At 46.0% G+C, this 58,195-nt stretch overlaps 1 pseudogene; it reads right to left on the minus strand.

The window, feature by feature from the left end:
• Nucleotides 1–27,339: 27,339 nt before the first annotated feature.
• On the minus strand, nt 27,340–44,562 carry LOC123489278 (annotated as a pseudogene).
• Between the last annotated feature and the right edge of the window lie 13,633 nt (nt 44,563–58,195).

Below are 58,195 nucleotides of genomic sequence, written 5' to 3' on the forward strand. Positions count from 1 at the left end.
TGCAGCAGAGGTAACTCTAAGTCTTCCATTCCGTGGCGGTCCTCATAGAGCCAGTTTCATCATAGCGCTTGATGGTTTTTTTGCGACTGTACTTGAAGAAACTTTCAAAGTTCTTTGTGTGCAAAGCTGTCATCAAGGCAAAGGGTGGCTATTTGAAGAATCTCAAATGTATTTTGATTTGTTTAACCTTTTTTTGGTTACAACATGATTCCATGTTGTTATTTCATAGTTTTGATGTCTTCACTATTATTCTACAATTGTTATGATGAGTTTCTCGGTATCAAGTAATTAAGGATAAAGAGATACTTAACACTTAGCTGGAGGGAGTTCATTCAAATATTTAATAGGTACCATAGTTCGTTCTAACAAAAGTCACGTGCTTCATCCTCTAGCTTATTCCAACTACTGAACAAAGAAAATATCTTTGCCTATATACACTTTCTGTTACACGTTTCGTCCAACAACATCTGGCAACCTCAATGGGCACTCCCCTTCTTTGATGTTATTACCTTGTACCCCAAGTCAGTATATCATGTCCATCCATCATTCTAAGATCAACCTCAGTAATCTCCCCTCGACAATAATGGAATCCTTGGTATTCAGACTGTAAAACGGCGCCAGAATCCTTATCTAGCTGACCTTAACCTGGTTCACAAACACTATGAAATGACATAACAACAACGCAGAAAATAGTAAGAAAATAATGAAAAACCTTGAATGAGCAGGTGTTCTAAAACTTTTGACTGGGACTGTATATGACTATATAACAGTGCATTCTGAAAGTATTCAGACCCCCTTGACTTGACATTTACATTTGAGTAATTTAGCAGATGCTCTGTCGAGATTTACAGTAGTGAGTCATTTTAGCAGATGCTCTTATCCTGAGAGACTACAGTAGTAGACAACCACAGATCATAGGCAGGAAGACATTCTTCTTCTTCTTCCTTAGAGTAGCTTCAGTAGAGTCAGAGCTAGAAAGGGTGGGGGGTCAGGAGGAGGAAGATTATTTAAGATACTGTTTGAAGGGTTTCAGATGTTTTGGAAAGATGGGCAGGGACTCTGTTGTCCAGCTTCAGGGGGAAGCTGGTTCCACCATTGGGGTGCCAGGACAGAGAAGAGCTTTGACTGGGCGTGAGGGGGAGCTGCACTCCGTAGGGGTGGGAGGGCAAAGAGACCTGAGGTGGCAGAACGGAGTGCTTGTGTTGGGGTGTGTAGGGTTTGAGCGTAGCCTGACCGGTAGGGAGGGGCAGTTCCTCTTGCTGCTCCGTAGGGTAGCACCAGGGTCTTGTAGTGATGCGAGCTTCAACTGGAAGCCAGTGGAGTGTGAGGATGGAGCGGGGGTGACATGGGAGAACTTGGGAAGGTTGAAAAAACAGGCGGGCTGCTGCATTCTGGATAAGTTGCAGGGGTTTGATGGCACAAGCGAGGAACCTAGCCAACAGCAAGTTGCAGTAGTCCAGACGGAGATGACAAGTGCCTGGATTAGGACCTGCGCGCTTCCTGTGTGACGTAGGGTCATACTCTATGGATGTTGTAGAAAACATGAACCTGCAGGAGCGAGTCACCGCGTTGATGTTTGCAGAGAACGACAGGGTGTTGTCCAGGGTCAGCGCCAAGGTTCTTTGCACTCTTTGGGAAGGTGACACCGTGGCGTTGTCAACCGTGATGGAAAGGCTAGACTTTGAGCGGGCAGGCCCTTCCCCGGGAGGAAGAGCAGCTCCGTCTTGTTGAGGTTGAGCTTGAGGACATCCAAGCTGAGATATCTGCCAGGCACGCAGAGATGTGTGTCGCCACTCTGGGTGTCAGAAGGGGGGAAGGAGAAAAGTAGTTGAGTGTCATCCGCATATCAATGATAGGAGAGACCATGTGAGGATAGGGGAGCCGAGTGACTTGGGGTATAGAGAGAAGAGGAGAGGGCCTAGAACCGAGCCCTGGGGACACCAGTAGTGGACACCAGTGATGCAGACACAGATCCTCTCCACGTCACCTGGTAGGAGCGGCCTGCCAGGTAGGATGCAATCCAAGAGTGTGAGATAGTGAGACTGGGAGGGCGGTGAGCTGATGGTTCACGGTGTGAAGGCAGGATAGATCTAGGAGGATGAGAACAGAGGAGAAGAGTCAGCTTTGGCAGTGCGGAGAGCCTCAGGGACACAGAAAAGAGCAGTCTCGGTTGAGTGACCCGTCTTGAAGCCTGACTGGTTGGGTCAATAAGATAGTTCTGAGAGAGATAGAGTTGATCAGAGACAGCAAGATCAAGTGTTTTGGAAAGAAAAGAAAGAAGGGATACAGGTCTGTAGTTTTTGATGTCAGATGAGTCAAGGTTGGTTTCTTGAGGAGGGGAGCGACTCGGGACATTTTGAAGTCAGAGGGGACACAGCCAGTGGTCAGGGATGAGTTGTTGAGGGAAGAGAGGAATGGGGAGAAGGTCTCCAGAGATGTGGTCAAGCGGGCAGGTTGTCGGGCGGCCAGACTCACTAGTTGCAGGATGTCATCTGGAGAGCGAGAGGGGAGAAAGAGGTCAAGGCGTAGGGTAGTTCTGTGTGAGTGGGACCAGTGGACTCAATAGTGTGAGTGAATGAGGAGCAGATGTCGTCAACATTCTTTTCAAAATGGTTGACAAAGTCGTCCGCAGAAAGGGAAGGGGTGGAGGATTAAGGAGGGAGGAGAAGGTGGGAAAGAGTTTCCTAGGGTTAGAGGCAGAAACTTGAAATTTAGAATGGGAGAAAGTGGCTTTTGCAGCGGATACAGAGGAAGAGAAGGAGAGAGGAGGGAGTGAAAGGATGATAGGTACTACGGAAGTTCAGTTTTTCTCCCTTTTCACTCAGCTGCCGCAGCCCTGTTCTGTAAGCTCGCAATGAGTCACTCAGACACGGAGCAGGAGGGGAGGGCCGAGACCCGCCGGGAGGAAAGGGGACAGTGTGAGTCATTAGATGAAAGGGAGGAAAGTAGGGTCGAAGAGGCAGAATCAGGAGACAGGAGGGAGAAGGATTTAGCAGAAGGGAGAGATGATAGGATAGAAGAGGAGAGAGTAGTGGGAGAGAGAGAGAGAAGATTGTGATGGCACATGACCATCTGGGTAGGGGGCTGAGTGGTCAGGGTTGGAGGAAAGGGAGACAGAAAAGTGATCAGAGACCTGGAGAGGGGTTGCAGTGAGATTAGTAGAGAACAGCCTCTATTAAAAGATGAGGTCAAGGATATTGCCTGCCTTGTGAGTTGGAGGGGACTGGGAAAAGGGGAGAGTTGGAAAAAAAAGAATTGAGTTGAAGTCGCCAAGTACGAGGAGCGGTGAGCCATCATCAGGAAATGAGCTTATCAAGGTGTCAAGCTCATTGAGGAACTCGAAGGGCACCTTATATAATATGCCATTTAGCAGACGCTTTTTATCCAAAGCGACTTATCACATAAAATTATTATGACTGTATGGGTGGTCCCAGGGATCGAACCCACTACCTTAGCGTTACAAGGGCGCCGTGCTCTACCAGCTGAGCTACAGAGGATCACCTTGTGGGTGATAGATGACATCAACGTTAAGCTTGAGTGGACAAGTGACAGCATGGAATTCAAATGAGGTGATGGACAGGTGAGACAGGGAGAAAATAGAAAATCTCCAGTAGGAGAAATGAGTAGACCTGTGCCACCACCACCACGACCAGATGCTCTCAGACGAGAAAACGTAGTCAGATGAAGAAAGAGCAGCTGGAGTAACAGTGTTCTCTGGGGGATCCATGTCTCTGTCAAGGCCAAAAAGTCAAGGGACTGAAGGGCAGCATAGGCTGAGATGAACACGGCGATCTTGAGATGAACTTGCCGTTCTCCCAGAGAATGGAATGTTCATTTCTCTACCATAAGCCGCCTCCAACGTCGTTTTAGAGAATTTGGCAGTCCACTCAACCTGGCCTCACAACCACATGTAACCACGCCAGCTCAGGACCTCCACATCCGGCTTCTTCACCTGCGGGATCGTCTGAGACCAACCACCCGGACAGCTGATGGAACTGATGAGTAAGCCCTTTTGTGGGGAAACTGATTCTGTTTGGCAGTTCCTGGCTCCCAAGTGCCCTCCCAGGTCCACCCATGGCTGCGCCCTGCCCAGTCATGTGAAATCCATAGATTAGGGCCTAATGAATTTATTTGAATTTATTGATTTCCTTATATGAACTGTAACTCAGTAAATTCGTTGAAATTGTTGCATTTTGCATTTATACTTTTGTTCAGTATATGCCAACAGTGGGCAACAATGCCTCATTTATCATAACCATTACAGATAACAAATCCTAACTGTTAAATTGCCTCATATTCAGTCAAATGCCATTTAAGGATTAATTTATTGAAACTGTAATATCAACTGGTTATACTGCACCCATACATGAGCCCACCCAACTACCTCATCCCCATATTGTTATTTATTTTGCTAATTTGCACCCCAGTATCTCTATTTGCACATCATCATCTATCATTCCAGTGTTAATACTAATTGTAATTATTTTGCACTATAGCATATTTATTGCCTTACCTCCATAATTTACTACATTTGCACACACTGTATATATATTTTCTGTTGTATTTTTGACTTTATGTTTTGTTTTACCCCATATGTAACTCTGTGTTGTTGTTTTTAAATCACACTGCTTTACTTTATCTTGGCCAGGTCGCAGTTGTAAATGAGAACTTGTTCTCAACTGGCTTACCTGGTTAAATAAAGGTGAAATAAAAAAAATATCGTGGAACACAATCTTCAGAAAGGTAGTAGCCTCAGCAGTGTGGTGCTTGGCCTGTAGAAGCCTATGGCTGTGCAACGGCATAGTCTTGTTTTGTTCATTTAGCAGACAAGAGGCCCTTATCACAGAGGCCCTTATCACAGTCAAGACACCTATTTTATAGTAAAAAACTACATGTAACATAACACAATAAAATAGAACAGTTATTCTTAAAGATAATTTGAAATGGGGCTCAATTTGGCGAGTTGAAAGACACATTTTGAAGGGTTACAAACCAAAATCTGTCTTCTTTTTTGATATACAGACGTTCGATTGACTTTTTATATGCCTGTTCCTTGGAATTTTCTAAATGGAGTAACAATTCTACATTGAACACTGCATGGGGATGAATTAAGACCACGACCTCTGTTTGGTGAGTAGGCCTAGGCTTCATGATTCTGATGAAAATACGCTCTCTGTCTTTAAATAAACTAATGGTTTTGCATATTTTCAGTGTGGAACCTGTCTATATGGGTTATAGCCATGGCCTGACCAATTCTAAATCCACTAGCAGTTTGCAAAGTAGGGTCGTCACTAACGTTAGTTACCACAGCCACAAAGTCATGAACCCTGCCTGTTCCTACAATTTCGCTTTTAATATCTAATTTGAAACCTAACCCCTTAACCACACTGTTAACCTTATGACTAACCTTAAATTAAACAACAAAAAACAATGTTTTTAATTATTCCTAAACTGCAGCTCATTGTTGGAACACATATAGTCCCACTTCAGTCAACTCGGTCCATCTTTCCCCTCCCATCAGTTAGATATGTTATTATAGCCATTTATTTCTACAGGCGTACAGAGCATGCCTGTGTAGAGGGGAGGAGGGAGACATGGAGGGGAAAGGGAATTCTGGGAGCAGAACTGTGTGATGGAGGGAGGGAGGAATTCTCGGAGCAGAACTGTGTGATGGAGGGAGGGAGGGAATTCTGGGAGCAGAACTGTGTGATGGAGGGAGGGGAGGGAATTCAGGGAGCAGAACATGGCGATGGAGGGAGGGAGGGAGGGAGGGAATTCTGGGAGCAGAACTGTGTGATGGAGGGAGGGAGGGAATTCTGGGAGCAGAACTGTGTGATGGAGGGAAAGGAGGAATTCTGGGAGCAGAACTGTGTGATGGAGGAAGGAAGGAATTCTGGGAGCAGAACTGTGTGATGGAGGAGAGGGAGGGAATTCTGGGAGCAGAACTGTGTGATGGAGTGAGGGAGGGAAGGAATTCTGGGAGCAGAACTGTGTGATGGAGGGAAGGGGAGGGGGAATTCCTGGGAGCAGAACTGTGATGGAGGAAGGAGGGAATTCTGGGAGCAGAACTGTGTGATGGAGGGAGGGAAGGAATTTCTGGGAGCAGAACTGTGTGATGGAGGGAGGGAGGGAATTCTGGGAGCAGAACTGTGTGATGGAGGAAGGAGGGAATTCTGGGAGCAGAACTGTGTGATGGAGGAAGGAGGGAATTCTGGGAGCAGAACTGTGTGATGGAGGGAGGGGAGGGAATTCTGGGAGCAGAACTGTGTAATGAGGGAGGGAGGGAGGGAATTCTGGGAGCAGAACTGTGTGATGGAGGGAGGGAGGGAATTCAGGGAGCAGAACTGTGTGATGGAGGGAGGGAGGGAGGGGAATTCTGGGAGCAGAACTGTGTGATGGAGGGAGGGAGGGAATTTCTGGGAGCAGAACTTGTGTGATGGAGGGAGGGAGGGAATTCGGGAGCAGAACTGTGTGATGGAGGGAGGGAGGGAATTCTGGGAGTAGAACTGTGTGATGGAGGAAGGAGGGAATTCTGGGAGCAGAACTGTGAGATGGAGGAAGGAGGGAATTCTGGGAGCAGAACTGTGTGATGGAGGAAGGAGGGAATTCTGGGAGCAGAACTGTGTGATGGAGGAAGGCCAATCAGGGAATTCTGGGAGCAGAACTGTGTGAGGGGAGGGAGGGTGTGGGAGCAGAACTGTGTGGTGGGAGGGTGGGGGAATTCTGGGAGGAGTGTGATGGAGGGAGGGAGGGACATGTTGGCTGGGCGGGGTTGGGTGAATGGGATGGGAGGTTGGGGGAGGAGACATGTTGGCTGGGCGGGGTTGGGGGAATGAGATGGGAGGTTGGGGGAGGAGACATGTTGGCTGGGCGGGGTTGGGGGAATGGGATGGGAGGTTGGGGGAGGAGACATGTTGGTTGGGCGGGGTTGGGGGAATGTGATGGGAGGTTGGGGGAGGAGACATGTTGGCTGGGCGGGGTTGGGGGGAATGGGATGGGAGGTTGGGGGAGGAGACATGTTGGCTGGGCGGGGTTGGGGGAATGGGATGGGAGGTTGGGGGAGGAGACATGTTGGCTGGGCGGGGTTGGGGGAATGGGATGGGAGGTTGGGGGAGGAGACATGTTAGTTGGGCGGGGTTGGGGGAATGGGGTGGGAGGTTGGGGGAGGAGACATGTTGGCTGGGCGGGGTTGGGGGAATGGGATGGGAGGTTGGGGGAGGAGTGCCACCAGTATATATTGAATGTATTCATGTATTATAAATTGAATGTATTATCACTTAAACATGAAATGATGATCAAGATGATCTTTGTAGTTATGAACCTTTTGGAATGTTTCTTAATTTATGTTCATTATTATTTTCCTTCTGATTGGCTCAAATCTACAATGTGTAAAATTATTTATATGAATTTAAATATTGTACCTGTGACCTAATGGTTTCTTTATCAGATAATACATCTACACCAGTCAAATGTTGGTTTTTTATCTGATAATCATAGAAGGATGAAATAAAATGAATTTATTCATTAAAAATAACGTGTTTAATATGTAACCATTTTATGAAAGAAATAAAGCAGTCAAATCCATGTTATTGTGAATAACACACTCTTTTAGGGCTGTTTCCCGGAGCTCTGCTTGGCGTCATGCGTAAAAACAACCCATATGTGTTAATTGACAATAGTCCACTGGTTCTCATCAGTGCTTGACTTGGGCAGGAGCCAGAACTGAGGACCAGCACCTGAAATGTTCTACTGCTTGAGTTCCTGCACCTCTTAGAAAATATTAGTTCAAAAGTATCGAAAAATATATAAAAACAGGACAGGCACCCAAAAATGAGTACTGGCACCTATTTCAGTCCAAATCAAGCACTGGTTCTCATGCCTTATTGCTTACATTCAATGACCTGTGGAGAGTTTTATTTTTCAAAATAATTCTGTCCTCTTCATAATTTGAAATCAGACATGAGTTGGTTGTAATATGATCTGGTGGCATTATTTGGTGGACCCCTCTCTGTAGCTTTAACAATTCCTACAGAACAACATATAATCAAGTGTAAAATACCCTTTTAAACCACACATATAGTTCAACAATTGCCGAGTTTGGGCCCCTGTTTTTAAGAAGGTACTTACTGGTGTTAATCAGATCTCCCGTCTCTCCTTCTTCTTCCTCCAATGTGACAGTCATCTCCTCCTCCTCCTCCTTCACTCCAAAAACGGCATTCTCCTCTTCCTCTTCCTTCACTGTAACATCCTCCTCCTCTTTCACTCTGAACGCGTCTTCCTCTTCTTTCACTGTAACATCCTCCTCCTCTTTCACTCTGAAAGCTTCTTCCTCTTCTTTTACTGTGAAAGTCATCTCCCCCTCCTCCTCCTTCATTCCAAAAACGGCATTCTCCTTCTCTTCAGTAACGTCTTCCTCCTCTTTCACTCTGAACGCGTCTTCCTCTTCTTTCACTGTAACATCCTCCTCCTCTTTCACTCTGAACGCGTCTTCCTCTTCTTTCACTGTAAACGTCTTTCTCTTCTTCTTTCACGGTAACAGCTTCACCCTCTACTTGTTTTTGTATTGTAACATCCTCCTCTTCCTCCTCCTCTTTCACTAGAGCTTCTTTCTCCGTCCAGCAGACCTCCTCTTCTTTAGCAGGAGGAGAGTAGCTTAGTGAGCTCATGGTCGGGGATGTTAGCTAGCTAGCTAGTTAGCATTAGCAACTAGCCTAATGCTACTACTAACTTAACCAGCTAGCTAGATGACTAACAACGGAAAAATGAAATGAAAAAGGAGGTAACTAGCTAGACGACAAATGTGTTTAAAACACAGTGGCTAATAATCACCGAAAGCGTTTAAAGAGCTCCAATGTTTCGGCTATGTTGGCTAGCAAGCTACCGAGTGGCTGATTTCTTCTTTGTCTTCTTCTTCTTCTTTAGGATTTGGTTGGCGGTTCTCATCCAACTTTTAGGTGCGCACAGCGCCACCTACTGTAGTGGTGTGTGACGGTCATTCACGGCCTACCTACATTCAAATTATTGATAAGGTGATACAAACTGTCATTACACTATTAGACCCTCTCTAATCCTACTCCAGGCCAACGGTCTGGGAGGACAGACCCCTACCACTCAACACCCCGTCTAACCGTCCTGCAGTAAATCCTCTCTAATCCTACTCCAGGCCAACGGTCTGGGAGGACAGACCCCTACCACTCAACACCCCGTCTAACTGTTCTGCAGTAAATCCTCTCTAATCCTACTCCAGGCCAACGGTCTGGGAGGACAGACCCCTACCACTCAACACCCCGTCTAACTGTTCTGCAGTAAATCCTCTCTAATCCTACTCCAGGCCAACGGTCTGGGAGGACAGACCCCTACCACTCAACACCCCGTCTAACCGTTCTGCAGTAAATCCTCTCTAATCCTACTCCAGGCCAACGGTCTGGGGAGGACAGACCCCTACCACTCAACACCCCGTCTAACCGTTCTGCAGTAAATCCTCTCTAATCCTACTCCAGGCCAACGGTCTGGGAGGACAGACCCCTACCACTCAACACCCCGTCTAACCGTCCTGCAGTAAATCCTCTCTAATCCTACTCCAGGCCAACGGTCTGGGAGGACAGACCCCTACCACTCAACACCCCGTCTAACCGTCCTGCAGTAAATCCTCTCTAATCCTACTCCAGGCCAACGGTCTGGGAGGACAGACCACTACCACTCAACACCCCGTCTAACCGTTCTGCAGTAAATCCTCTCAATCCAAAGCGCTTCTCTGCCGCAGCCACTACAACCTTTATTTTATGTGACTTCCGATCCATTTCTGTAGTACAGTTGACAACCATGGCTATGGATGCTAAAAAAATAATTAAAAAAACATTCTTCCCATCACTCTCTGCCTTCTCACAGGAATCATCTCAGTATCCTTCACCCTGCTGTACCCATCTTCCTCTACCACTCTCTTCTTCAGCATACGACACTTCCTGTACTAAGAGCCAATTTATGCTTGACTTGAAAATTGTGGTCAGATGCGCTGTATGGATGGCGTGACGCAATGCGGAGCCTCCAGAGCTCACTTCTGCCGAGCGCCTCTCAGATTATGTAATAATTGGTTGATGGTAGGCGAGGGCGGGAGGTCCTGTATGAACACAAACTCACTTCCCTCACAACTTCCTTGACAACAGCTCTGCGCTGCTCTGCCAAGCCCAGGAAGTATGAATGCCCTGACTTCTGCAGAGGCCACGTCACCGTAAATGCTGCGCGGCCCAATGCAGACGTCAGAATGGCCACGTAGCGCCTATAACCGTGGCAACCTCAACCTACCTTTCTGTCACAGGACACCTCCGGTAGGTTGCTGACTTCTTCTTCTTTGGATTTAATGGCAAACTACAATCAAAAAGTGTATTTGTCGCCACCAGCTGGACGGGAGTGAAAACATTCACTAAAGAAAAGTAAATTCCATTACCAGGGGGAAGAGAAAATTAACATTAATCCACACAAACCACAAAATAATATTCCCGCTCCTTCAGTCATTCGAAAGCTCAAATCCCCTGTTCAGGCTGTGTTGCCTGAGAGGAAGGGACAGCATGAGAGGAATCCATGTAGCTCCTCAGATGTTAAGTATTTTAATCCCAGGAAAAAATTTGTTCAGCTGCAGGAACAATGAGTACAGTACATTTACATGCACCGTAATAATTGGATATTAAACTGACTATGGCAGTAGGCAGATTATTCCATAGTCATGTAAACATGATTTATCTTTAATCGGCATAAGGTCAAAATCGAGTGGCGCAACGGTCTAAGACACTGCATCGCAGTGCAAGAGGCGTTACTCCAGACCCGGGTTCATTCCCCGGGCTGTGCCACAACCGGTCGTGGCCGGGAGTCCCGTAGGACGGCGCACAATTTGCAGAGCGTCGTACGGGTTAGGGGAGGGTTTGGCCGGAGGGGGGCTTTACTTGGCTCATCGCGACTCCTTGTGGCGGGCCGGGTGCCTGCAGGCTGACCAGGTCGCCAGTTGAACGGTGTTTCCTACGACACATTGGTGCGGCTGGCTTCCGGGTTAAACTGGCGGGTGTTAAGGAGCACGGTTAGGGTCATGTTTTGAAGGATGCACGACTCCACCTTCGCCTCTCTCTCGAGCCGGTTGGGACAGCGATGAGACAAGATCGAAAAAGGGGGAAACCAGGTGTTTTTTCTATTTTTATATACAGGACAAGTTTGGACACACCTCCTCATTCAAGGGTTTTTCTTTATTTGTACTATTTTCTACATTGTCTGTCTTTATGGTAGTCTTTATTGCGTCTGTCTTTATGGTAGTCTTTATTATTATGACTGTCTCTATGGTAGTCTTTATTGTGTCTGTCTTTATGGCAGTCTTTATTGTGACTGTCTTTATGGTCGTCTTTATTGCTGTGACTGTCTTTATGGTCTTTATGGTAGTCTTTATTATTATGACTGTCTTTATGGTAGTCTTTATTATTACTGTCTTCATGGTAGTCTTTATTATTGTGACTGTCTTTATGGTAGTCTTTATTGTGACTGTCTTTATGGTAGTCTTTATTTTGACTGTCTTTATGGCAGTCTTTATTTCTGTGACTGTCTTTTGGCAGTCTTTATTGTGTTACTGTCTTTATGGTCGTCTTTATTGCTGTTACTGTCTTTATGGTCGTCTATATTGCTGTGACTGTCTTTATGGTAGTCTTTATTATTATGACTGTCTTTATGGTCTTTATGGTCATCTTTATTATGACTGTCTTTATGGTAGTCTTTATTATTATGACTGTCTTTATGGTAGTCTTTATTATGACTGTCTTTATGGCCGTCTTTATTTCTGTGACTGTCTTTATGGTAGTCTTTATTATTATGACTGTCTTTATGGTCTTTATGGTAGTCTTTATTGCTGTGACTGTCTTTATGGTAGTCTTTATTGTTATGACTGTCTTTATGGTAGTCTTTATTATGACTGTCTTTATGGCTGTCTTTATTTCTGTGACTGTCTTTATGGTAGTCTTTATTATTATGACTGTCTTTATAGTCTTTATGGTAGTCTTTATTATTATGACTGTCTTTATGGTAGTCTTTATTATTGTGACTGTCTTTATGGTAGTCTTTATTGTGACTGTCTTTATGGTAGTCTTTGTGTCTGTCTTTATGGTAGTCTTTATTGTGACTGTCTTTATGGTAGTCTTTGTGTCTGTCTTTATGGTAGTCTTTATTGTGACTGTCTTTATGGCAGTCTTTATTGTGACTGTCTTTATGGTAGTCTTTATTGCTGTGACTGTCTTTATGGTAGTCTTTGTTGCTGTGACTGTCTTTATGGTAGTCTTTATTGTGACTGTCTTTGTGGTAGTCTTTATTATTATGACTGTCTTTATGGTAGTCTTTATTATGACTGTCTTTATGGTAGTCTTTATTATTACTGTCTTTATGGCAGTCTTTATTACTGTTACTGTCTTTATGGTAGTCTTTATTGCTGTGACTGTCTTTATGGTAGTCTTTATTTTTGTGACTGTCTTTATGGTCGTCTTTATTGTGTCTGTCTTTATGGTAGTATTTATTATTACTGTCTTTATGGCAGTCTTTATTACTGTTACTGTCTTTATGGTAGTCTTTATTGCTGTGACTGTCTTTATGGTAGTCTTTATTGCTGTTACTGTCTTTATGGTAGTCTGTATTATTATGACTGTCTTTATGGTAGTCTTTATTGTGGGCTGTCATTAGTGTTGAACAGGAACATGAAGGCTGTCATGAGTGTTGAACAGGAACATGAAAGCTATCATGAGTGTTGAACAGGAACATGAAGGCTGTCATTAGTGTTGAACAGGAACGTGAAGGCTGTCATTAGTGTTGAACAGGAACATGAAGGCTGTCATTAGTGTTGAACAGGAACATGAAGGCTGTCTTTAGTGTTGAACAGGAACATGAAGGCTGTCATTAGTGTTGAACAGGAACATGAAGGCTGTCAAATGTGTACTGGACATAGACCCCCATCCTCCTACTGGACATAGACCCCCATCCTCCTACTGGCCCCCATCCTCCTACTGGACATAGACCCCCATCCTCCTACTGGACATAGACCCCCATCCTCCTACTGGACATGGACCTCCATCCTCCTACTGGACACAGACCCCCATCCTCCTACTGGCCCCCATCCTCCTACTGGACAGAGGCCTCCATCCTCCTACTGGACATAGACCCCCATCCTCCTACTGGACATAGACCCCCATCCTCCTACTGGACATAGACCCCCATCCTACTACTGGACATAGACCCCCATCCTCCTACTGGACATAGACCCCCATCCTCCTACTGGACATAGACCCCCATCCTCCTATTGGACATAGGCCTCCATCCTCCTACTGGACATAGACCCCCATCCTCCTACTGGACATAGACCCCCATCCTCCTACTGGACATAGACCCCCCATCCTCCTACTGGACATAGACCCCCATCCTCCTACTGGACATAGACCCCCCATCCTCCTATTGGACATAGGCCTCCATCCTCCTACTGGACATAGACCCCCATCCTCCTATTGGACATAGGCCTCCATCCTCCTACTGGACATAGACCCCCATCCTCCTATTGGACATAGACCCCCATCCTCCTACTGGACATAGACCTCCATCCTCCTACTGGACATATACCCCCATCCTCCTACTGGACATAGACCCCCATCCTCCTACTGGACATAGACCCCCATCCTCCTACTGGACATAGACCCCCATCCTCCTACTGGACATAGACCCCCATCCTCCTACTGGACATAGACCCCCATCCTCCTACTGGACATAGACCCCCATCCTCCTACTGGCCCCCATCCTCCTACTGGACATAGACCCCCCATCCTCCTATTGGACATAGACCTCCATCCTACTACTGGACATAGACCCCCATCCTCCTACTGGACATAGACACCCGTCCTCCTACTGGACATAGACCTCCATCCTCCTACTGGCCCCCATCCTCCTACTGGACATAGACCCCCATCCTCCTACTGGACATAGACCCCCATCCTCCTACTGGACATAGACCCCCATCCTCCTACTGGACATAGACCCCCATCCTCCTACTGGACATAGACCCCCATCCTCCTACTGGACATAGACCCCCATCCTCCTACTGGACATAGACCCCCATCCTCCTACTGGACATAGACCTCCATCCTCCTACTGGACATAGACCCCCATCCTCCTACTGGACATAGACCCCCATCCTGCTACTGGACATAGACCCCCATCCTCCTACTGGACATAGACCCCCATCCTACTACTGGACATAGACCAACAATCTTCTTACTGGACATAGACCCCCATCCTCCTACTGGACATAGACCCCCATCCTACTACTGGACATAGACCCCCATCCTCCTACTGGACATAGACCCCCATCCTCCTACTGGACATAGACCCCATCCTACTACTGGACATAGACCTCCATCCTCCTACTGGCCTCCATCCTCCTACTGGACATAGACCCCCATCCTCCTACTGGACATAGACCCCCATCCTCCTACTGGCCTCCATCCTCCTACTGGACATAGACCCCAATCCTACTACTGGCCTCCATCCTCCTACTGGACATAGACCCCCATCCTCCTACTGGACATAGACCTCCATCCTCCTAATGACCTCCATCCTCCTACTGGACATATACCTCCATCCTCCTACTGGACATAGACCTCCATCCTTCTACTGGACATAGACCTCCATCCTCCTACTGGACATAGACCTCCATCCTCCTACTGGACATAGACCCCCATCCTCCTCCTACTGGACATAGACCCCCATCCTCCTACTGGCCATAGACCCCCATCCTCCTACTGGACATAGACCCCCCATCCTCCTCCTACTGGACATAGACCCCATCCTCCTCCTACTGGACATAGACCCCCATCCTCCTCCTACTGGACATAGACCCCCATCCTCCTACTGGACATAGACCCCCATCCTCCTACTGGCCCCCATCCTCCTACTGGACATAGACCTCCATCCTCCTACTGGACATAGACCCCCATCCTCCTACTGGACATAGACCCCCATCCTCCTACTGGACATAGACCCCCATCCTCCTACTGGACATAGACCCCCATCCTCCTACTGGACATAGACCCCCATCCTACTACTGGACATAGACCTCCATCCTCCTACTGGACATAGACCCCCATCCTCCTTCTACTGGACATAGACCCCCATCCTCCTACTGGACATAGACCCCCATCCTCCTACTGGACATAGACCCCCATCCTCCTACTGGACATAGACCCCCATCCTCCTACTGGGCCCCCATCCTCCTACTGGACATAGACCCCCATCCTCCTACTGGACATAGACCCCCATCCTCCTCCCTACTGGACATAGGCCTCCTACTGGACATAGACCCCCATCATCCTACTGGACATAGACCCCCATCCTCCTACATGACATAGACCCCCATCCTCCTACTGGACATAGACCCCCATCATCCTACTGGACATAGACCCCCATCCTCCTACTGGCCTCCATCCTCCTACTGGACATAGACCCCCATCATCCTACTGGACATAGACCCCCATCCTCCTACTGGACATAGACCCCCATCCTCCTACTGGCCTCCATCCTCCTACTGGACATAGACCCCCATCCTCCTACTGGACATAGACCCCCATCCTCCTACTGGCCCCCATCCTCCTACTGGACATAGACCCCCATCCTCCTACTGGATATAGAGCCCCATCCTCCTACTGGACATAGACCTCCATCCTCCTACTGGACATAGACCCCCATCCTCCTACTGGCCCCCATCCTCCTACTGGACATAGACCTCCATCCTCCTACTGGACATAGACCCCCATCCTCCTACTGGACATAGGCCTCCATCCTCCTACTGGACATAGACCCCCATCCTCCTACTGGACATAGACCCCCATCCTACTACTGGCAATAGACCCCATCCTACTACTGGACATAGACCCCCACCCTCCTACTGGACATAGACCCCCATCCTCCTACTGGACATAGACCCCCATCCTACTACTGGACATAGACCCCCATCCTCCTACTGGCCATAGGCCCCCATCCTCCTACTGGACATAGACCCCCATCCTCCTACTGGCCCCCATCCTCCTACTGGACATAGACCCCCATCCTCCTACTGGACATAGACCCCCATCCTCCTACTGGACATAGACCCCCATCCTCCTACTGGCCCCCATCCTCCTACTGGACATAGACCCCCATCCTCCTACTGGACATAGACCCCCATCCTCCTACTGGACATAGACCCCCATCCTCCTACTGGCCCCCATCCTCCTACTGGACATAGACCCCCATCCTCCTACTGGCCCCCATCCTCCTACTGGACATAGACCCCCATCTTCCTACTGGACATAGACCCCCATCCTCCTACTGGACATTGACCCCCATCCTCCTACTAGCCTCCATCCTCCTACTGGACATAGACCCCCATCCTCCTACTGGACATAGACCCCCATCCTCCTACTGGACATAGACCCCCACCCTGCTACTGGACATAGACCCCCATCCTCCTACTGGACATAGACCCCCATCCTACTACTGGACATAGACCCCCATCCTCCTACTGGACATAGACCCCCATCCTCCTACTGGCCCCCATCCTCCTACTGGACATAGACCCCCATCCTCCTACTGGACATAGACCCCCATCCTCCTACTGGACATAGACCCCCATCCTCCTACTGGACATAGACCCCCATCCTCCTACTGGACATAGACCCCCATCCTCCTATTGGCCCCCCATCCTCCTACTGGACATAGACCCCCATCCTCCTACTGGACATAGACCCCCATCCTCCAACTGGACATTGACCCCCCATCCTCCTACTAGCCTCCATCCTCCTACTGGACATAGACCCCCATCCTCCTACTGGACATAGACCCCCATCCTCCTACTGGACATAGACCCCATCCTCCTACTGGACATAGACCCCCATCCTCCTACTGGACATAGGCCCCCATCTTCCTACTTGACATAGACCCCCATCCTCCTACTGGCCCCCATCCTCCTACTGGACATAGACCCCCATCCTCCTACTGGACATAGGCCCCCATCCTCCTACTGGCCTCCATCCTCCTATTGGACATAGGCCCCCCATCCTCCTACTGGACATAGACCCCCACCCTCCTACTGGACATAGACCCCCATCCTCCTACTGGACATAGACCCCCATCCTCCTACTGGACATAGACCCCCATCCTCCTACTGGACATAGACGTCCATCCTCCTACTGGACATAGACCCCCATCCTCCTATTGGACATAGACCCCCATCCTCCTACTGGACATAGACCCCCATCCTCCTACTGGACATAGACCCCCATCCTCCTACTGGCCCCCATCCTCCTACTGGACATAGACCTCCATCCTCCTACTGGACATAGACCCCCATCCTCCTACTGGACATAGACCCCCATCCTCCTACTGGACATAGACCTCCATCCTCCTACTGACCCCCATCCTCCTACTGGACATAGACCCCCATCCTCCTACTGGACATAGACCCCCATCCTCCTACTGGCCATAGACCCCCATCCTCCTACTGGACATAGACCCCCATCATCCTACTGGACATAGACCCCCATCCCCCTACTGGACATAGACCCCCATCCTCCTCCTACTGGACATAGACCCCCATCCTCCTACTGGACATAGACCCCCATCCTCCTACTGGCCCCCATCCTCCTACTGGACATAGACCTCCATCCTCCTACTGGACATAGACCCCCATCCTCCTACTGGACATAGACCCCCATCCTCCTACTGGACATAGACCCCCATCCTCCTACTGGACATAGACCCCCCATCCTCCTACTGGACATAGACCCCCCATCCTACTACTGGACATAGACCTCCATCCTCCTACTGGACATAGACCCCCATCCTCCTTCTACTGGACATAGACCCCCATCCTCCTACTGGACATAGACCCCCATCCTCCTACTGGACATAGACCCCCATCCTCCTACTGGACATAGACCCCCACCCTCCTACTGGCCCCATCCTCCTACTGGACATAGACCCCCATCCTCCTACTGGACATAGACCCCCATCCTCCTCCTACTGGACATAGGCCTCCTACTGGACATAGACCCCCATCATCCTACTGGACATAGACCCCCATCCTCCTACATGACATAGACCCCCATCCTCCTACTGGACATAGACCCCCCATCATCCTACTGGACATAGACCCCCATCCTCCTACTGGCCTCCATCCTCCTACTGGACATAGACCTCCATCCTCCCACTGGACATAGACCCCCATCATCCTACTGGACATAGGCCCCCATCCTCCTACTGGCCTCCATCCTCCTACTGGACATAGACCCCCATCCTCCTACTGGTCATAGACCCCCATCCTCCTACTGGCCCCCATCCTCCTACTGGACATAGACCCCCATCCTCCTACTGGACATAGAGCCCCATCCTTCTACTGGACATAGACCTCCATCCTCCTACTGGACATAGACCCCCATCCTCCTACTGGCCCCCATCCTCCTACTGGACATAGACCTCCATCCTCCTACTGGACATAGACCCCCATCCTCCTACTGGACATAGGCCTCCATCCTCCTACTGGACATAGACCCCCATCCTCCTACTGGACATAGACCCCCATCCTACTACTGGCAATAGACCCCATCCTACTACTGGACATAGACCCCCACCCTCCTACTGGACATAGACCCCCATCCTCCTACTGGACATAGACCCCCATCCTACTACTGGACATAGACCCCCATCCTCCTACTGGCCATAGGCCCCATCCTCCTATTGGACATAGACCCCCATCCTCCTACTGGCCCCCATCCTCCTACTGGACATAGACCCCCATCCTCCTACTGGACATAGACCCCCATCCTCCTACTGGACATAGACCCCCATCCTCCTACTGGCCCCCATCCTCCTACTGGACATAGACCCCCATCCTCCTACTGGACATAGACCCCCATCCTCCTACTGGACATAGACCCCCATCCTCCTACTGGACATAGACCCCCATCCTCCTACTGGACATAGACCCCCATCCTCCTACTGGCCCCATCCTCCTACTGGACATAGACCCCCATCCTCCTACTGGACATAGACCCCCATCCTCCTACTGGACATTGACCCCATCCTCCTACTAGCCTCCATCCTCCTACTGGACATAGACCCCCATCCTCCTACTGGACATAGACCCCCATCCTCCTACTGGACATAGACCCCCCACCCTGCTACTGGACATAGACCCCATCCTCCTACTGGACATAGACCCCCATCCTACTACTGGACATAGACCCCCATCCTCCTACTGGACATAGACCCCCATCCTCCTACTGGCCCCCCATCCTCCTACTGGACATAGACCCCCATCCTCCTACTGGACATAGGCCCCCATCCTCCTACTGGACATAGACCCCCATCCTCCTACTGGACATAGACCCCCATCCTCCTACTGGACATAGACCCCCATCCTCCTACTGGCCCCCATCCTCCTACTGGACATAGACCCCCCATCCTCCTACTGGACATAGACCCCCATCCTCCAACTGGACATTGACCCCCATCCTCCTACTAGCCTCCATCCTCCTACTGGACATAGACCCCCATCCTCCTACTGGACATAGACCCCCATCCTCCTACTGGACATAGACCCCATCCTCCTACTGGACATAGACCCCCATCCTCCTACTGGACATAGGCCCCCATCCTCCTACTGGACATAGACCCCCATCCTCCTACTGGCCCCCATCCTCCTACTGGACATAGACCCCCATCCTCCTACTGGACATAGGCCCCCATCCTCCTACTGGCCTCCATCCTCCTACTGGACATAGACCCCCATCCTCCTACTGGACATAGACCCCCATCCTCCTACTGGACATAGACCCCCATCCTCCTACTGGACATAGACCCCCATCCTCCTACTGGACATAGACCCCCATCCTCCTACTGGACATAGACTTCCATCCTCCTACTGGACATAGACCCCCATCCTCCTACTGGACATAGACCCCCATCCTCCTACTGGACATAGACCCCCATCCTCCTACTGGACATAGACCCCCATCCTCCTACTGGCCCCATCCTCCTACTGGACATAGACCTCCATCCTCCTACTGGACATAGACCCCCATCCTCCTACTGGACATAGACCCCCATCCTCCTACTGGACATAGACCTCCATCCTCCTACTGACCCCCATCCTCCTACTGGACATAGACCCCCATCCTCCTACTGGACATAGACCCCCATCCTCCTACTGGCCATAGACCCCCATCCTCCTACTGGACATAGACCCCCATCCTCCTACTGGACATAGACCCCCATCCCCTACTGGACATAGACCTCCATCCTCCTACTGGACATAGACCCCCATTCTCCTACTGGCCCCCATCCTCCTACTGGCCCCCATCCTCCTACTGGACATAGACCCCCATCCTACTACTGGACATAGACCCCCATCCTCTTACTGGCCTCCATCCTCCTACTGGACATAGACCCCCCATCCTCCTACTGGCCTCCATCCTCTTACTGGACATAGACCCCCATCCTACTACTGGATAGACCTCCATCCTCCTACTGGACATAGGCCCCCCATCCTCCTACTGGACATAGACCCCCATCCTCCTACTGGCCTCCATCCTCCTACTGGACATAGACCCCCATCCTCCTACTGGCCTCCATCCCTCCTACTGGACATAGGCCCCCATCCTCCTACCTGACATAGACCCCCATCCTCCTACTGGCCTCCATCCTCCTACTGGACATAGACCCCCATCCTACTACTGGCCTCCATCCTCCTACTGGACATAGGCCCCCATCCTCCTACTGGACATAGACCCCCATCCTCCTACTGGCCTCCATCCTCCTACTGGACATAGACCCCCATCCTCCTACTGGACATAGACCCCCCATCCTTCTACTGGACATAGACCTCCATCCTCCTACTGGACATAGGCCCCCATCCTCCTACTGGACATAGACCCCCATCCTCCTCCTACTGGATATAGACCCCCATCCTCCTACTGGCCATAGACCCCCATCCTCCTACTGGACATAGACCCCATCCTCCTCCTACTGGACATAGACCCCCATCCTCCTCCTACTGGACATAGACCCCCATCCTCCTACTGGACATAGACCCCCATCCTCCTACTGGACATAGACCCCCATCCTCCTACTGGCCCCCATCCTCCTACTGGACATAGACCTCCATCCTCCTACTGGACATAGACCCCCATCCTCCTACTGGACATAGACCCCCATCCTCCACTGGACATAGACCCCCATCCTCCTACTGGACATAGACCCCCATCCTCCTACTGGACATAGACCCCCATCCTCCTACTGGACATAGACCTCCATCCTCCTACTGGACATAGACCCCCATCCTCCTCCTACTGGACATAGAACCCCATCCTCCTACTGGACATAGACCCCCATCCTCCTACTGGACATAGACACCCATCCTCCTCCTACTGGACATAGACCCCCATCCTCCTACTGGACATAGACCCCCATCCTCCTACTGGCCCCCATCCTCCTACTGGACATAGACCCCCATCCTCCTACTGGACATAGACCCCCATCCTCCTCCTACTGGACATAGGCCTCCTACTGGACATAGACCCCCATCATCCTACTGGACATAGACCCCCATCCTCCTACTGGACATAGACCCCCATCCTCCTACTGGACATAGACCCCCATCCTCCTACTGGCCTCCATCCTCCTACTGGACATAGACCCCCATCCTCCTACTGGACATAGACCCCCATCCTCCTACTGGACATAGACCCCCATCCTCCTACTGGACATAGACAACCATCCTCCTACTGGACATAGACCCCCATCCTCCTACTGGACATAGACCCCCATCCTCCTACTGGACATAGACCCCCATCCTCCTACTGGACATAGACCCCCATCCTCCTACTGGACATAGACACCCATCCTCCTACTGGCCCCCATCCTCCTACTGGACATAGACCCCCATCCTCCTACTGGCCCCCATCCTTCTACTGGACATAGACCCCCATCCTCCTACTGGACATAGATCCCCATCCTCCTACTGGACATAGACCCCCATCCTCCTACTGGCCCCCACCCTCCTACTTGCCCCCATCCTCCTACAACTTGGATTTACATTGGTATAATACTAATATTATGGTCGGATCATGTTGACCTTCAGAGGGAAACGCCTCGTCTCCCACTAAGACATATTGGCTTGGTGTTTGGGTCCAGGGTCAAGACTCTGGCCTTGGTAACAGCATTCATCCTCAAATAAAAACACGCTGTTAAACGACTGTTGTTATGCATTGATTAGGCCCTAAAGGTCAGGGGTTGGGGAGTAATGGATTACATGTCATCCATTACATGTAACTGATTACAAAACACTGATACACTGTTAGTCAAGGAAACACAACGATTTAAGGTACTTTAAAAGTATTTTTCCATTGTGTTTTATGTCATTTATCTTGGTTTGGCAATATAATGTTTTCTTCTTTTTGTTAAGTTCAGTCACAAAATGTCTCAATGTACAGTGTGTCAACCAATCAGCTGAGCAGCCTGACTTGTTGGCCACTTCTTTTGCATCATTTCTTTGAACCATTTCATTTTTCAGTTCATCAATCAATCAACAGGGCTCTAACAGTTTTCACGGTTAGTTTCTTAACAGGTGCTGGTCAACAATTGGCATAAATACTTATATAAATACTTCCAGTGCTGCATCTGGATTCACTTCCTCATACATTTATTACAGTAGCTATGCTGGGGGGGGCTAGGGTCAGTCTGTTATATCTGGTGTTATTCTCCTGTCTTATCCGGGGGTCCTGTGTGAATTTAAGTATGCTCCCTCTAATTCTCTCTCTCTCCCTCCCATCCCGGAGGACCTGAGCTCCAGGGACCATGCCTCAGGACTACCTGGCCTGATGACTCCTTGCTGTCCCCAGTCCACCTGGTCGTGCTGCTGCTTCAGGTTTCCACTGGTCTGCCTGCGGCTATGGAACCCTGACCTGTTCACCGGACGTGCTGCCTTGTCCCAGACCTGCTGTTTTCAACTCTCTCTCTCTACAGCACCTGCTGTTTTCAACTCTCTCTCTCTACCGTACCTGCTATTTCAACCTCTAAATATGAAAAGCCAAGTGACATTTACTCCTGATGTACTGACCTGTTGCAACCTCTACAACCACTGTGATTATTATTTGACCTTGCTGGTCATCTATGAACGTTTGAACATCTTGGAGAAAATCTGGCCTTAATGGCCATGTACTGTTATAATCTCCACCCGGCACAGCCAGAAGGGGACTGGCCACCCCTCAGAGCCTGGTTCCTCTCTAGGTTTCTTCCTAGGTTCCTGCCTTTCTAGGGAGTTTTTCCTAGCCACCGTGCTTCTACATCTGCATTGCTTGCTGTTTGGGGTTTTAGGCTGGGTTTCTGTATAGCACTTTGTGACATCTGCTGATATAAAAAGGGCTTTATAAATACATTTGATTGATTGATTGATTGATTGATTGATTGAGAAAAGATTTTGTATGATCTCTGATAAATAACTGTAGGCCCAACTTTTGGCACTTTGGCTTTCCTTGTTATTGCCACAATGTTATGGTCACTACAGCCAATGGGAACTGATATTGCTTTGGAGCCTAGCTCTGCAGCATTAGTGAAGATATGATCAATACAAGTAGATGTCACAGATCCAACCCTATAGGTATACACTCTAGTGTATAGTGTAGGTCCCATGTAGCTCAGTTGGTAGAGCATGGCGCTTGCAACGCCAGGGTTGTGGGTTCGTTTCCCACGGAGGGGGCCAGTATGAAAATGTATGCACTCACTAACTGTAAGTCGCTCTGGATAAGAGCGTCTGCTAAATGACTAAAATGTAAAATGTAGTTGGTTGAGTGATAACCTGGTTCATATTACAGGCATTAGTCACAGTTAGAAGCTTCCTCTTGAGAGGACAACCAGTCAATGTTCAGGGTCACCCAGAAAAATAGACCTCTCTGTTAACATCACACGCACTATCCAAGCATTGCACACACATAATCCAAATACTGACTGTTAGCTCTTGGTGGCCCTATAGCAGCACCCCAAAATAAGAGGCTTTAGATGAGGCAGGTGACCTTGCAACCACAACACTAACAACATTTGACATGAGATCCTCTCTAAGTTTTACAGGAATATGGCTCTGAACGTATACAGCAACACCTCCCCTACAGGCATTCCTGTCTTTTCTGTAGATGTTATATCCCTGTATTGCTACCGCTGTATCGTCAAAGGAATTATCTAAGTGAGTTTCAGAGATGGCCAGTATATGAATGTTATCCGATGTTAGCAAGTTAATGATTTCATGAACCTTATTTCTAAGGCTACATATCTTAATATGGGCTATACTTAGCGTGTGTGTGTGTATATGTGTGTGTGTGTGTGTGTGTGTGTGTGTGATGTTGGGTTGAAGCTACTGACCCGGAAGTTGACGGAAGAGACTTTTCTTTCCGGACCAAAAGGTTATTTTTCATTTATTTAGCTAAATAGCTAACAATATTGTATTGAGACGTACAAAGAGAAGCAAGAGTTGTTTGATTAGTTAAGATTTTTAATGAGTGAGAATTTTAAAAAGCTTAACATCTACTACAGATCTGTATTTAAGGCAATTTCTTATTCAGTGAGTCAGTCAAACAAACAGATAGTATCAAAATAAGCATCTAGCTCTTTAATGCTCCTACATGTAACAACACATATATGTATATAATGAACAGACTAGGTCTATACTGCTCCTACATGGTGTAACAATACATCATATAGATGTATATAATGAACAGACTAGATCTATACTGCTCCTACATGGTGTAACAATACATCATATAGATGTATATAATGAACAGACTAGGTCTATACTGCTCCTACATGGTGTAACAATACATCATATAGATGTATATAATGAACAGACTAGGTCTATACTGCTCCTACATGGTGTAACAATACATCATGTAGATGTATATAATGAACAGACTAGGTCTATACTGCTCCTACATGGTGTAACAATACATCATATAGATGTATATAATGAACAGACTAGGTCTATACTGCTCCTACATGGTGTAACAATACATCATATAGATGTATATAATGAACAGACTAGGTCTATACTGCTCCTACATGGTGTAACAATACAGTGCATTCGAGAAAGTGTTCAGACCCATTGGCTTTTCCCACATTTTGTTACGTTACAGCCTTATTCTAAAATAGACTAAAATAAAATAAAAATCCTCATCAATATACACATAATGACGAAGCCAAAACACGTTTTTGTTTTTGTTGCTAATTTATATAAATAAAGAAATAATGAAGTATCACATTTATATAAATATTAATATTAACATTAATTAATTAATTAATTAAAACGTTAATATATCATTTACATATGTATTCAGACCCTTTACTACGTACTTTGTTGAAGCACCTTTGGCAGCGATTACAGCATCGAAGTCTTCTTGGGTGTGATGCTACAAGCTTGGCACACCTGTATTTGGGGAGTTTCTCCCATTCTTATCTGCAGATCCTCTCAAGCTCTGTCAGGTTGGATGGGGAGCGTCGCTGCACAGCTATTTTCAGGTCTCTACAGAGATGTTTGATCGGGTTCAAGTCTGGGCACTGGCTGGTCCACTCAAGGTTATTCAGAGACTTGTCCCGAAGCCACACCTGCGTTGTCTTGGCTGTGTGCTTAGGGTCGTTGTCCTATTGGAAGGTGAACCTTCACCCCAGTCTGAGGTCCTGAGAAGGTTTTCATCTGTACTTTGCTCCATTCATCTTTCCCCCGATCCTGACTAGTCCCTACCACTGAAAAACATCCCCACAGCATGATGCTGCCACCACCATGCTTCACCGTAGGGAGGATGCCAGGTTTACGCCACCCGTGATGCTTGGCGTTCAGGCCAAAGAGTTCAATCTTGGTTTCATCAGACCAGAGAATCTTGTTTCTCATGGTCTGAGAGTCCTTTAGGTGCCTTTTGGCAAACTCCAAGCAGGCTGTCATGTGCCTTTTACTGAGCAGTGGCTTCCATCTAGCCACTCTACCATAAAGGCCTGATTTGTAGAGTGCTACAGAGATTGTTGTCCTTCTGGAAGGTTCTCCCATCCCAACAGAGGAACTCTGGAACTCTGTCAGAGTGACCATAAAGTTCTTGGTCACCTCCCTGACCAAGGCCCTTCTCCCCGATTGCTCAGTTTGGCTGGGCGGCCAGCTCTAGGAAGAGTCTAGGTGGTTCCAAACTTCTTCCATTTAAGAATGATGGAGGCCACTGTGTTCTTGGGACCCTTCAATATTGCAGACATTTTTGGTACCCTTCCCCAGACACAATCCTGTCTCGGAGCGCTACGGACAACTCCTTCGACCTCATGGCTTGGTTTTTGCTCTGACATGCATTGGCAACTGTGGGACCTTATATAGACAGGTAGAATCGTAAACAATATGATGTAATGTGCCATGAACAAAAACACTAATTCTCAGTCAAAAACATAAGTCAGAACACAGACTCTCTATTCTCTCATGTGATTTTATTTCTATTCAGATAAAATTACGCTGCATTAATAAAATCCTTTTTACAATCAGCACCAGTTCTCTCTGACATGGTGGAATAATACTGATGGAAACAGTCATGAGGTAGTGAATGTTCTTCATGTCAACAACTTATCAATGTTATCAGAACAACATCATCACATTTTCATACACCTTTAGCTTGAGGACTAGTACACAAATTAACTAAATGAAACAAGTAAATTCAAAAGGTTTCAATGTTAGAATCAAGAAATGCACATGCTATGAATCTAGTTCATCATTTACATTTAGCAATATCCAAATCATGTAATCAAATTCATTTTGCAATATCCAAATCATATATCCAATCAATTTCAATCAAATTAATTTAGCAAAAGCCTAATCTTATATATCAAATCAAAGTCTATAGGTTTCAAGGTTAGAATCAAGAAATGCAAAGTTCCATTCATCTATATAATAATTTACATTTAGCAATATCCAAATTATATAATGAACAACTGAGGGTTTATACCTGTAACCAATGCATTAAAGTTCATAACCAAAACAAAATACACATTTTATAGTATTTAATCTGATTTTAGACATGATCAGGCCTCTAGGTGAAAAAACAAAAATATGCCTATTTTTGAGTAAGAATTCATATAAACAAAATGTTTTCATGTGGCATAAACAAAAACACAAATTGTCAGTTTAAAAAATAAGTCAGAACACAGCCTCTATTCTCTCATGTGATTTCAGGTTCTCTGACTGGGAAATTGTCCTTCCACACAGAGAGAGAGCAGTGGTAGGGCTTTTTTTGTGTGTGTTCTCTCATGCTCCTTCAGGCTCCTTAACCAGGTAAAACTCTTTCCACACTGGGAACATTGGAATGGCTTTTCTCCTGTGTGTGTCCTCTCATGCCTTTTCAGGGTAGCTAACACGGTAAAACTCTTTCTACACTGGGAACATTGGAAAGGCTTTTCTCCTGTGTGTGTCCTCTCATGAGCTTTTAGGTCCCCTACTCGGGAAAATCTCTTTTTACACTGGGAGCAGTGGTAAGGCTTTTCTCCTGTGTGTATTCTCTCATGCTCTTTTAGATGCCCTCTCTGAGTAAAACTGTTTCCACACTGGGAACATTGGAATGGCTTTTCTCCTGTGTGTATTCGCTCGTGCCTTTTCAGGTTAGTTAACACGATAAAACTCTTTCCACACTGGGAACATTGGAAAGGCTTTTCTCCTGTGTGTGTCCACTCATGCTCCTTCAGGCTCCCTAACTGAATAAAACTCATTCCACATTGGAAGCAGTGGTAAGGTTTTTCTCCTGTGTGTATTCTCTCATGCCTTTTCAGGTTAGCTAACACGGTAAAACGCTTTTTACACTGGGAGCATTGGAAAGGCTCTTCTCCTGTGTGTGTCCACTCATGAGCTTTTAGGTCCCCTGATCGGGAAAATCTATTTTTACACTGGGAGCAGTGGTAAGGCTTTTCTCTTGTGTGTTTTCGCTCATGCTCTTTAGGTGCCCTATCTGAGTAAAACTCTTTCCACAATGGGAACATTGGAATGGCTTTTCTCCTGTGTGTATTCTCTCATGCCTTTTCAGGTTATTTAACATGGTAAAACTCTTTCCACACTGGGAACATTGGAAAGGCTTTTCTCCTGTATGTGTCCTCTCATGAGCTTTGAGGTCCCCTGATCGGGAAAATCTCTTTTCACATTGGAAGCAGTGGTGTTGTCTCGCTGGTTTGGGCGTCTCTGGGTCTGGTTCCGCTGAAGGGCTCTTCCCGCTGTCAGAGTGAGAGTCTGGTCTCTCTCCTGCCAAAGACAAAGAGCTAGTTAAACAGAGACTTGAATGAAACCTCCACATGATAAAACTGTCTTCCTATGATGTTTAACCTAGACTAGATCCCTAAATAAAAGAGCAGAGTTTGTCATCACAGAGTGGCTGTAGTGCTTTGTAGACTGGGTAAATCCATTTGAATTCAATACATTTTTGACAGCATCCCTTTTGATAAAGAAGAAAGCATGTTTGCCTTTGGAAGAAGTGGTAAGAAAGTGACTTTTTGTAACTGAAAGCCAAAACATTCATGAGATAAAGGTGCTCGAAGTTGACTCTTTTTGCAAACCCCACCATGCAATGAATCATCCATCGTCTTCATCACTGGAAAATATTAACGGTTGAGTTTGAGATCATTTAAAAGCTTCCAAACAGGGTGGTCAAACTATTTGATAATTTTTTGAAAAAAAAGTGTTTTAATAAAGGCCTGATTGGTGTCACTTTTGCCCCAATCCCAGCTAATTTGTTCCAAGATGGCGTAGCAGTGCGGTCGTGGTTTTATTCTGTGTCCTAGTGTAAATATCCAGTTTTTTTGTGGTCTATTTTGTATATATTTCTCAATTTTACTTTTCATTCTTTAACTAAATATACTTTCCTGCAACCCGCCTCACCCAACGTGGAAAGGATTCTATTATTTCTTTATAACTTTCATCAAGAACCTTAAGCTGAAACTAGTCTAGCTGCAACTGAATGGCTACTTGCTATTAGTCACCGTTAGCGTCTTCACCATTGTCCGTGGCCTGCACTATCCACCAGCCAGCTCTAGCTCTAGCCTGGACAATTCGTCGCCAGTCTGCACAGCGTGCTATCGACCCAGAGCATATCGGACTTTCTGCCGGAATCACTGGACCCTAGCGCCGATCATCGCAACCAGCCCAGCTGCAACCTGTTGTTGGCTAATTACCATTGCCCCTTAGCAAGCACCAGTTAGCCTTGAGCTAGCCTCAGGCCCATCTCACGGCTATCTACCTCTCTGTCAACCGGACGTGGACCTCCTAGTGTTGACACTGAGCTCCGCCGATCCAACACGACTGGTTTGCCGACGAAATCGTCTGATGTGATTTCAACAGGCTTCCCGTTACGACAACCACGAAGATCCATCTGTTAGCCCCCGCCCGCTAGCACACTACAACTGTGCTTCCTGCTAGCTGTGCTGAAGCACCAATTTGAACTGCTCTCGGACTCACATATTGCTGTTCACTGACCTTTATGATCACTCAGCTGCACAGCTGATGCCTGCTGGACTGTTCCTTTACACGGTACCCTGTCCTGTTTATTCTGTTTAGCCTCAGCCCCAAACTTTATCGCTATTACCAGTTGTTGTCTTAGCTCTCTCTAATAACACCTGTGATTGCTTTATGCCTCTCTCCCATGTCAATGTGCATTGCCTATTGCTGTTTGGGTTAGTTCTTATTATACAATTTCACTGTAGAACCACAAGTCCCTCTCAAACTGCCTCAAATAGTTCCTTTGTTCCACCCCCATACACGAGAGACCGGCTCAATCGGTGCCTCCAGTGATGCTATCTCTTTCATTGTTACCCAACGCTTAGGTTTACCTCAACTGTACTCATATCCTTCCATATCCTTTTCTGTACATAATGCCCTGAATCTATTCTACAACGCCTGGAAATCTGCCCCCTTTATTCTCTGTACCCAACGCACTAGAAGACCAGTTCTTAAAGCCTTTAGTCATATCCTTATTCTACTCCTCCTCTGTTCCTCTGGTGATGTAGAGGCTAACCCAGGCCCTGCAGCCACCAGTATCACTCCTACTCCCCAGGAGCTATCATTTGTTGACTTCTGTAACCGTAAAAGCCTTGGTTTTCTGCACGTAAATATCAGAAGCCTCCTTCCTAAGTTGGAGTTTTCACTGCGTTAGCACACTCCGCCAACCCTGATGTTCTAGCAGTGTCTGAATCCTGGCTTAGGAAGGCCACCAAAAATTCTGAAATGTCCATCCCCAACTATAACATTTTCCGTCTAGATAGAACTGCCAAAGGGGGTGGTTGCAATCTACTGTAGAGATAGCCTGCAGAGCTCTATCATACTATCCAGGTCTGTGCCCAAACAGTTTGAGCTTCTACTTCTAAAAATCCACCTTTCCAGAAATAAGTCTCTCACTGTTGCCGCTTGCTACAGACCGCCCTCAGCCCCAAGCTGTGCCCTGGACACCATATGTGAATTGATTGCCCCCATCTATCCTCAGAGTTCGTACTGCTTGGTGACCCTAAATTGGGATATGCTTAACACCCCGGCCATCCTACAATCTAAACTAGATGCCCTCAATCTCACACAAATTATCAACGAACCTACCAGGTACAACCCTAAATCCGTAAACATGGGTACCATCATAGATATCATCCTGACTAACTTACCCTCTAAATACACCTCCGCTGTCTTCAACCAGGATCTCAGCGATCACTGCCTTATTGCCTGCATCCGTAACGGGTCCGCGGTCAAACGACTCACCCCTCATCACTGTCAAACGCCTCCTAAAACACTTCAGCGAGCAGGCCTTCCTAATTGACCTGGCCCAGGTATCCTGGATGGATATAGATCTCATTCCGTCAGTAGAGGATGCCTGGTTGTTCTTTAAAAGTAATTTCCTCTCAATCTTAAATAAACATGCCCCATTCAAAAAATACAGAACTAAGAACAGATATAGCCCCTGGTTCTCCTCAGACTTGACTGCCCTTGACCAGCACAAAAACATCCTGTGGCGTACTGCATTAGCATCAAATAGCCCCGCGATATGCAACTTTTCAGGGAAGTTAGGAACCAATATACACAAGCAGTTAGGAAAGCAAAGGCTAACTTTTTCAAACAGAAATTTGCATCCTGTAGCACTAACTCCAAAAAGTTTTGGGACACTGTAAAGTCCATGGAGAATAAGAGCACTTCCTCCGAGCTGCCCACTGCACTGAGGCTAGGAAACACTATCACCACCGATAAATCTACAATAATCGAGAATTTCAACAAGCATTTTGCTACGGCTGGCCATGCTTTCCCACCTGGCTACCACTACCCCGGCCACCAGCTCTGCACCCTCCGCTGCAACTTGCCCATGCCCCCGCTTCTCCTTCACACAAACCAGACAGCTGATGTTCTGAAAGAGCTGCAAAATCTGGACCCCTACAAATCATCTGGGCTAGACAATCTGGACCCCTTTCTTTCTAAAACTAGCCGCCAAATTGTCGCAACCCCTATTACTAGCCTGTTCAACCTCTTTTCGTAACGTCTGAGATTCCTAGAGATTGGAAAGCTGCCGCAGTCATCCCCCTCTTCAAAGGGGGTGACACTCTAGATCCAATCTGTTACAGACACATATCCATCCTGCCCTGCCTTTCGAAAGTTTTTGAAAGACTAGTTAACAAACAGATCACCGACCATTTCGATTCCCACCGTACCTTCTCCGCTATGCAATCCGGTTTCCGAGCTGGTCATGGGTGCACTTCAGCCACGCTCAAGGTCCTAAACGATATTATAACCGCGATCGATAATAGACAGTACTGTGCAGCCGTCTTCATCGACCTGGCCAAGGCTTTCGACTCTGTCAACCACCGCATTCTTATTGGCAGACTAAATAGCCTTGGTTTCTCAAATGACTGCCTCGCCTGGTTCACCAACTACTTCTCAGATAGAGTTCAATGTGTCAAATCGGAGGGCCTGTTGTCTGGACCTATGGCAGTCTCTATGGGGGTGCTACAGGGTTCAATTCTTGGGCCGACTCTATTCTCTGTGTATATCAATGATGTCGCTCTTGCTGCTGGTGACTCTCAGATCCACCTCATGCAGACGACACCATTTTGTATACATCTGGCCCCTTCATTGGACACTGTGTTAACAAACCTCCAAACGAGCTTCAATGCCATACAACACTCCTTCAGTAGCCTCCAACTGCTCTTAAACACTAGTAAAACTAAACGCATGCTCTTCAATCGAACGCTGTTGGCACCCGCCCACCCGACTAGAATCACTACCTTCGACGGGTCTGACCTAGAGTATGTGGACAACTACAAATACCTAGGTGTCTGGTTAGACTGTAAACTCTCCTTCCAGACTCACATTAAGAATCTCCCAATCCAAAGTTAAATCTAGAATCGGTTTCCTATTTCGCAACAAAGCCTCCTTCACTCATGCTGCCAAACATGCCCTCGTAAAACTGACTATCCTACCGATCCTTGACTTCGCGATGTCATTTACAAAATAGCCTCCAACACGCTACTCAGCAAACTGGATGTAGTCTATCACAGTGCCATCCGTTTTGTCTCCAAAGCCCCATATACTACCCACCACTTGTGACCTGTACGCTATTGTTGGCTGGTCCTCACTACATATTTGTCGCCAAACCCACTGGCTCCAGGCCATCTATAAATCACTGCTAGGCAAATCCCCGCCTTATCTTAGCTCATTGGTCACCATAGCAACACCCACCCGTAGTATGCGCTCCAGCAGGTATATCTCACTGGTCATTCCCAAAGCCAACACCTCCTTTGGCCGCCATTCCTTCCAGGGTCTAAGCCACAACTGATGGAGGGATTGTGCGTTCCTGGTGTAACTCGGGCAGTTGTTGTTGCCATCCTGTACCTGTCCCGCAGGTGTGATGTTCGGATGTACTGATCCTGTGCAGGTGTTCTTACACGTTGTCTGTCACTGCGAGGACGATCAGCTGTCCGTCCTGTCTCCCTGTAGCGCTGTCTTAGGCGTCTCACAGTACGGACATTGCAATTTATTGCCCTGGCCACATCTGCAGTCCTCATGCCTCCTTGCAGCATGCCTAAGGCACGTTCACGCAGATGAGCAGGGACCCTGGGCATCTTTCTTTTGGTGTTTTTCAGAGTCAGTAGAAAGGACTTTAGTGTCCTAAGTTTTCATAACTGTGACCTTAATTCCCTACCGTCTGTAAGCTGTTAGTGTCTTAACGACCGTTCCACAGGTGCATGTTCATTAATTGTTTATGGTTCATTGAACAAGCATGGGAAACAGTGTTTAAACCCTTTACAATGAAGATCTGTGAAGTTATTTTGATTTTTACGAATTATCTTTGAAAGACAGGGTCCTGAAAAAGGGACGTTTCTTTTTTTGCTGAGTTTAGATAAGATGGTTAAGAAGCTAAGATTTAAAGTTGGCTTTTTCTACAGAAACAGATGGTGCCTTTCTCTAAGCAGTAGGAAGGAGATTATTCAGTCAGCCTTTTTATCTGTTCTTGATTATGGTGATATTATTTATCAAAGTCCAGCTGCTACTACTCCTAAACCTTTGGATGCCATCTACCACAGTGCCCTTCGTTTTGTTACAGGCGACAGTTTTGATACTCATCACTGCATCCTGTATCAAAAAGTTGTCTGGACTTCGCTAAAGACCCGTAGATTTCTACATTACCCCCTTTCTGTTTCCAAGGCCCTATTTCATAACCTTCTGTCTTATCTAACGTTGCTGTTGAAGTATAGACACCTGAGTTGTTTAACTCGTTCACAGGATTGGTTAACTCTTGAGGTTCCTAGGGTCTCCACCGAGCTAAAAGGTAAATCTGCTTTTAGTTTAAATGCGCCGTATTACTGGAACAAAGTTCTAAAATAAATTGTTTCTTGATGTTCTGGTGCCGTTCGGGTAATTTAAAGTATTGATTGGGAATTTATTTGTGGCGGAATGTAACAGTTTTTCTGGGTGATTCGTGATGTTTGCTTTTTGTTTGTATTTTAAAGAGTATATGTTTGGGTATTATGTGTATATTGATGTTGTATATACATGCATAAAAGACACCTAGGTCTCAATATATTTTCCCATGACTGTGTTTTTGTATTTTAATGAGTATATGTTTGGGTATTATGTGTATATTGATGTTGTTTATACATGTGGAAAAGAGATATAGGTCTCAACATATTTTCTCATGACTGTGTTTTTGTATTTTAATGAGTATATGTTTGGGTATAATGTGTATATTGATGTTGTATATTCATGTGGAAAAGAGACCTAGGTCTGAATATATTTTCCCATGACTGTGTTTTTGTATTTTAATGAGTATATGTTTGGGTATAATGTGTATATTGATGTTGTATATTCATGTGGAAAAGAGACCTAGGTCTCAATATATTTTCCCATGACTGTGTTTTTGTATTTTAATGAGTATATATTTGGTTATAATGTGTATATTCATGTTGTATATTCATGTGTAAAAGACACCTAGGTCTCAATATATTTTCCCATGACTGTGTTTTTGTATTTTAATGAGTATATGTTTGGGTATAATGTGTATATTGATGTTGTATATACATGTGGAAAAGAGATCTCAATATATTTTCCCATGACTGTGTTTTTGTATTTTAATGAGTATATGTTTGGGTATAATGTGTATATTGATGTTGTATATTCATGTGGAAAAGAGTTCTCAATATATTTTCCCATGACTGTGTTTTTGTATTTTAATGAGTATATGTTTGGGTATAATGTGTATATTGATGTTGTATATTCATGTGGAAAAGAGACCTAGGTCTCAAGTAAAGGTTCCATAAAAAGGGCCTCTCCTCTCCAAACAGGAAAGGTTTCCTCCTTAGACAAGCTGGTTGGCCTCTCCTCCCCAAACAGGAATGGTTTCCTCCTTAGACAAGCTGGTTGGCCTCTCCTCCCCAAACAGGAACGATTTCCCTCTAATACAGTGCCTTCGGGAAAGTATTCAGACCCCTTGACTTTTTCCACATTTTGTTACGTTACAGCCTTATTCTAAAATTGATTTAAAAAGATTATTCCTCATCAGTCTACACACAATACCCAATAATGACAAAGCAAAAGCTGTTGTTGTTTTTTACGGAAATATCACATTTACATACGTATTCAGACCCTTTACTCAGTACTTATTTTAAGCACCTTTGGCAGCGATTACAGGATCGAGTCTTCTTGGGTATGATGCTACAAGCTTGGCACTCCTGTATTTGGGGAGTTTCTCCCATTCTTCCCTGCAGATCCTCTCAAACTCTGTCAGGTTGGATGGGGATCGTCGCTGCACAGCTATTTTCAGGTCTCTCCAGAGATGTTAGATCGGGTTCAAGTCCGGGCTCTGGCTGGGCCACTAAAGGACAGTCAGAGACTTGTCCTGAAGCCACTCCTGTGTTGTTTTGGATGTGTGCTTAGGGTCGTTGTCCTGTTGGAAGGTGAACCTTCGCCCCAGTCTGAGGTCCTGAGCACTCTGGAGCAGGTTTTCATCAAGGACCTCTATGTACTTTGCTCCGTTCATCTTTCCCTCAACCCTGACTAGTTTCCCAGTCCCTGACGCTAAAAAACATCCCCACAGCATGATGCTGCCACCACCATGCTTCACCGTAAGGATGGTGCCAGGTTTCCTCCAGACGTGACGCTTGGCATTCAGGTCAAAGAGTCTTGGTTTCATCAGACCAGAGAATCTTGTTTCTCATGGTCTGAAAGTCCTTTAGGTACCTTTTGGCAAACTGCAAGTGGGCTGTCATGTGCCTTTTACTGAGGAGTGGCTTCCGTCTGGCCACTCTACCATAAAGGCCTGATTGGTGGAGTGCTGCAGAGATGGTTGTCTTTCTGGAAGGTTCTCCCAACACCACAGAGGAACTCTGGAGCTCTGTCAGAGTCACCATCGGGTTCTTGGTCACCTCCCTGACCAAGGCCCTTCTCCCCCGATTGCTCAGTTTGGCCGGGCAGCCAGCTCTAGGAAGAGTCTTGGTGGTTCCAAACCTCTTCCATTTAAGAATGATGGAGGCCACTGTGTTGTTGGGGACATCAATGCTGTAGAAATGTTTTGGTACCCTTCCCCAGATCTGTGTCTCTACACAATCCTGTCTCAGAGCTCTATGGACAATCCCTTTGACCTCATTGCTTGGTTTTTGCTCTGACATGCACTGTCAACTGTGGGACCTTATATAGACAGGTGTGTGCCTTTCCAAATTATGTCCAATCAATTGAATTTACCACAGGTGGACTCCAATCAAGTTGTAGAAACATCTCAAGGATGGTCAATGGAAACAGGATGCACCTGAGCTCAATTTCGAGTCTCATAGCAAAGGGTCTGAATAAGGTATTTCTGTTTTTATTTTTAATAAATGTGAAAATAATTCTAAAAACCTGTTTTCGCTTTGTCATTATGGGGTACTGTGTGTAATTTAATCCATTTTAGAATAAGGCTGTAACGAAACAAAATGTGGAAAAAGTCAAGGGGTCGGAATACTTTCCGAATGCACTTGATATGGAAACTACTTAGTGACAAAAAATGTGTTTTTATATCTCTCAGATATAGGACAGACATTTAAGAACAAACGTCCTTTAGATTTTTTTGGGGGGACTATCTGTTGTTCCATGTAGTGAATATGTTATTCAATGTGTTTGTATGGGCTAATAGCAGTATCGGCAAATAATCTTTCGACATGAAATAACTTTTGATTATTTTTTTGTTGATACTTCAAGGGGTCTTACAATTCAAAATCAAATAGCAAAATTATCCTTGGTATAACCTTCCTAAAACCATTCCATATAGCTCAGTAGACCCCCCCAAAATGATCCTTGGTATAACCTTCCTAAAACCATTCCATATAGCTCAGTAGACCCCCCCTCTCCTATCCTTAGACAGGGCTTAGACCCTTCCTAAAACCATTCCATATAGCTCAGTAGACCCCCCAAAAATGATCCTTGGTATAACCTTCCTAAAACCATTCCATATAGCTCAGTAGACCCCCCAAAATGATCCTTGGTATAACCTTCCTAAAGCCATTCCATATAGCTCAGTAGACCCCCAAAATGATCCTTGGTATAACCTTCCTAAAACCATTCCATATAGCTCAGTAGACCCCCAAAATGATCCTTGGTATAACCTTCCTAAAACCATTCCATATAGCTCAGTAGACCCCCCTCCCCTATCCTTAGACAGGGCTTAGACCCTTCCTAAAACCATTCCATATAGCTCAGTAGACCCCCCAAAATGATCCTTGGTATAACCTTCCTAAAACCATTCCATATAGCTCAGTAGACCCCCCAAAATGATCCTTGGTATAACCTTCCTAAAACCATTCCATATAGCTCAGTAGACCCCCCAAAATGATCCTTGGTATAACCTTCCTAAAACCATTCCATATAGCTCAGTAGACCCCCCAAATGATCCTTGGTATAACCTTCCTAAAACAATTCCATATAGCTCAGTAGACCCCCAAAATGATCCTTGGTATAACCTTCCTAAAACCATTCCATATAGCTCAGTAGACCCCCCCTCTCCTATCCTTAGACAGGGCTTAGACTGTAATGGGTTTAAACTATCATTTCGATCTTATGGATGGTCAGTCCTTGCATTCATAGCTTTGTCTCAAATAAAAACCAAATCAAAGTTTGTCATGTGCACAGGACACAGCAAGTGTAAACAGTACAGTGAAAACGTAAAGGTACGTCCGTTGGGGGAAACAGAGACCCATTTTCACTCCAGAGAACACGTTTCCACTGTCCAATGGCAGCGAGCTTTACACCACTCCAGCCGATACTTGGCATTGCTCATGGTGATCTTAGGCTTGTGTGCGGCTGCTCGGCCAAGGAAACCCATTTCATGAAACTCCCGACGAACAGTTCTTGTGCTGATGTTGCTTCCAGAGGCAGTTTGGAACTCGGTAGTGAGTGTTGCAACCGAGGACAGACGATTTTCACGCGCTTCAGCATTCGGCGGTCCCGTTCTGTGAGCTTGTGTGGTCTACCATTTTGCGGCTAAGCCGTTGTTGCTTCTAGACGTTACCACTTCACAATAACAGCACTTACAGTTGACCGGGGCAGCACCAGCAGGGCAGAAATTTGACTTGTTGGAAAGGTGGCATCCTATGACGGTGCCACATTGAAAGTCACTGAGCTCTTCAGTAAGGCCATTCTACTGCCAATGTTTTTCTATGAAGATTGCTCGATTTCATACACCTGTCATACACCAAATTTTTTACATCTCATTTATACATGATACATTTATTTTTATTTTTAAGTAAACCGATTTTTTAAATGATTTCATTAAACAACATGATTTTATGTGGCATCAACAACAACACAAATTCTCAGTCAAAAACATAAGTAATATCACAGTCTCTCTATTCTCTCATGTGATTTCAGGTCCTCTGACTGGGAAAATGTCTTTCCACAGTGAGAGCAGTGGTATGTCTTCTCCTCCTGTGTGTGTCCTGTCATGCCTAGTCAGGCCCCCTAACTTGGTAAAACTCTTTCCACACAGGGAGCATTGGTAGGGCTTTTCTTGTGGGTGTGTCCTCTCATGCTGTTTCAGGTTTACTAAACCCCTGAAAGTCTTTCCACACTCGGAACATTGATAAGGCTTCTCTCCTGTGTGTATTCTCTCAAGAGTTTTCATGTTTATTAACCAGGTAAAAGTCATTCCACAGTGGGAGCAGTGGTAAGGCTTCTCTCCTGTATGTATCCTCCCGTGTAATTTCATGGACTTTAACTGGGTAAACCTCTTTCCACACATGGTGCATTGGTAAGGCTTTTCTCCTGTATGTGTCCTCTCGTGCATTTTCAAGGTGCCTAACCATCTAAAACTCTTTCCACACTGGGGACAGTGGTAAGGCTTCTCTCCTGTGTGTATTCTCTTATGCTGTTTCAGGCTCACTAAACCCCTAAAACTCTTTCCACACTGAGAGCATTGGTAAGGCTTCTCTCCTGTGTGTGTCCCCTTGTGCCTATTCAGGTTCCCTAACTGGCTAAAACTCTTTCCACAGTGGGAACATTGGAAAGGATTTTCTCCAGTGTGTATTCTCTCATGCGTTTTCAGGCTCCCTAACCAGGTGAAAGTCATTCCACATTTGGAGCAGTGGTAAGGCTTCTCTCCCGAGTGTATTCTCTTGTGTATTAACAGGTACCCTAATTCGTTAAAACTCTTTCCACACTCGGAACACCGGAAAGGTTTTTCTCCTGTGTGTGTCCTCTCATGCCTTTTAAGGTGATATAACCAAAGAAAACCTTTCCCACACTCGGAACATTGGAAAGTATTTTTCCCTGTGTGTGTCCTCTCATGTTTCTTCAGGCTCCCTAACTTAGTAAAATTCCTTCCACAGTGGGAGCAGTGATGTTGTCCTGCTGGTTTGGGAGCCTCTGATTGGTCTGATTGCCCTGAAGGACCCTGGTCTGGGTCCCCTGAAGGACTCTTCCCGCTGTCAGAGGGAGAGTCTGGTCTCTCTCCTGCCAAAGACAGAGTATCCAGTTACTGTGTGTCCAAACTTGTGAAACAGACGTCTATGATTGGTTCAGATTTGGTCTTGTTTGGGGGTGGAGTTCATGAAAGTAATAGCCAGTGTGAAGAACAGTGGTCACCAAGGCAACCTAGACAATCATCAAACATTTCGGTTGCAGTGTGTTTTCCGTTTGCTCCCGCATATTCTTAAAGTTAATGTGAATTCAGCAGTAAAACCGTATTTCTTTTCAAATATTATTTTGGTGATCCCTTTCTGGAGTACGCAAGAAGACTACTTTGCTTTCAAAATGTCACGAAACATAAAGCCAAAAACAGGACTGAGGAAAAACCCGGCCTACAAGACCCAGTTTCATCACTGTCCTCTCCTGAGCCTGAAAGCCCAGAGACTCGCACTTTGCCCAGAGGTGTGGTTTTGTCTGGGGGCGCTAAAATGAACATTCGAGGCCATCAAGCTTCTTCTACGCTCTGAGAAAGTTAAGATGAAAATGTATGTAGTTGAATACAAGCATCATATTCCCTATATAGTGCACTACTTTAGACCACTGTGGGCAAGAGGTTTCTGGTACTTTTCAAAGCAGATTCAACTAATCCGCGAAACGAGACTGCCTGTTATTGCATAACTCAAAACAACAACAGAGTTCCACACCATGATGATTACAGCCCTTTACACCTGACTCCGACCTGACTACCTGAAAAAGGTACAGGAGAGCTGACTACCTCTCTGGAGGCTGACGTGAAACGCCTGGCTGGGAGACCTGACTACCTCTCTGGAGGCTGACGTGAAACGCCTGGCTAGGAGAGCTGACTACCTCTCTGGAGGCTGACGTGAAACGCCTGGCTGGGAGACCTGACTACCTCTCTGGAGGCTGACGTGAAACGCCTGGCTGGCGGATCTGAAAAAGGTGCAGGAGACCTGACTACCTCTCTGGAGGCTGACGTGAAACGCCTGGCTAGGAGAGCTGACTACCTCTCTGGAGGCTGACGTGAAATGCCTGGCTGGCGGATCTGAAAAAGGTGCAGGAGAGCTGACTACCTCTCTGGAGGCTGACGTGAAACGCCTGGCTGGGAGAGCTGACTACCTCTCTGGAGGCTGACGTGAAACCCCTGGCTGGGAGAGCTGACTACCTCTCTGGAGGCTGACGTGAAACGCCTGGCTGGGAGACCTGACTACCTCTCTGGAGGATGACGTGAAACGCCTGGCTGCGGATCTGAAAAAGGTGCAGGAGAGCTGTGTGAGCTTAGAGGGATTTTCTTGCCCCAATAACCTGAGACTGGTATCGGTCCCAGAGTCAGCGGAAATGCCTCGCGCAAACAGATTTTGTTTCCGGGCTGCTGAAGGATGTTCTAGCTAGTTCTAACTGGAAGGAGGTTGAATTGTTTAGTTCTAATGTTGTCATTCTGTCATTCTATTCAGCTTCTTTTTCCAAGTATCTTTATATTATATTACATCATATTATTATATTATACATTATAACATTATATAGTAACATTAATACTCTGAGAATTATTCCTGGGGATTATTAGCAAAAAAAATCTAAAACCTGTTTTTGCTTTGGCATGATGGGGTATTGTGTGTAGATTGACGAGGAACATTTTTATATCATCAATTTTAGAATAAGGCTGTAACGTAACAAAAATGTGGAAGAAGTCAAGGAAAGAAATTCCACAAATTAACTTTTAACAAGGCACACCTGTTAATTGAAATGCATTCCAGGTGACTACCTCATGAAGCTGGTTGAGAGAATGCCAAGATTGTGCAAAGCTGTCGTCAAGGCAAAGGGTGGCTACTTTGAAGAATCTCAAATATAAAATATATTTTGATTTGTTTAACACTTTTTGGTTACTACATGATTCCATACGTGTTATTTCATAGTTTTGATGTCTTCACTATTATTATACAATGTAGAAAATAGTAAAAAATTAAGAAAAACCCTGGAATGGGTAGGTGTCCAAATTTTTCACTGGTACTGTATATATACAGTGGGGAGAACAAGTATTTGATACACTGCCGATTTTGCAGGTTTTCCTACTTACAAAGCATGTAGAGGTACACTTCAACTGTGAGAGACGGAATCTAAAACAAAAATCCAGAAAATCACATTGTATGATTTTTAAGTAATTAATTTGCATTTTATTGCATGACATTGGTGGTCCTCTGTAGCTCAATTGGTAGAGCACGGCGTTTGTAACGCCAGGGTAGTGGGTTCGATCCCCGGGACCACCCATACGTAAAAATGTATGCACACATGAGTGTAAGTCGCTTTGGATAAAAGCGTCTGCTAAATGGCATATTATATTATTATAATAACGCCAATATTCCTCTTATAAACACTCAACCAGGAAGCAGTCTAACACCCCCTGTATATAGCCTCCCCTACTGTTATTTTATTTTACTTCTGCTCTTTTTTTCCCCCTCAACACTTTTTTGTTGTTGTTGTTGTTGTTTTATTTTACTTTTTTATTTAAAAATAAATGCGTTGTTGGTTAAGGGCTGTATGTAAGCATTTCACGGAAATGTCCACACCTGTTGTATTCGGCGCATGTGGCAAATAAAATTTGATTTGATTACTCCTGGTGACTTTCCAGACTTCATTGAGGTGATGGCTGTTCTCATATCAGATTCTAGTATAGGAGCATCCAAATCCTTTATTTGATCTGGGGACACCCCTGGGAAAAAAAAAGGCATTCAATTTAACTGGGTCTAAGTTACATTCAGACATATATAAAGAGTCCAATAAAAGTCATAAAACACATTGTTAATATCTTTTGTACCAGTCAGTACCTCCACACTTCCACTTTTGATAGCTGGTATTACAAAACTGGCATCTTTTTTGTTTCAATTGTCCAGCCAATAATGGACCTGTTCTTTCACCACTTTCTTCAAAGCAGAAACATATTCAGCCTTTTTTGTTACAGATCTCACATCATTGAAACTTCAGATCACAGACTTGTTTCAATAGGGATTTTTCCTCGGAGAACTATTTTTCGCCAACTCTTTAAATTTGAGACTTTAGTTTTTTCCAACTCTTTCTCCATTTTCTTTCTGCTGGTGTGTGCTATTATTGTGCCCCTAACATAAGCTTTAGTCCTTCCAAGTCACCTCTCTCTTCTCCCGATACGTTCCCTTCTGCAGCCGCCAGTACTTCTCTCCAGATCCCTGAGAAAGCGGATGATGATCGGTCTAAGGCGGCTGATTCTCCCGTGGTATTGTTGCTAGGGAACGGTGGACTCCGTTGAAGCTCGGATTTGTCCAGATCCCTCCCAAGAGCTTCCCAGATAATTCGTCTCACGCATTCCCGCGGCCTGCTATCCTCCAGACCCCTAAAAGTCTTAAATTGAGGAGCCTGTCTCGGTTAGCTGAATCTTGAACGCTTCTGTGGAGATCCTCATACGGTTTGGCGTTCTTCTCGACTTCCTTAAATCAGTCGGTCGTTGTCGTCCTCCAGCGTTGATCTCTGACCCTCTGCCTCATATAGCCTCTGTAATAGGACCGATACATCTTCTTGCATATTCATCTGAGATCGCTTGACCTGAGAAAACATCAGACTCAAGAGATTCAAGAATGGTGCTTGACTCTACCCATTTCTTCCATGGCCTTCTGCAGGGATGATTGCAAGGCCGACAACAAGCTGGGTTCTATGTTCTGCCCTTTCAAAGTCATACTGGCTGAAGTGTGGTCCTCTGTAGCTCAGCTGGTAGCGCACGGCGATTGTAACGCCAAGGTAGTGGGTTCGATCCCCGGGACAACCCATACACAAAAAAAAAAAATGTATGCACGCACGACTGTAAGTCGCTTTGGATAAAAGCGTCTGCTAAATGGCATATTATTATTATTATAAGCGCAACAAGAGGTAGACGTTAGTCGCCGCGCTAGCGATTGTGCTACGTGTGTTGAAGCTGAATTCAATGCAGACATTGTTGAAAAACTTAGATAAAACAAAACAACAAAATCCCTCAAAAAACAATGATACTAAATTGACTATTCTATTGAACTTTGAGGAAACTGGGAGGGTTTTATCGGGAGGCTCATTTCAGACAACCACCTTGCTTCCCAACATCCCGTGACTCAAGAGTTGTGTTTATTTTGATGGTCGAGCGAGAGTTGGTCACCAACTGGATGTCACAGTGACTTACCAATTAGTTCCTTCCGCTTTCAAGACAACTGGGGAATCGGTCATTCTGACATTTCCGACTTGAACACTCATAGAAACATTTCCTTGGTTTCCCACTTGGAAAATATCGGAATCGACCAACAGGAAGCTCTACACAACAAACTTCCATACACTTTAACTATGAGGTTCCGAGTTCTCTTGAAAGCACGTTACTGATTTCAGGAGCATGAAGACGAGCCGTGCGAACGACCATTACACCTAATAAAATACCAAATCACCGGTGTTCGAGGTGCATGCCGGCCTGAGGTGCTTCCCACTGGGCAGCTGTATCACGGTGTCGCCGGCGGTAGTTAACGTGGCCAAATGTTTTCCTCCAAGTTGTAAGCAGCACAACAGCCTGCACGGCAAGTCTGTGTTTCACTGTGTCCTTAGGCCCGGCCTGCCGAGCACTGCTTTACGCCGAGGGAATGTAGCTAGCTGGCTAACCTCGTCCCCACACTGCGTGGAAGTGTCTGGGAAGGAGATTACTAGCTAGCTAGCACAAGCTAGTGTAGCCCTAGAGGAAGAGAGAGAACCAACTCACGGGAATATCTCTCCTTCCAGCAGGTGGAGTTTTTGTATGGAGGTCAATGAGCTGGTCCAAGTTGGTCAACTAAATGAATGGCTTACGTGCTACGTGATGTTTACTTTGATCGAATAGAAGTTTCATAATGCTTAAGTTGTTCTGAGTGTACTGATAAGTAGGACACGTGACATACCGACAACTTTGAGAAAAAACACTATAGGAGATGGCTTTGCAAATTCATAACATGATGCTAGTAGCATAGCATCTCTCTCCATTGAATTGACGAGCGAACTCCAAATATCCAAAGTGAAAAAACACATTTAAGGCGGTACTTACTGGTGTTAATCAGATCTCCCATCTCCTCCTCTTCATCTTTCAACGTGACAGTAATCTCTCCCTCCTTCTTCACTCCAAAACCTGCATCCTCCTCTATCTCTTCCTCCTCTTCTTTCACTGTAACATCCTCCTCCTCTTTCACTCTGAACGCGTCTTCCTCTTCTTTCACTGTAACATCCTCCCTCCTCTTTCACTCTGAACGCGTCTTCCTCTTCTTTCACTGTAACATCCTCCCTCCTCTTTCACTCTGAACGCGTCTTCCCTCTTCTTTCACCGTAAAGTCTTTCTCTTCTTCTTTCACGGTAACAGCTTCACCCTCTACTTGTTTTTGTATTGTAACATCCTCCTCTTCCTCCTCCTCTTTCACTAGAGCTTCTTTCTCCGTCCAGCAGACCTCCTCTTCTTTAGCAGGAGGAGAGTAGCTTAGTGAGCTCATGGTCGGGGGTGTTAGCTAGCTAGGCTAGTGCTAACTTAACCAGCCAGCTAGCTGACCAATAACAACAACACCGTAAATATGAAATTAAATGGGATAACTAACTAGACGACAGAAGTGGGTTTAAAACACAGTGGCTAATATACACGAAAGCGTCTAAAGAGCTTTATTGGTTGGGCTATTTTGTCTAGCAAGCTACCGAGGTGTCTGACTAACTGTTGCTGCTGTTGAAAGAAGCGTCCCGTCCACTAGATTATACGTCACACTAGCAGCATAGCCTTAAAGTCCCACATCGCCATCTGCTGACTGGAGTGGGTAACGAAGTTGAGTAAAATGTAGATAAGAAGCATTTTATTAAGAACAAACAGTTATGTTTTAGCATTATTACATATTTATTCACTTATTTCCGGATATCTTCTAAACTACCCACAATGCATTATTTCTCAACGTCATATTGATGTCCCCTTTTTTTTATTGTTTAAAATATTTTTTTATTGAACAGTAACATGCATATTGGTCTACTCTGTGCTATCGAGTTTGAATGCTATCTCTGCAGCTAGCTCAAGCTGGCTAACGTTAGCCACACCTGGACTTGTGTGGCTAAAGACTTGTACAACCCAAGATAGACCAGAGCCTGTCGTTTCCATTAGGAGCAAATTAATCATAGTGGGCAGAACAAGCAAGGAGGTGGGCAGAGCCAAGCAGGAGCAAGAGAGGTCCTATTGGCCCGTTCTAGCATTTATTTGCATATTTCCGTTAGGGAACGCCTACTCTGCAATAACTCAATTCGCCCTTGCACTCCTTCTAAACAACACAATTATTAGAAACTTTGTCAAAGGCTAAAGTCTACAAAACGTAGTCCACTCTGTTTGACACAGATTCTAGTTTTGAAAATAGAAAACTGTATTGAGATCAAACGTTCATCATGAGAAAATTAGCATAATGTCGGACAAAATCCATCTCGCTCCATCTTCTCCCACTGCCAGCAACTGGGCTTCCTCTCAACACCATATTTGATGCCGGCCACTTCCTTCCTTCTGTGTTTATTATAGATTCAAGTTTTGGAAACATTAAAACTGTATTGAGATTAAATGTTTAATCGAGGAGAAAATGTGCAGAATGTCCATCTTCTCCCGCCACTGGGCTTCCTCTCATCACCATATTTGGTAGTGAGCGGAAACGTCAACCGGATGCTTAACATTTATACATCAGGTGAAATATCTGGCTCATTGTTCTATCTGTGGTGTGGTTGTGTTATCAGGTGGTGGGCAGAAGCTGAAAAGAGCGAAGTTAATCGATCCCAGTCGAGGGAGGACCTGATTTTTGTATATGACAGTAAAATATTGTTATGATGACTATAACATTTGTTGGCACCTTCAATTCTTGCACATTTTCGAAAGACCGGCGGGGGGTTGAGACTGAGTCAAGACCGAGACCGGAAGGGGGACAAGGGGTCCGAGACCGAGACCGGGAGGGGGACAAGGGGTCAGAGACCGAGTCAAGACCGAGACCGGGAGGGGGACAAGGGGGTCCGAGACCGAGTCAAGACCGGGGAGGGGGACAAGGGGTTCGAGACCGAGTCAAGACCGGGAGGGGGACAAGGGGTTCGAGACCGAGTCAAGACCGAGACCGGGAGGGGGACAAGGGGTCCGAGACCGAGTCAAGACCGAGACCGGGAGAGGGACAAGGGGTCCGAGACCGAGTCAAGACCGAGACCGGGAGGGGGACAAGGGGTCCGAGACCGAGTCAAGACCGAGACCGGGAGGGGGACAAGGGGTTCGAGACCGAGTCAAGACCGAGACCGGGAGGGGGACAAGGGGTCCGAGACCGAGTCAAGACCGAGACCGGGAGAGGGACAAGGGGTCAGAGACCGAGTCAAGACCGAGACCGGGAGAGGGACAAGGGGTCCGAGACCGAGTCAAGACCGAGACCGGGAGAGGGACAAGGGGTCCGAGACCGAGTCAAGACCGAGACCGAAAGGGGGGACAAGGGGTCCGAGACCGAGTCAAGACCGGGAGGGGGACAAGGGGTCCGAGACCGAGTCAAGACCATGGGAGTCCAATTCAAGACCATGATTTAAATTTTGTCAAATCACCACCATAATAAGAGTCCAAAATGTCCAGTATTTCTGTGTTCATATTTCAGAACAACATATGGATTCTTTAGACATTCAGATTAGTGAAAAAATGCATGCTTTGGGATGAAAATGATGACTAACCCAAACACATGAACAATGGGCCTTCTACGCCTTCAGAGAAGGGCTAAGTATTTAAATTATAATTATAATTATATTATTCTTTTCAGTGATGTTCTGATTTAATCTCTGCAGCTTTTGTTGGAAAGGAATCGGTTAACACTGAAGAGATAAAAATATTATTTTCTGGTCTCTGGGGAGATAAATCTAGCTGGCAAAGTCAGCCATTGGCTAGGTCATCAGAAGCCAAATAGAAGGCATCTGCCATTCAACTGTATTAGGGGGGAAATGTTGGAGTGACAGTAGAATCAACCAATCACATTTTGACTTAATGGGTGGGAACGTTTTTACAAAAACTTCTGCCTTCTTGAAGGCAAACAGGTCACTGCACAATAGCGAGCAATAGTTTTCCCACGGTCTAGCTAGCTAGCTTTTGTTGTCGGCTAGTTTGCAGCGGTTGCAGCAGGTGTTATCAAAGAGGATGTTGTTGCTAATTTGTTAGCTATATCAGGTTGGATGGGGAGCGTCACTGCACAGCTATTTTCAGATCTCTCCAGAGATGTTCGATCGGGTTCAAGTCCGGGCTCTGGCTGGGCTACTCAAGTACTTCAACAAGAAGTTAAGTTTCAAATGATCATCATCTCATGAGTGGAACTGTGTTTTTTATTGCAGCATGTTTGCTTTTGTTGGAAAGGAATCGGTTAACACTAAAGAGATAAAAAGATCCAGTCAGTTAAAAAAAATGTCTGGTCTCTGGGGAGATAAATGTAGCTGGCAAAGTCAGCCATTGGCTAGGCCATCAGAAGCTAGATAGAAGGCATCTGCCATTCAACTGTATTAGGGCAACATTTTGGAGTGACAGCAGAATCAACCAATCACATTTTGACTTAATGGGTGGGAACGTTTTTACAAAAACTTCTGCCTTCTCGAAGGCCAACATGTCACTGCGCAATAGCGAGCAGTAGTTTTCCCACGGTCTAGCTAGCTAGCTTTGGTTGTCGGCTAGTTTGCAGCGGCTGCAGCAGGTGTTATCAAAGAGGATGATGTTGCTAATTTGTTAGCTTCTTCCTTTTCAAGAATAACTTTCAACAAGAAGTTAAGTTTCAAATGATCGTCATCTGGTGGAACTGTGCTTTTTATTGCAGCTTGCTGTTGTTAGCCATCTCTTTGAAAATAACTTCTGTGTGTGAAACATTGTTGCATTTAAAGTGGAACTGACAGCAACCCTAACCCTAACCCTAACATTCGGAAAGTATTCAGACACCTTCCCTTTTTCCACATTTTGTTGGATGGGGAGTGTCACTACACAGCTATTTTCAGATCTCTCCAGAGATGTTCGATCGGGTTCAAGTCCGGGCTCTGGCTGGGCCACTCAAGGACATTCAGAGACCGAAGCCACTCCTGCGTTGTCTTGGCTGTGTGCTCAGGGTCGTTGTCCTGTTGGAAGGTGAACCTTCACCCCAGTCTGAAGTCCTGAGCGCTCTGGAGCAGATTTTCATCAAGGATCTCTCTGTGGGCCTCCCGAGTGGTGCAGCGGTCTAAGGCATTGCATCGCAGTGCTAGAGGCATCACTACAGATCCGGGTTCGATCCCGGGTTGTATCGCAGCCAGCCGCGACCGGGAGACCCATACAATTGGCCCAGCGTCGTCCGGGTTAGGGGAGGGTTTGGCCGGCCGGGATGTCCTTGTCCCATCGCGCTCTAGCGACTCCTTGTGCGGCCGGACGTATGCACGCTGACTTCAGGTCACCAGCTGTACGGTGTTTCCTCCGACACATTGGTGCGGCTGGCTTCCCGTTAAGCGAGCAGTGTGTCAAGAAGCAGTGCGGCTTGGCGGGTCGTGTTTCGGAGGACGCATGGCTCTCGACCTTTGCCTCTCCCGAGTCCCTACGGGACTGTAACTACCAATTGGATATCACAATTTTTTTAAATAATAATAATAATAATGAAACATGTAAAAAAGGATCTCTCTGTACTTTGCTCCGTTCATCTTTCCCTCGATCCTGACTAGTCTCCCAGTCCCTGCCACTGAAAAACATCACCACAGCATGATGCTGCCACCACCATGCTTCACCGTAGGAATGGTGCCAGGTTTCCTCCAGACGTGACGCTTGGCATTCAGGCCAAAGAGTTCATTCTTGGTTTCATCAGACCAGAGAATCTTGTTTCTCATGGTCTGAAAGTCCTTTAGGTGCCTTTTGGCAAACTCCAAGCGGGCTGTCATTTGCCTTTTACTGAGTGGCTTCCGTCTGGCCACTCTACCATAAAGGCTTGATTGGTGGAGTACTGCAGAGATGGTTGTCCTTCTGGAAAGTTCTCCCATCTCCACAGAGGAACTCTGGAGCTCTGTCAGAGTGACTATCGGGTTCTTGGTCACTTCCCTGACCAAGGCCCTTTTCCCCTGATTGCTCAGTTTGGCCGGGTGGCCAGCTCTAGGAAGAGTCTTGGTGGTTCCAAACTTCTTCCATTAAGAATGATGTGTTCTTGGGGACCTTCAATGATTTTCCCCTGATTGCTCAGTTTGGCCAGGTGGCCAGCTCTAGGAAGAGTCTTGGTGGTTCCAAACTTCTTCCATTAAGGCCACTGTGTTCTTGGGGACCTTCAATGCTGCAGAAATGTTTTGGTACCCTTCACCGGATCTGTGCCTCGACACAATCCTGTTTCTGAGCTCTACGGACAATTACTTCGACCTTATGGCTTGGTTTTTGCTCTGACATGCACTGTCAACTGTGGGACCTTATATAGACAGGTGTGTGCCTTTCCAAATCATGGCAAAACAATTGAATTTACCACAGGTGGACTCCAATCAAGTTGTAGAACCATCTCAAGGATGATCAATGGAAACAGGATGCACCTGAGCTCAATTTCGAGTTTCATAGCAAAGGGTCTGAATACGTACTGTTTTTTAAAAATGTTAATACATTTGCACACACATTTTATTAAACTGTTTTTGCTTTGTCATTATGGGGGTATTGTGTGTAGATTGATGAGGGAAAAAATATGTAATCCATTTTAGAATAAGGCTGTAACGTAACACAGTGTGTAAAAAGTCAAGGGGTCTGAATACTTTCGAAGGCTCTGGAATTGATAAGTCGATTCTCCACTACATTACTATCACATGCATCAGTAGGGATTAACCAATGAGTATTACGCAACGCCCACTGAAAAAGGGAAGTGGGTTTACGGTTTATACCTGCGTAGAGCCTCCACTACACCACTGGCCCTTTGGGTTTACGGTTTATACCTGCGTAGAGCCTCCACTACACCACTGGCCCTTTGGGTTTACGGTTTATACCTGCGTAGAGCCTCACTACACCACTGGCCCTTTGGGTTTACGGTTTATACCTGGTCTATAGCCTCCACTACACCACTGGCCCTTTGGGTTTACGGTTTATACCTGGTCTATAGCCTCCACTACACCACTGGCCCTTTGGGTTTACGGTTTATACCTGCGTAGAGCCTCCACTACACCACTGGCCCTTTGGGTTTACGGTTTATACCTGCGTAGAGCCTCCACTACACCACTGGCCCTTTGGGTTTACGGTTTATACCTGGTCTATAGCCTCCACTACACCACTGGCCCTTTGGGTTTACGGTTTATACCTGCGTAGAGCCTCCACTACACCACTGGCCCTTTGGGTTTACGGTTTATACCGCGTAGAGCCTCCACTACACCACTGGCCCTTTGGGTTTACGGTTTATACCTGGTCTATAGCCTCCACTACACCACTGGCCCTTTGGGTTTACGGTTTATACCTGCGTAGAGCCTCCACTATACCACTGGCCCTTTGGGTTTACGGTTTATACCTGCGTAGAGCCTCCACTACACCACTGGCCCTTTGGGTTTACGGTTTATACCTGCGTAGAGCCTCCACTACACCACTGGCCCTTTGGGTTTACGGTTTATACCTGCGTAGAGCCTCCACTACACCACTGGCCCTTTGGGTTTACGGTTTATACCTGCGTAGAGCCTCCACTACACCACTGGCCCTTTGGGTTTACAAAAAGTGAACTCTCCTACATGAGTTCTCTGGTATTACGGTTGCTGTTCTTTCAGAATCACGAACCTGTCACACTCTGAAGTCCATAGGTTCACCACTGAAGGCCTATAGGTTCACCACTGTCACACACTGAAGGTCTATAGGTTCACCACTGTCACCACTGAAGGCCCATAGGTTCACCACTGTCACCACTGAAGGCCCATAGGTTCACCACTGTCACCACTGAAGGCCTATAGGTTCACCACTGTCACACACTGAAGGTCTATAGGTTCACGACTGTCACCACTGAAGGCCCGTAGGTTCACCACTGTCACCACTGAAGGCCTATAGGTTCACCACTGTCACACACTGAAGGCCTATAGGTTCACCACTGTCACCACTGAAGGCCCATAGGTTCACCACTGTCACCACTGAAGGCCCATAGGTTCACCACTGTCACCACTGAAGGCCTATAGGTTCACCACTGTCACACACTGAAGGCCCATAGGTTCACCACTGTCACCACTGAAGGCCTATAGGTTCACCACTGTCACACACTGAAGGCCTATAGGTTCACCACTGTCACACACTGAAGGTCTATAGGTTCACCACTGTCACCACTGAAGGCCCATAGGTTCACCACTGTCACCACTGAAGACCTATAGGGTTCACCACTGTCACCACTGAAGGCCTATAGGTTCACCACTGTCACCACTGAAGGCCTATAGGTTCACCACTGTCACCACTGAAGGCCTTTAGGTTCACCACTGTCACCACTGAAGGCCTATAGGTTCACCACTGATCAAACAAGTCTATAATAGATAACGTTGTTAAGATACAGTGGGGGAAAAAAGTATTTAGTCAGCCACCAATTGTGCAAGTTCTCCCACTTAAAAAGATGAGAGAGGCCTGTAATTTTCATCATAGGTACACGTCAACTATGACAGTCAAAATGAGAAAAAAAAATCCAGACAATCACACTGTAGGATTTTTAATGAATTTATTTGCAAATTTTGGTGGAAAATAAGTATTTGGTCAATAACAAAAGTTTCTCAATACTTTGTTATATACCCTTTGTTGGCAATGACACAGGTCAAACGTTTTCTGTAAGTCTTCACAAGGTTTTCACACACTGTTGCTGGTATTTTGGCCCATTCCTCCATGCAGATCTCCTCTAGAGCAGTGATGTTTTGGGGCTGTCACTGGGCAACACGGACTTTCAACTCCTCCAAAGATTTTCTATGGGGGTTGAGATCTGGAGACTGGCTAGGCCACTCCAGGACCTTGAAATGCTTCTTAGGAAGTCACTCCTTCGTTGCCCGGGTAGTGTGTTTGGGATCATTGTCATGCTGAAAGACCCAGCCACGTTTCATCTTCAATGCCCTTGCTGATGGAAGGAGGTTTTCACTCAAAATCTCACGATACATGGCCCCATTCATTCTTTCCTTTACACGGATCAGTCGTCCTGGTCCCTTTGCAGAAAAACAGCCCCAAAGCATGATGTTTCCACCCCCATGCTTCACAGTAGGTATGGTGTTCTTTGGATGCAACTCAGCATTCTTTGTCCTCCAAACACGACAAGTTGAGTTTTTACCAAAAAAGTTATATTTTGGTTTCATCTGATCATATGACATTCTCCCAATCCTCTTCTGGATCATCCAAATGCACTCTAGCAAACTTCAGACGGGCCTGGACATGTACTGGCTTAAGCAGGGGGACACGTCTGGCACTGCAGGATTTGAGTCCCTGGCGGCGTAGGTGTTACTGATGGTAGGCTTTGTTACTTGGTCCCAGCTCTCTGCAGGTCATTCACTAGGTCCCCCCGTGTGGTTCTGGGATTTTTGCTCACCGTTCTTGTCATATTTTTTGACCCCACGGGGTGAGATCTTGCGTGGAGCCCCAGATCGAGGGAGATTATCAGTGGTCTTGATGTCTTCCATTTCCAATAATTGCTCCCACAGTTGATTTCTTCAAACCAAGCTGCTTACATATTGCAGATTCAGTCTTCCCAGCCTGGTGCAGGTCTACAATTTTGTTTCTGGTGTCCTTTGACAGCTCTTTGGTCTTGGCCATAGTGGAGTTTGGAGTGTGACTGTTTGAGGTTGTGGACAGGTGTCTTTTATACTGATAACAAGTTCAAACAGGTGCCATTAATACAGGTAACGAGTGGAGGACAGAGGAGCCTCTTAAAGAAGAAGTTACAGGTCTGTGAGAGCCAGAAATCTTGCTTGTTTGTAGGTGACCAAATACTTATTTTCCACCATAATTTGCAAATAAATTCATTAAAAATCCTACAATGTGATTTTCTGGATTTTTTTCCTCATTTTGTCTGTCATAGTTGATGTGTACCTATGATGAAAATTACAGGCCTCTCTCATCTTTTTAAGTGGGAGAACTTGCACAATTGGTGGCTGACTAAATACTTTTTCCCCCCACTGTATTAATGTATCAATGAAGGTGTGTATATATTTGGCCTGGATAAGCGGTTTTATGCACTGACTAAATGGAAGCTGATAATGATGAGTTTTCTACTCTGCTGGTCTCGGGAGTCCTCACCGTCCGAGACCGAATCAATTCAGAGTATAAATGTATCCGAGACCGGTCCTCTGCAGCTCAGCTGGTAGAGCACGGCGCTTGTAACGCCAAGGTAGTGGGTTCGATCCCCGGGACCACCCATACGGAAAAATGTATGCGAACATGACTGTAAGTCGCTTTGGATAAAAGCGTCTGTTAAATGGCAATTATTATTATTATTAAGACCGAGACACTCAATATTTGGTCTTGAGACCCGACTCGCGATGCTACAACACTGCCTAATAGTACTGTAGAGCTCTTTAGGATCGTCCTGCCCCCTGGGGGTCCACCGCCCTGCAGCGCTCCAAACCAACACACCCCACTCAGCTTTAGGATGTTAGTGAAACGTTCATTATTGGTTTTGAGTGTGGCCAAGGCCAGAGTGACAACCAACAGTACAGCAGACCCCCAGGGCCAGGACTGAGCAGCCCAGCAGACCCCAGGGCCAGGACTGAGCAGCCCAGCAGACCCCCAGGGCCAGGACTGAGCAGCCCAGCAGACCCCCAGGGCCAGGAGCAGTACAGCAGACCCCAGGGCCAGGACTGAGCAGCCCAGCAGACCCCCAGGGCCAGGAGCAGTACAGCAGACCCCCAGGGCCAGGACTGAGCAGTACAGCAGACCCCCAGGGCCAGGACTGAGCAGCCCAGCAGACCCCCAGGGCCAGGACTTAGCAGCCCAGCAGACCCCCAGGGCCAGGAGCAGTACAGCAGACCCCCAGGGCCAGGACTGAGCAGCCCAGCAGCTAGGGATTTCCTAAATAGGTATCTCCCTTGATGTGGGGCGTGAGTTTTCAATACAGACTCCTTTAGTCGACAGTAACTCATTTAAAGGCATCCAGACCTTATGAAAGTTGCCCAGTAGACCCTTCATCGGTAATAAATCAAATCTGGTGATACATACACGGACATTTCTGCCATCCATTGTGACATTGTGGGAGGATAACCAACCTTCCAATTAATGGCAATGCATTTCCTAGCCGCTATAAATGCTTGATTACACAGTTTCTTCTGATAACAGTCTCCAGTATCAACATTTCCAAGCAAACAAAAAGCAGGGAGAAGGGGAGAATCTGTAGACATGCTGAGATAAAAGTACATACTCTTTGCCAGAATTCCACCAGCTTCACAAGACCATAAAATATGCAATTACTGTATATCCCCTTTTGTGTTTTACACCCTCCAGCAGAGGAATTACATTTCTGAGTGCATGTAATTCAGTTTCACTGGCACATAGTACGTTCTATGGATGGTCTTAAACATGTCTGAGATTATATGAACATGACTGGGCATTCAAACATATCTGTATCCATTCATGATCAACAATAGCTTCTACCAGGTCTTCTCACATTTTTGTTTGACATGTTTTGTGTCATCGGGAAAAGCCTCTATCAACCCCTGATACAGTTTGTAAATTAACATTGGAGGTTTTGTCAGACTGCCTTAAAATAGTTTCAATCTTTGAAGCTTCTGGCTTGTCCAGTGTTTGCTGCACAGATAGAATAAAGTGTTGTATCTGCAAAAATGACAACTCAGCTCCATCCCAGCCTGGTCTTCCCTGGCTGCCTGACCCTGCTGTCACCATCTGATCCCCCCTAAAATGAGGCATGACAAATAAATACCTTGGTGTACATGTATTTATTTATTTTATCTTTATTTAACTAGGCAAGTCAGTTAAGAACATATTCTTATTTACAATGACGGCCTACACCGCCAAACCCGGACGAGCTGGGCCAATTGTGCGCCGCCCCTATGGGACTCCCAATCACGGCCGGTTGTGATACAGCCTGGAATCGAACCAGGGGTCTGTAGTGACCTCAAGCACTGGAAACGCAGTGCCTAGACCGCTGCGCCACTCGGTCTGTAGTGACGCCTCAAGCACTGAGAGGACGCAGTGATCTTAGACCGCTGCGCCACTCGGTCTGTGGTGACGCCTCAAGCACTGAGACACAGTGCCTTAGACCGCTGCAAAATTCACCTGAGCTCCGCAGACTGGCTTCCTGGCTGTCTGAGCCTGCTGGGACACCATCTGATCCTGCTAAGACATGATGAGCACAGCGTTGTGTACTGACACTGCACCCACGACAGTGAAGCCCATAGAGCTGTTTATTACCGTGTCAGTGTGAAAGGTAGGGAATTAGCTTGGGAAACTGACAGACCAATAACGTTACATTGCTATACTGACTAATAAAAAAAACTCAACATTGCATTGAAAAAAAAAAACTTCATAATATCGGTCTTCAATCGTTTCAGCCGTTGGTTTCATCATTTGATTCAGGTCTAGTGTGATTGAGGCAAAAAAGAATAGCTAATGTTAGCATTATTGTTAGCATAGCATAGTATTATGGTTAGCATAGCATTATGGTTAGCATAGCATAGCATTATGGTTAGCATAGCATAGCATTATGGTTAGCAGTGTGGTTAAGGTTGGGGTAATTTGTTACGGACATCAACTGGTAAAAAGCCAAGTTCATCTACTTCTGAAACGGGACAAAACAAAGGCTACAAAACATTAACAGTACATGTCATTTACACTAGCTAATAAGCTCAACAGCACTAGTTTGTATTTGTTCTGTTAAGTTAAACAGCAGTTACCTTGCCCAGTTACATCAGTCAACTAAAGAGTAGCCAGTTTCGCTGCTTGCTTTTACAACATAGAAAAAAAAGAGTGCAAACACAACTGACTGCAGCTCCTTTATTTCAACTCTCCCGTGCTGGTCCAGCCGGCCTTCCAGAAGCTTGCTTTCACACAGCCTGTCCGCCCACTCTGTGGTGTCCGTAAAGTCCTGTCTTTGTTGACTGATTGATCCATTCATCCTTCCATCCCTCCTCAGCCTTCCGCCTCTGAAGACCCAGTGAGGGTGGAGCTCAGTCAGAGAGCTGTTGAGGGACTGGTTAGGAAGAACACTTCTACAGCCAGAGAGGTGGAGAGGTCACACATGGTTTAGATGGTAAATATTTATGTCCCCTTAGCGGTTCATCACGTGAGCAAAAAGGGAACATGTTCCATCATCTATGTTAATTCTACATTAGTGCAAATTGTCACACATTTGTTCTTTGTTAGTATGAAGGTAATTTGTATACTGAACAAAAAATATAAACACAACATACAACAATTTCAAAGATTTTACTGAGTTGAAGTTCATTAGGCCCTAATCTATGGATTTCATGTAACAACTCCTTCATGTATGAATTGTCTGATGTTTAACCAGATATCTTTTATCAGAATATCTTGTCACATTGATCACAACTATGAGATTTTTCTCGTGTGTGTTCTCTGGTGTGATTTTAAACTTCCTGACGAAACAAAACTCTTTCCACAGTCAGAACAGTGGTAAAGTTTTCTCCTGGGACCAACACTTTACATGTTGCGTTTATATTTTTGTTCAGTGCAGAATGTACTTTCCCCAATCATTCACCCCATCTTTTAACATTGCTTATGTAGATTTGGGTGGACTGCGTCCAGACTGTCAAACTCAAACCCATCCTGGTAGATCTAAACCTAATTCGAGCACATTGTGACTTTTGTGCATCCAGATCTAATGCAGCTTGATCGGATGACAGAAGCCACATTTAAGTGTCGGGTGTAACTGAGGCCGTAGATGCTCCATATCCATTACTTTGAGGGTTTTATATAATATGACTAAATGTGTTTCTTTCTGTGTTGGAGGGCAGTCAAGAAATGGACGGCAAGGCCACAGAGGACGGTGGAGTCTGGTAGGGCCGGGTAGTGTTTACCAAGGCCACTACGCCTTCAGCAGGCGAGAAAGTGGGATTGATCTGTTTGATCCATTTGTTTGTTTCAGTTTTCAGTAGTTTAATCTTTGATGTTGTTGATTTCAACATTTTAAATAAAAAAAAGTAAAAAATGCACTGGATTGGTTGAAGTCGGTAATTGGGTTAATTTGTTTTGCAATATGTTAAAAATACAATCAAGCTTTATTTATACAGTACATTTCAGACATGGATGCAAACACAATGTGCTTCACAGGAAAAAAACTAATACAAACATGAAAATAAACACTGAAATATTTACTAGACAAACAAACATAAGAGAATAAAAAAAACTAAAGAATATCAATAAAAGCTGAAAGACTAAAGAGCATCTAAGGAAATAACATTTCTTAAAATAGTAAGAATATGATGTAATATCCAGCCCAAAATATAAGCTTGTATTACTACACTGTTTATAAACAATATAATTGTACAAAATAATCAGTTAATCACATAAATTATTATGATTACTAAATGTTACATGAAATGGAAATATTATGAAATATCAAAACCAAATGTACACCACTTTGTTAATATGTATTGGCAATAATTAACTTAATGGTGAGGCATGGAATAATTAAACATGTATATTTTGTCAATGGTGTATAGTTTTTGTAGTTAATTGAATTTGAATCATGCTTCTCAGAAGAATAGATTATTTCAAGTAACTAGCTGCAGGCTTAAAGAAACATT

This window comes from Coregonus clupeaformis, unplaced genomic scaffold (genome assembly GCF_020615455.1).
Source record: "Coregonus clupeaformis isolate EN_2021a unplaced genomic scaffold, ASM2061545v1 scaf2945, whole genome shotgun sequence".
Classification (NCBI taxonomy): Eukaryota; Metazoa; Chordata; class Actinopteri; order Salmoniformes; family Salmonidae; genus Coregonus; species Coregonus clupeaformis.